Source organism: Molossus molossus, unplaced genomic scaffold (genome assembly GCF_014108415.1).
Source record: "Molossus molossus isolate mMolMol1 unplaced genomic scaffold, mMolMol1.p scaffold_m16_p_21, whole genome shotgun sequence".
Lineage (NCBI taxonomy): Eukaryota > Metazoa > Chordata > Mammalia > Chiroptera > Molossidae > Molossus > Molossus molossus.
Window position 1 is genome coordinate 12,605,640 of NW_023425357.1, and position 72,089 is coordinate 12,677,728.

General features: G+C 47.0%; 2 protein-coding genes and 1 non-coding gene across 3 annotated transcripts; all 3 read left to right on the plus strand.

Annotated features, from left to right (window-relative positions):
• Positions 1 to 1,851: 1,851 nt before the first annotated feature.
• On the plus strand, positions 1,852 to 6,209 carry LOC118639261 (carcinoembryonic antigen-related cell adhesion molecule 21-like). The gene is given in 4 exon segments (XM_036275561.1): positions 1,852 to 2,028; positions 3,020 to 3,379; positions 5,902 to 5,938; positions 5,940 to 6,209. Coding segments are annotated over 4 exon segments (708 nt in total). The 5' UTR covers positions 1,852 to 1,964; the 3' UTR covers positions 6,187 to 6,209.
• Positions 6,210 to 23,703: 17,494 nt separating this feature from the next.
• On the plus strand, positions 23,704 to 23,867 carry LOC118639634. The gene has a single exon (XR_004961214.1). It is a non-coding gene; the product is annotated as a U1 spliceosomal RNA (small nuclear RNA).
• Positions 23,868 to 32,055: 8,188 nt separating this feature from the next.
• LOC118638914 (carcinoembryonic antigen-related cell adhesion molecule 6-like) lies at positions 32,056 to 46,598 on the plus strand. Its single transcript, XM_036275052.1, is given in 8 exon segments — positions 32,056 to 32,071; positions 36,631 to 36,984; positions 37,505 to 37,783; positions 38,124 to 38,378; positions 43,647 to 43,773; positions 44,456 to 44,528; positions 45,209 to 45,235; positions 46,485 to 46,598. Coding segments are annotated over 8 exon segments (1,245 nt in total).
• Positions 46,599 to 72,089: the final 25,491 nt, after the last annotated feature.

Below are 72,089 nucleotides of genomic sequence, written 5' to 3' on the forward strand. Positions count from 1 at the left end.
TCCTTATAACTATTACTTTGAACTCTGTATCTGATAAATTGCTTCCCTCCATTTCATTTCACTCTTTTTTCTGGAGATTCCTCATTCTTTCTCTTAGGGCCTACTCTTTGTTTCCCTATCTTTGCTATTTCTTTGTGGAGTTGTTGTGTTTTTTTTGTGTTTTTTTTTTTTTTTCTGTGTATCAGATAAGAATGCTATGGCTCCTGGTCTTGGTGAGGTGGCCTTCTTGTGGGACCCAGTGGAGTAATATCCTTGATCTACTGAGCAGGGTGCTCTAGTAAAGACCCTTCTGTGGGTTATGTGTGCTCTCCTGTTGAGTTTGGGTCTTGATTGCTAGCCATAGTGGGTAGGTTCTCTAGGGGGCCACACTGAGACACACAGACAGCACAGGAAATTTACACATGAACTTGACTTTGGCTAAGGAGGTAGAGAAGGAGCCTGATTATGTCCCCAGCTCCAACAGGCCCTTCTGGGCCCCTCCCCCGTGCCTGCTCTCTCCTACCCATTTCTTCTCGGGGCCTCAGAGCACCTGCTCTCAGGGGTCCCTGTGCTGCTCCCCACCCCACCCATGGGCAAGGTGATGTGACCACCAGAAAGTCCTCCAGGCAGAGGACAGAGGCTGCTCCTACCACAGGGAAGCACGTGGACAGGATCTGCCACAGCTCAGCCAACAGGCACGAAGAGGAAGGGTCTCCTCTAAACCTTGACTCTGAGGCCCTGGAACCCACAACCACCTGACCAACAAACACAGTCCTCACTTCCAAGGACACACAGGACACCTACCCCTTCATAGCCAGGAACTGCAGGTCCTTCTGAGACATCTGGTCCTGGGTCTCTGTCCTGAAAGCAGAGGCCAGGCTGGGGACAACCTGAGAGAGAAAGGGGGTCCCCTCACCTGTCATCATTCAACCTGTCCCTTTCTCACCCCACAATCATCTGTGTGACCTTTCTGCTGGGAGGAAATCCAACCTTCCCCGAGCATTTGAGAACACTGGGATTACCCCGTGCCCGACTGGATTCCAGTATCAAAAATGGAAGTAATCCCCAGGTTTGGCGACCCCAGGGGCTCTCTGTGTTAATGAAGGACCCAAGGTCACTCCACAGCAGAGGCCAAAGCTGTGTGCAGACTGTCAGGTCCACTGCACACTGTGAAGTCAGAGTCTGCAAGTGAACAGGTTCTGCAGAACTTCCGTGTGCACAGGAGAGGGAGGGGGTGCCCCACCCCCACATCACGGGTCTCACCTGTCATCCCCGTGAGCTGGGAGCTGCTGAAGCAGCATTTCTGTGGTGTCACCTGGGCATCGCAAGCTTTACAAGTTCCACATGATTCTGATGCCCAACGGGGATGACATCCCTGTGACAAGAGTTCCTGATGTGGCCCCTGGGCTCCTGCTCTGAAGGGAAAAGTCCCAAGTGATGAGAGAGGCTGTGGGGGACTCCTGGGACCCCAATTTCCCAAGCTTGTGCTTGTCCTAACAGGACCTGTGTGTGAGTGTGTGAATGTGAGTGCGTGTGTGAGAGTGTGAGAGTGTGTGTGTGAGTGTGTGTGAGTGTGAGTGTGTGTGAGTGTGAGTGTGTGTATTTTAGTGTGTGTGTGAGTGTGAGTTTATGTGTGTGTGAGTGTGTGTGAGTGTGTGTGTGAGTGTGTGTGTGTGTGTGTGTGGTGGAGAATCACAGCTGAAGAAGCCTCAGCCTCAGCGCTTCCCAGGACCCAGAACTGTAAACAGAAGGAAAAGGGAAGGAGGGGACTGGGGGCTCAAGAATGAGATGGAGGGAGAAGGAGGGTCCTGAGCACAGAGCCCGCCCCCTCCCACGTGACCGGCTAGCGCTCCGCCCTGGGAGGAGGTTCCAGGCACAGGGTGATAAGACAGCTGGCAGATTCCGCACAGGAGGACAGAGGTGCCTGTGAGCCCAAGCTCTTCTGACAGAGGGAGGGGCCCAGCAGGCAGCAGACACCGGACACCATGGAGTCCCCCTCAGTCCCTACCCGCAGAGGACGTGTCCCCTGGCAGGGGCTTCTGCTGGCCGGTAAGAAGGGGATGATCCCTGGGGACAGACAGGAGGAGGGAAGACAGAGCCTGGCTGGGGTGTCCTGGGGAGGACAGCGCTCTGAGAAGGGACAGAGGGCTTCTGTTTGGACTGAGGAGAAAGGACAGGGAGCAGAGTAGGATGGGGGAGGGACAGGAACATCTCCTGATCTGCAAGTGCTGAGGTGCAGGAAAACCAGGATTGCTGTGTGTTTTTAAACTTGATCATTTCTGAACGATAAGTTTTAGAATCTGATGACAATAATCACAATTTATGTGAGGTGTCGGTAGACTTTACCAAGGGTGCTAAACATTGTTCCCCCCACCAGCCTCAGAAATGGGACATACACCCAGGAGGTGCAGGACTGGGAACATCATTCATTCAGCCACAGGGGTTTGCCGCTGTTGCAGGCCTTGGGGGACAGGATCTGACAAGGGCCTCACCACACATTCTGTGGGGAGGGGACAGACAAGGAGGGATCTAGATGGGGTGGCAGGTACACACAGTGCCATGAAGGGGACAGAGCAGGGACAGGGGAGAAAGTGGACACAGAGGGTCTGTAGAGGAGGTGGTCAGGGAAGGTGTCTCCCAAGGGCTCCCCTGAGTGTCAGCAGGGGTCTGAGGCTGTGAGGGGTGAGCTGGGATGACATCCGGCAATGAGTATTTGAAACAGAAAATATAACAGGTTCAGAGGTGCTGAAGTCATGGCGACCATGCTGCTGACCTTGACCATGGGAGACACACACACACACACACACACTCACACACACACACACACTCTCACACTCACACTCACACACATACACTCTCACACTCACACACACACTCACACTCACACACACACACTCACACACACTCACACACACACTCTCACACACACACTCACACACACCAAGGTTGAGAGAGAGAGACCTGCTCAGGACCCAGGGCTTCACCTCTCCAGACCAATACATAGAACCAAACACTGATCAATTTCTCTCCTCCTTCCCAGTCTCACTCTTAACCTCCTGGAGCCCGCCCACCACTGCCCAACTCACTGTGGAATCCGTGCCCCCCAGTGCTGCCGAAGGGGAGGATGTGCTTCTCCGTGTGCACGATCTGCCTGGGTTTCTTGCAGGCTATGTGTGGTTCAAAGGGGAAAGTGTGGACAGCAGCCGTCAAATTGCATCCTATGTAATAGACACGCAACAAATGTACCCAGGACCTGAATACAGTGGTCGAGAGACAATACACCCAAATGGATCTCTGCTGTTGCAGAAGGTCACCCCGAAGGACACAGGATACTACACTCTGCTAGGAATCAAAAGAAATTTTCAAGGTGATAAAGGAACTGGACAGCTCCGAGTATACCGTGAGTGATTGCTCTCTGACCTCTGGTGTGGGGTGGGGTGGACTCCACTTCACACGCAGGACTGACAGCCCTGGACTCCACCTCCGTCCCCTCTGCACCACGTCCCAGGTTGGGTTTGGGCATTTAGTGCAGGACACGCACAGTGGAGACAAACTTCCTAAGATCAGAGTTCCCTTCCCGAATTCCAGCCCTGCAGACATTCACAGTGGAGAAAAGGACCAGTCTGATGGGAATAACTCAGCAAAGGGAGACCAGTCTCAGTCTAGCCCCCTGGGTCCCCCCCACCCCATCACCATGACCCTGAGCAAGACCCAGTAGGACTGGAGCGCCCAGGCCTCCCCTCAGGCGGCCGAGCCACAGCTCCCGGCCCGGGACCTGAAATCACTGGTTTGTTTCCTGAGGTGTTGGCGTCACTCCCACTGGGTATGAAGGGAAGGGCTTGGCCTGCTCACTGCCCACTCTACACCTGCAGCCGCTCAGGGACCAGCATGGAACATACACCCAGTTGCTTTTGATGAATTAGGAAGAAATCAATGGTGATCGAATGAATGAATGAATGAATGAATGATCCAAAATCTCTTCAGATGCTGGAACCTGGATGCCGTGTCCTTGGCATTCTGGCCACACAGGACAGGCTCCCTGTCTTTGCAGGGGCTGACACCCATGTCTCACACCTATGTCTGCTCTCTAGGGAAATCGTCCTTCCTGCTATTGGTCTTAGGTCCTGGGTTATTAATAATAATTTCCACATTTGGAAGAATTTTAAGTTCTCTCCGAATTTCTGTCTCAGAAGCACCAAACACGAGTGCTCCACAAGGTCCCGATTTCGGCAGGTCCATGCTCCCTCTTGCCGCCCCTCACCCCTTCCTCCGCACCAGTCCTCCCCCGCCCTCAGCAGAGAGAATGGCTTTAATGACCACGGGCAGAGCACACGGTTCTGCTGCCAGCCCCTGCCTGTCCCCTTCACTCCTTCCTAGCTCATTCCTTGGCCTCTGCTCTGTCACTTATTGTCTCACCGGCTCATGTCGGTCACACTCACCTGGGAAGAACTGACCCACCTCTTGGCCCAGGGGCCTGAGTAGTCAAGTGACCATCAGCTTGCTCCTGGTCCCCGTGTGTTATTTCTGCTCCAACCCCAGTCTCTAGGATGTCCTGGGCAATGGTGCCTCATAGAAACACTCCTTAGCTGGGCGATGGAGGTCTGTGCAGCTGGAAGGAATGGCCCCTGTTCGGCCAGGCAGTCAGCTGGTCAGTGAAGAACCAGGAGAACTGCAGGGTGGTCTCTGACTCCCAGGCCTATGTCTTTCCAGGATCAAACCCTGATACTTAACTGACACCTGAGAAAGTCTGTGCTTTCTCCCAGACATGGAGCTGCAGGAATTCCATTCTCTGAGCGCTCAGATCCCCATGTATCTGTCTTGTGATACACAGACCTGCCTCATTCTTTTAAGGACACAAGTTGGTTCCATTTATTCCTAAGTATTCTCTTCTTTCTGAACCTACTGTACATGGACCTGTTCTCTTCAGTTCATTTTGGTTTGTTCATTGTTGCAAAGAAATGGAAATGATGCTGAGTATGGAATTTGTCTACTGCAACTTCACCAAATTCTTTAGTTCTAAGGTTTTTTTCTTTCTGTATGTGTAATCTGTAGGGTTTTCTACATATAAAATTATGTCATCTATTTAAAAAGATAATTTTTCTTCTCCCTTTCCAATGTGTAAGCCTGTATTTCATCTTCTTGTCTAATTGTTCCGGACAGACTTCCAGTACTATGGTGAATAGAAATGGTAAAGGCAGCAACCCTGTCTTGTTCATGGTCTTAGTGATGTTGCCCGAGGTTCTCCCTGGAGTGTCGTGTTAGCTGTGGGCTTGCATGTGTGGCCTTTACTTTTATTCACTGAGTACTTTGCTTCTATTCCTACAGTCCCTGCCTTTTGTTAAAATCACTTCTCTCCAGAGATCTCCTTCAGGTGATATTCAATCCACAGACCAGGAAGTAGAGTCCTGTGCAGACTGAGGAAACCTTTAGATGCAACCTCTCCAGGTCCAAGGTCATGAAGACTGGGTTGGGCTGTTTTATTGCCTAATGAGTTATTTAACAAGAAGCATACGCCATCTTGCTTTCTGTCAAGTTTCTTTGGCCCCAGATATGGACAGAGGTGGTAAGCCTGGCTTCCCAAAATGCAAGAAGTTTACATGAGGAGCGAGAGCTGATTTTTTTTTTTAATCAAACAAATTCTAGAAAAGGGTCAAAAAGTTTGTAGACAAAATTCTACTTGAGGATGAGGTTCCTGGTGCTGATACTAGATGTCCAGGGACACAGTCAGGGATCATCCTCGGGGGATCTGGGACCACAGAGAAGGTGCAGCCCCCTCCTTACACAGTCACCTGAACAAAGATACTTGCCCTGCAGAGGTCAGGACCATCCTCTGGTGACCTTTACAGAGCTCACTGTGGACTGTGGTGGCTGAGATCTCTGAGGAGGAGCCCACTCTCAGTCACCTCCTCTGCTTCTCCACAGAGCCCGTGGGGAAGCCCTCCATCCAAGCCAGGAACAGCAGTCACAGAGCATAAGGACGCCGTGGGTCTGACCTGCCTCACGGATGACACTGGGATCTCTATCCGGTGGCTCTTTAACAAGCAGAGTCTGTGGCTCAGGGACTGGATGAAGCTGTCCTGGGGCAACAGCACCCTCACCATAGACCCCGTCAGGAGGGAGGATGGTGGCAGTTATCAGTGTGAGGTCTCCAACTCTGTCAGTTCCAGCCAAAGTGACCCCCTCAGGCTGGACGTGCAATATAAGTGACCCTCCTTCCCTCCTCTATGTTGTTAAACTCTAAATAAATTTTTTCTTATCTGAAAATGATGTACTTTCTGAATAGTTTTCTTGTCACTAGTCAATGATGCAGGTGGTAAGTTTTAGGAAGACTTGCATTGAGTCAAAAAATGATAAAAAATGTGAGCTGACATTGTCGTTATTGTTGACTCAAGGTTGCTTTCCACACCAGAGCCCACCTCTGGGTGGTCTCAGTGGCACCATCCCACAGTAGAGGCAACTCCGAGACTCCCAGAGCACATGCGGTGGTCATGGATGACTGGCGGGAGCACGTGGTGAGCTCCATGGATGACTGGCGGGAGCACGTGGTGAGCTCCATGGATGCCTGGCGGGAGCACGTGGTGAGCTCCATGGATGCCTGGCGGGAGCACGTGGTGAGCTCCGTGGATGACTGGCCGGAGCACGTGGTGAGCTCCTAGCAGTTGCCCTCCTCCAGGGGGCCTGTGCATGGCTCCTGGACTCTGACGTGGACAGCAGGAATAGACAGGAGGACCCGCATGCAGGTGGCAGCACCGAGATGACTTGCACTTGACACAACGCCATCTGCCTCCATCTTCCTTCTCAGAGGTGGGAGGAGAAGGGATCAGAGAGCCCAAGTCTCAAGCTGAGACCCTGGGACAAGATGCAACCCGGAGGGAAGGAACAGTCTCAAGGCAGATTCCACCCCCATCTGCACACCCCACCCCACCTCAACCCACCTGGGTGGCACCTCCTGAAGGGCAGTGTGTGAATCCGGGACTCAACTTTTCTGTAGGGACAGGGAGTCCCTGGGCTGAGGCTTAACGATAGAGGGGCTCACTCAGGACAAGATCTCTCTCCACACGAGGCTCCACCATTGCCACAGAAAAATGTACTCAGCACACTGCTCATGGGGGAGCAGCCCGGGCTGACTCATGCTATTGGTGAACCTCAAAGTCCTGGGGACATCCCAACCCTCCATGCCCATTCCAGAACCTGTAGGTTTTGTCTTCTGGGGCCAGCGCCCCCCAATACCCAGCCTCCAGGGAATGCCTTTCACCCCACTGAGCTGCAGGGCACCCAGACATCCCTGCAGAAGGGTCCACATGGGGCCTGACCTCATTCTTTCCTCAACCTCCCAGGGCCCAGGAGGCTCTCCTCCCGCGATCTCCCTCTCTCCTCGGGCTCGGGGAACTGTGCGGCCCTGAACCCAGTCGGAAGGAAGCTGCACATACACTCCTCCTGACTCTATGTGGACAGCTGCGCCCAGTGGGCACAGATCGCACAACTGCAGGGGGCGCCCTCACCTGGAATACACCTCCAGTGCCAGTTCAATGATCAGCACTATGGGCCCCACCAGTGGTCCTGACGTCTCTGTCACCCAGGCCATGGCTCCTCTCACCACTCAGTCATCCTGCTGAGCTCCATCCCTTGTTCCACACCTGTCTGCAGGGAACACCTGGCCCTCCTCAGCATCCCCAGTCCCAGCACAGAGGGGGGCCTGCCTCATCCAGGGAAGAGACCGGCCTGGGGACCCCCAGGAGAGGAGTACCCAGTGTCCCATCCAGGCAGGTGACTGGTGACTGAACTCTCACTCTGTCCCTCAGGCTTCCCCGGAGAGGACCAGCAGTCTGCCCTCATCTCTGAGGGGACCCTCGGGAGGCAGCGGGAGGTCGGGAGCTTCTGATGCAGGGAGGTGGCGACGGAAGGTTCAGGACCTGGTCTGAGGAATGGACAGGAGCAAAGAGAGGAGGGAGGGAGGTCGAGAAAGCTGTCCCCTCATCTCCAGGGTGATGGGAACAGTGAGGTCTGAGGGAAGAGGCTGCACAGGGTCCGTCTGGGGCCCTGCCAGCTCGCACGCCCAGGGTGTGTCTTGGAGACACTGGCCAAGGGGAGCGGACTTTGCCCAGCCCGGCCCTAGGTGCTGATTTGTCCCTGCCTGCCCTGCTGAGGTCACTTTCTATGTTCCTCTCCAACCTCGGTATGCCAGGACCACATGTGACTTTAGTTCGGAGGAGCTGAGTCCCTGGGACATGTGTCTGACAGATTCATCAGAAAGCATCCCTCACCAAAACAAAGACAAAAACAAACAACCCAATTTAAAAATGGCCAGAGGACTTGAATAGATACTTCTCCAAAGAGGACGTACAGATGACCATTAGACATGAAATGATACTGAATGTCACTAATAATCAGAGAGATGCAAATTCCAACCACAATGAGATATCACCTCACACCTGCCAGTTGGCTATTATCATTAAATCAACAAACAAGAGTTGGTGAAGATGTGGAGAAAAGGAAACCCTTGTGCACCACTGGGGGGGATGCAGCCACTGTGGAAAACCATATGGAGGTTCCACAAAAATTAAAAATGGAACTGCCATTTAACCCAGCAACTCTACTCTGGGAATATATCCAAAGTAACCCGAAATATTAATTGGAAAGAATATGCACCTCTATGTTCACTGCAGCGTTATTTACAGTAGCCAAGATTTGGAAGCATCCCAAGTACCCATCAGTAGATGAGCGGATTAAAAGCTGTGGTCCAGCCCTGGCCAGTTTGGCTCAGCGGTTAGAGCGTCGGCCTGCGGTCCTGAGAGACCCGGGTTCGGTTCCCGCTAAGGGCAGGTACCTCGGTTGCAGTTTGTCCCCGGCCCTGGTCGGTCGTGCGGGTGGCAGCCACTCGATGTGTTCTTCTCTCTCTTCCTCCCTCTCCCTCCCACTCTGTCTGAACAAAAAATGGAAAAATGTCCTCGGGTGAGAATTAAAAAAAAAAAAAAGAACATTCCAGTGTATTCTTTTCATTAAGGGAGTTCCCGTCTGTCAATTGCCTATCCACAATGTTGTGACCTGGTAGGAATTCCTCTCCTTTCCCCACTTAAATCTCAAATACAAAACTCCAGGCCCCACAGGCCCTCACTGGGATCCCACCGCCTCCCACCAGCAGCAGGATGAGCCGAGTCCCGGGCTCCACGGCCCTCAAGACAGAGGGGGGCGCCCTGCGTGCTGTCCCTGCGCCCTGCGGTCCCCGCATCCGCGGGCGCTGCTTGGTGGCTCGGCCTGCAGCTGGAAGAGTGCGGTGCTCTTTGGGGTTCGGTCGGGCCCATCGGGCCGGTCCACAGCAGGGGAAGCTCTGCAGATCGAGTCCCTTCAGCAAAGCACCGACGCCGCGCTCAGCTCCCACGCAGCTCTGCGCGCACCTGGACCCCGAGCGGACGCCCGACAGGACCGGCCAGTCCCTGCAGGCGGCGGTGACCAGACCTGAAGGCCCTCTCCCAGAGGCGGCCCGACCCCATCACCTGGCCCTTGACCCTGAGAGAGTTACTGAGCGTATGGTTTGGTCATTTGGCACCTTGGGAGCCCGGACCCTGTGCCAGAGAGGCCGTGCTGAGCCCTGCACAGGACGAGGAGGAGGCAGGGAGTCAGGAGTGGGAGGCGGACCAGAAACCCGCAGTGAGAGCTGGAGGCCCAGCCAGAGCACTGGCATCGGGGAGCAACCCCTGAGGACAGATGGGAGTCCAGTCCTTGTGCCCAGGCAGGGACTCTGAACAGAGGCCTCCCTCAGCCACAATGCCCGCGAGGAGGACACAGAGCCAGGGATCGCCAGCTCTGCCGTCCGCACCCTCACAGATGCTCCGTAAGCACCTTCAGTGGAGGAGGGATATCACACCACTGAAGCCTGTCACCCTGTGTGACGCCTGGGGACAGCGCATGCTCCCTGCAGACCAGCGCCTGGTGTCATCACCGGTGAAAGCCAGCGAGTGCCCACGGCTGTCCCAGGAATGAGCCTTTACCCCTTGTACAGTCCGGAGGGAGGACAGGATCCCCTCACAGTGAGGGGTCAGCTCTCCCTTCTCTCCCAGAAAACAGACACACACACACCCCCACACACCCCCCTTGTGCCTGCCGTCCTCTCTCCCTGGAGGACCTGGGCAGCAGCCTGTGTCCTTCCTCTCCTCACAGAGACCTGACCTGCCACAACTCTGGACTCTCGACTCCAGGCGCCTGATCTCTGTCTCCTGAGGTGCTCACCATTCGGGGCTCAGACCCCAGACGGCATCAGGACCAGGGTAGAAGAGGCTGATCCTGCAGCCGAAACAGAAGCGGTCCCCAGGCCATTAGCTGACTATCCTGGGGGACATAGGAGTCTCCAGAGGGAGGTCAGGTCCCCAGGGAGGAACAGAGGAGAGAGGATGCTCCTGGCAGCTCCTCCACCACCAGGGGTCAGCCCAGGGGACTCTCTCATGGAGGCAAACAGTGGTGGTTGCCATCTATTTGGGCGGCTCCTCTGCACTAAGCTTGAGGTCAAGTACTCAGGGATGTTTTCAGGGTAATTCACAGACAACATGGTGATCCAGAGTTCATTTACCATTTATTCGATTTTTATTCAGGGGAAACTGAGGCACGGTGTGATACAGTCATTGCATCAGAGTCGCGCAGACCAGGAGCAGCAGCTCAGACACAGCAAGGTCCTTGGGCAGCCGCAGCCCCACCCCCTCCTCCACCCGGGGTCCTATCTGGTGTCTGTGGACCCCGAGACCAGTCATCAGTTCAGGTCCTTTCTTCTCAGCTGTCCCCTGCTCAAAGTAAATGTTCTGGTCTGGGGAGTGACAGCAAAAGGAAAATTAATTAGTTTTTACTCTAGATCCAAATTGCCTACGGTCACAGTGAGAGCCCAGGCCTCCCCTCAGGTGGCCGAGCCCCAGCTCCCTGCCCAGGACCTGAAATCACTGGTTTGTTTCCTGAGGTGTTGGCGTCACTCCCACTGGGTATGAAGGGAAGGGCTTGGCCTGCTCACTGCCCACTCTACACCTGCAGCCGCTCAGGGACCAGCATGGAACATACACCCAGTTGCTTTTAATGAGGGAGGAAAGATTATGGTGAATGAATGAATGAATGATGCATAATCTCTTCATATGCCTATAATGTTTTTGTACCTGTCCTTGATTAATGGTGTAAGACAACAGCTGGAGGGTTTCCTCATCTCATAGCAGGTCAGATCTGAGAGAGAGCCGCTGGGAGCTTATTGGCCAGAGGTGACTTCAAGGTGATAAAGCATTTCTTCAGGTCTTGAGGACTGCTCCGAGGTCTGCCTGGTGTCCCTCTGTCTGGTTTCATGGGAAAGTAGCCAGGGGGTCAAGATGTTATCTTTAACCTGCCAGAGGCCAAACCGATGACTTTGATGTCCACTGCTTCTGCCCAGGACCCTGGATCAAGACTTCCTGACTTAGCTAAACATGGAAACTGCAAAAATAAGAAATGTCCAAACCTGTAGAAATTTTTCATATTTTATTTAAGCCAAACTGATGACATTGCTGTGCAGCAAAATCTCAAACGCTTTTAAGAATGACAATTGTGCTGAATGCAGGCCGGGAAAGGTTCTGTGGTTTACATAAATGGGGCTGGCACTTGGCGGGAGACTCTGAACATCTCCAGAACCCCATGTAAACACCCCACATTAACACAAGGGGTCGTCTTGTCCAGCTCTCCCAGGCCCTCTCAAGGTCTGGCCTCAAGCAGTGTCCTGGGCTGAGCCATCCAGGGACCTTCATGACCTTTCTTGGCCTTTCCTCTGCCTGACCCTGCATCCTTCCAGCCTGGGCCCTGGGGAGACTCCTCACCTCTGCCTCTACATGACTCCTTGACACCTGCCAGAGGTCACAGCTACCAGTTACATTTGTATATTTCCTGGGGATTCGGATGATGGTGGGCCCTTTTGTAATATTCCATGCTTCCGGATGCATAAAGTAGACTATGTCTTCAGGCCACGTGTCCATCAGGAGCTTAATATTCTCTTTCCCACTTTAGTTATTAAATTTGTCTGTCCTGCCCTGGCTGGTGTGGCTCAGCGGTCAGAGCGTTGGCCTATGCACCAAAGGGTCTCGGGTTCAATTCCTGATCAAGGGCACTTACCTGGGTTGCAGGTTCAATCCCCACCCTGGTCAAGGTGCGTGCAGGAGGCAACCAATAGATGTGTCTCTCTCACATGAATGCTTCTCTCCCTCCCCCTCACCCAGCTTCCTTCCTCTCTCTAAAAAAAACAATGAAAAAAATATCCTTGGGTGAGAATTAACAAAAATAAATAAATAAATGTGTCCTGCTTATTTTTTCGCCCCTTCCCACCCTCCTACCCCTCCCCACATACATAAATTTTGATCTTTGTTTTGCTGCATGGAATTTGTTAATCTGGATTAACAGTGTGCCCTGTTGTTCCCATGAATTATTTTATAGCACTTAATTAATTAATTCGTTAATTAATTAATCATTTTGTTACAGAGGTCCCTCCTTTTTCCCCCATTGACATCTTCCTCCTCACTTCCATCCCACAGTATTGTTCTGTGTCCATTGATTATACATACACGCATATAAGTTTTTTGGTTTATCTTTTCCCACCCTCCTACCCCCTCCCTCTGAGGTTTGTCAGTCTGTTTCCCACTTCCATGTCTTTGGGTCTATTTTGTTCATTATATTCCATAAACAAATGAGATCATGTGACACTGGTCTTTCTCTGGCTGGCTTATTTCGCTTAGCATAATACTCTCCAGGTCCCTCCATGTCATCTCAAAGGGTAAGCAATTTTTTTGTGAGGTATCAACTCACACCTGTCAGAATGGCTGCCATCAACAAATCATCAAACAACAAGTGCTGGCGAGAGTGTGGAGAAAAGGGGATCTAGTACACACTGCTGGTGGGAATGCAGACTGGTGCAGCCACTATGGAAAACAATATGGAATTGCCTCAAAAATTTAAAATGGAACTGCTATTGACCCAGTGATCCCACATCTAGGATTATACCCTAAGACACCTAAAACATCAATTAGAAAGAATACATGCACCCTTATGTTCATAGGAGCTCTACTTACAATAGCTAAGATCTGGAATCAGCCCAAATGCCAATCAGTAGATGAGTGGATTAAAAAGCTGTGGTACATGTACACAATGGAGTACTATGCAGCTGTAAGAAAGAGATCTCTTATAGCACTTAAATAATGAGCACGTCCTTCCCCCTCCACAGTCAGAGCAAGCGTGGCATTCATGTCCTTCCTGGAAATCTTTAAATTAATCTTCATATATATGTATATATACAGTGTCCCCCCAAAATGTATACACACTTGAACAGCTGATAACTCACTTAATTTCCACTTCTTTTCAGGTTTAACTGAGTTGAAATAATAGGCGAGGCCAGAATATGTTTTGAACAATGAAAATTTATCCACTAGATTTTTTTATGGGGATACATAAAAGATAAAGTTTACAGTACAAAACAGGCAACAGCTGATAACTGAGGGTAGAATGGTCATCAGTCTGACAACAAAAATTATTCATTTCCTTAGATTCTTTTAAATTTTGAAAATGAGCTCTATGTTAATAAATACTGACTTTATAATCATTCAAATTATGTATATACATTTTGGGGGGAATATATATGTATCTTGGGTTGGAGGATAAAAAGGCTTCTCCAATACCCAGAGCCCGGAAGCTCAGGGTTCGGGGAGGCCCCTGGCCCACCCCTCCCCACTCTCTCTCAGGGTGACACCAACACTCCGGTTCTCCTGCACAGACCCTTTGTCCCCATAGCCTCTTGTCCCCAGACATGGAGTACTCCACCTCTGCTTATAATTGCCATCAAATACCTTCCTAACCATACCCTACTCCCGGCTCAGCGTCCACCCCTGGACACCCCAACTCTGCAAGGAGACTTCAGGACAGTGACGGCACCTGCCACCACTTACACTGCGAATCCTGAGGACCAGTGAGTGGGCCACACACTCGATAAAGTCAGCAGGTGCGCCAGGAGCGCGGAGCGCGGGGCTGGACCTGCGGCCCCGCTGCCAGTCGGGGTGGACCCGCCGCCCGCGTTACCTCTGAGCGTTTCGTGGGTGGGAACGGAGGCGCTAAGGGGTTCATCTTGCCCCGGACCACCCGGTTGCTCAGAAGCCAAGCTGCCCGACCCCGAAGGTCCCGCAGTAGCTGCCTGTCTCACCTGCGCCTTGATGTCCGCGTCCTCCTCTCCCGGCGCGACCTCCTGCTGCGACCAGCTGCTGGGGCCTCCGCCTCCGCCGGCACGTGCAGTCTCGGCCCCTGACCCCGCAGTGTCCCTCCAGCCCTCCCTCCAGCCCCGGGGTGGTGCCCCGATTGCCCCCGCCCCCCACACCGCTCGGTTCCTCCCCCGCCTGGGTCCATCACCCGCTCCCTCTCCACTCCACCGCCAGGCCACTGAGCCCCGGAAACGCTCCAACTGGGCAAGGGAGCCCCTGAAATCGGTGGGTGTGGAGCGCCAGTACCCCTTCCAGGTGCAAGGTCAGCCCCATCCCCACCTCTGCGACTCCCCCTTCAGCCCTCCCTGGTCTCCACCATCCACAGCCTCACCGTTAACCTGCCCCCCTGCCCTGCCCCCCGCCCTGCTCTTCCCTCTTCCTTTGCCTCCAGCCACCCAGGCAGACAGCTCACCTGCCCCTCCTGCCCTCCTGCCCAGTCACCTCCTCTGCCATCTCCCCCACACCTTGGGCCATCCTGCAAACTGTCCTTGGGGCTGGGACCCATGCCAGTGGGCAGCCAGACTTCTCAACGCTTCGTGTGTTACCTCCGCGTCCCCAGAAGACAAGGATGGGGGCTCCCCTTGTCCGACAAAGTCTGCAGGGCAGGGGAGGCTGCGGGCTCGGGAAAACTGCCCTTTGACAAATCTCCGCCAGTTCCGTACTTGAAAAATCCCGCTTTCAAGTTCAGTTCTTTATTACGGGCGAAGAAGATGCCTCTTTGGAATGAAATGAGCAATAACGAAAAGCCTCTTTCAAACGTTACTACGTCTCTGTTTAAATGTGAGAAAAAATGTCAATTCCTAGGAAGAAGGGAAGGTGGCAGGTGTTATGTGGGCCACTTGTATGAGAGTTGAGGCTGGGGGAGGGGAAAGAGGAAAAGCGAGAGAAAAGCTAGGAAGAGAGAAGGGAAGAAGAAATAACCGCGGAGAGAGAAGTGAAGACCGGCCCTGCATCTGTCCCAGAGCCCTGGCCAGGGAGGCAGGCTGTGGGCGTCAGGGAGCGAGCCCCGCTCAGCTGGCCCTGTGCTCCCCCCTCACGTCCAGGCCAGGGGTTCTCACACTGTGACCTCACAGTGCTTCACACTAGTAAAAATTCTTAAGGGAATTAATAATTATATTAGAAAGTAAAACAAAATCGGAAATATTTACATAACATTTTTTATATTTAATGCCATTTAGTCGTTATAAAATATGTGAAAAGGAAAATCAAAGTGATCTCTCTGTAACGAGAGCACCCAAAACTGGCTGAGCCAGCCCTGCAAACTCTGGTCTTTCGGCCCGTGTCTCTGTGAAATGGTTTCAACAAGTACTTTCTATCCTTGTAGGGAAGAGCCCCTGCTTCCTGTTGGTGTCTCAGTTGCAGGGAGGGGGGGGGGGGGTTGACTGGTGCCCAGGAGGGTCGGAGTCAGTGGAGATGCCCGGTACCCTCTTGGCTTCCATCTGCCAGCTCTGGAAAGCAGGCGACGCTGGGACCCCCAGCAGCGGGCCAAGGGCAGGGCTCTGGGGAGGCTCTGGGCACTCTCACCACTGCCCCCCCTCTGTAGGCTTTGGCTGAGCCTTTGCCCTGGGCTGGGGGGGGGGGGCTGGGGAGCTCCCTGGGACAGGACTGCTGTCCAGTGGCCCCAAGGAGCTGGGTCTTGGGTTTCCTTCCTTGCACAGTCTGTCTTTGGTCAGTCCTGTCTGAGGACCACAGGTCATGGAGAGAAGGGGGGGGGGGCTACTTGGAGCCCCAGAGGTTTCTCAGAGAAGTTTCCGGAACCAAAAAGAATGCATGTGATCCAGGGCGGTGATCGCAGGAGCGGTCGCTTCTGTTGTCCTGAAAAAATTATCTGTACCCTCCGGGCGGGCGGCCAGGGCCAGGGCCAGGTCCGGAGCAGGGCGCAGAGGTCTGGGCCTCCTACCACTGACTCCGCCTTCAGAGCGGAGTCCTCTAGGCCACTGAGCAGGGAACCGAAGGGTTTCTGGACCCCAAAGTACAAAGTATCTTCGGGTCTCTAGCAGTAACATCTGCCCAGATGTGTCCCTTGACCCCATCAAGAAGAGGGAGGGACCAGGAGAAGGGGCGCCAGTCACAGCTGTGTCTTCAGAGGATGACTTCCCCCCACAGGAAGGCGGTTATCAAGACCAAGACGGCTGCAGGGGCCAAAAGAAAGGACCATCCTGGACCCGAGCACCCGGGGCTGTGGTCAGGAAAGTCAGCCCAGGAAGCGCCCCTAGTAGGGGGCAGGCAGCTGTGCAGTTTGTGAGTGTTTAGGGGTCCGCCTCCCCACACTCAGTCAGCACTCCCAAGACTCACCTTCCGAAGGGGACGTGCCTCTGATGTACGACCCTCCAATCTCGACCTGTCTGGCCCAGCTGGGCAGACAGAGGAGTTTAAATGTGGGTTCCCCCACTTCTGGCCAGCCTGGCCTTTGCTTGCTTCTACCAGGGCTGGGAAGCGGGAGTAGCTCTGGCTGCCCTGGGACCTGCAGTGGGGGGAGGGGGAGGGGGGGAGGCCAGGAGGGGCCCTTCAGACAGTCTTCACCTCCAGCTGCAACTTTCTCCCACACCCCCCAGAAGCCCACGGCTGTCCCCAGGGAGACTTCGAGAACACGGTCCTGACCAGCTACCCGGATGAGCAGCCACAGCTCCGGAGCTCAGCAGCTGCCCCCTGAGTGCCAGGACCACAGTGAACAGGGTGCTTTGCCCCCGAGGGTCCCAGGCTCCCCAGCCTCCAGGCCCCAATCCCTCCCAGCAGGGCTTCTCTCCTCCCACCCGTCACTGTCTCCTGGGAGGCTGGTTTGGGGAGTGGGGCATGTACCAGGCACAGGGCACAGTCGCTCCTGAATGAGGGGACTGTGCTTGGCCACGTGGCGGGGAAGGGCCTGCAGGGAAAGGTGCCCTGAGTCCCCCAAGCCCAGCCACCCCCTTCTAGCGGCAGCTCGGAGAGCCTGGGGGGCCCACGTGTGAACACAGGAGTTTGGTGCATTTTCTTTGGCCTGTGGACCAATCCCCAGGAGGGGCATCCACCTGGTGACAAGGGCCAGGCGCCCAGCTGGCTGAGAACTCACTGCAGAGACGGGGCTTCCTGGAGCGCTGGAGGGCCCCCCAGGGTTACCTGTAGCTGCCGCCCACCACGTTCTGCTCCCTGCGTCCAGCGGGTGCCTGACTCATGAAGCTTCGAGATGTCCGAGATGTCCGGGTTTCCACTGGCAGGGACGCCAGGCCCCGGGGACAGTCTGCAGGATGGCCCAAGAGAGGGGAGATGGTGGGAGGAGGCGACTGGGAAGGAGGAGAGTCCGGGCTCATGAGCTGTCTGCCCAGGTGTCTGAAGGCCAGAGAAGGTCCAGAAGCGGGGTGCGGGGCAAAGGAAGAGTGAAGAGCAGAGAGGGAGACTGGGCAGACAGGGCGGAGGGAAGGAGGGGAAGGGGGTCTGGCTGGGCAGGGGGAGCAGGGGTCCCCTGGAGTCCTGTGGAGGCTGCAGGCCTTTCGGGCTCCCAGGTGAGGAGGGTGCCCTCTGGTGAGAGATGGGAAGGTGGTTTGGTGCCGCGGGGGGGTAGGAGTGGGGCCAGGCCAAGGACCCAGAGTGGGGGCCTGCCAAAGGCAGTGAGGGAAACCAGGCGAGGAGGAAGAGGCAGGGGAAGTGGGAGGGGGCGAGGGTGGGCTGAGGACAGTAGGAAAACAGAAGGGCTTTTTCCTCATCGCTGCCAACGCACAGAGTGAGAGCTGGACCCAACTAGGGGGTCTGAAATCTGCCCGGGTCCCTGTGACCTCACAAACACGGAATTCCAGGGGGAGACCCAGAAGCCCCGTCTGGAACACAACCGTGTGCTCTGCAGAGATGAGCAAACCAAGGTCTTTCTTTTTCAATAGTTTACTTGCAACATTATTTTGTGTTAATTTCATGTGTCCAGCATAGTGATTAGACAATCATATACTTTACAAAGTCATCCCGTGGGTATTTCCAGTACCCACCTGGCAACACGCATAGTTATTACAATATTATTGACTATATTTCCAATGATGTGCTCTACATCCCCAGGACTATTTTGTAACTACCAGTCTGTGCTTCCCAATCCCTTCACCTTTTTCACTGAGTCCCCCAAATCCCCTCCTGTCTGGCAACCATCAGTCTGTTCTAGGAGTCTGATTCTGTGTTGTTTGTTCATTTATATTGTTCCTTAGAGTGCACATGTAAGTGAAATCAGATAGTATTGTCTTTCTCTGGCTTATTTCACTGAGCATCACCCCCTCTCTGGCTATCCAATCTGTTGCAGATGGTAAAATTTCAATCTTTTTTATGGCTGAGGAACATTACATTGTACACATGTAGCACCTTTGTATCCACTCTTCTGTTGATGAGCACTTGGGTTGCTTTCATAGCTTGGCTATTATTAATAACTCTGCAATGAGCACAGAATAGCATATACTCGTTCTAATCAGTGTCTTAGGTTCCTTCCTTCCTTCCTTCCTTCCTTCCTTCCTTCCTTCCTTCCTTCCTTCCATTAATCCTCACCCGAGGACATTTTTTTCATTTTTTGTTCAGACAGAGTGGGAGGAAGAAAAAGGAAGAGAGAGGGAAGCATCGACATGAAAGGGACACATCAAGTGGCTGCCACCTGCACGACCCAACCAGGGCCAGGGACAAACTGCAACCAAGGTACCAGCCCTTAGTGGGAACCCATCCTGGGTCTCTCTGGACCGCAGGCCGACACTCTAACTGCTGAGCCAAACTGGCCAGGGCAGTTTCTTTGGATATATACTTACAGGTGGAATCCTGGGTCATAAGGTAATTTTATTTTTATTTTTTTAGGAACTTTCATACTGTTTTCCATAGTGGGTACACCAGCCTGCATTCCCACCAACAGTACATGAGGGTTCCCTTTTCTCCACATCCTCATCGACATTTGTTGTTTGTTGATTTTTTTCTAATTGATTTTTAGAGAGAGGAAGGGAAAGGGAAAAAGAGAGAGAAATATCGATGTGAGAGCAAAACATCTATTGGCTGCCTCCTGCACACCCCCTACTGGGGATCAAGCCCAAAATCAGGGCATATGCCCTGACTGGGAATCAAACCAGCAGCCTTTCAATGCAGTCAGTCACACCAGCCACAGCTGTTGATTTATTGATGATAACCATTTGACAGGGGTGAGGTGATATCTCATGGTGGTTTTTTTTTTTGGTTTTTTTTTTTTTTGGTTTTTTTGGGGTTTTTTGTGTGTGTGTGTGGTATGTGCTTCTAGTGGGAACCAAACCCGGGTCTCTCTGGTCCGCAGGTCGACGCTCAACTGCTGAGCCAAACTGGCCAGGGTTCATGGTGGTTTTAATTTGCATTTTTCTGGTAATTAGTGACATTGAGTATCTTTTTATATGTCTATTGGCCATTTTTGGAGAAGTGTCTATTCAGGTCCTTTGCTCATTTTTTAATTGGATTGTTTGGGGGTTCTCTGGTGTTGAGCTGTATGAGTTCCTTATAAATTTTTGATATTAAGTCCTTACCAGATCTAACATTGGTGAATATGTTTTCATGTTCAGTGGGTTATTGTTTTATTTGCTGATGGTTTCCTTCGCTGTGCAAAAACTTTTTAGTTTGATATAGTCCCCTTTGTTTCTTTTTTTTTTTCCTTTTGTTTCCTTTGCCCAAGGAGATATAGCAGAAAAAAAAAGTTCTAAAAGAAATGTTTGAGATTTTACTGCCTATGTTTTCTTCTAGGAGTTTTATGGTTTCAAGTCTTACACTTAAGTCTTTAATCCATTTCTACTTTATTTTTGTATATGGTGTAAGAAAGTGTTCTAGTTTCTTTCTTTTTCTTTTCTTTTCTTTTTTTTTTTGCATGTATCTAATTTTTGCTACACCAGTCATTGAATAGACTGTCTTTACTCCATTATATGTTCATGCCTCCTTTGTCAAATATTAGGCATAGGTTTATTTCTGGACTCTCTAATCCATTCAATTTATCTGTATGTCTGTTTTTATGCCATTACCCTGCTGTTTTGATCACTATAGCCTGGTAGTGTAGTTTAATATCAGTTAGCGTGATATCTCCAATTTTTTTTTTCCTCAAGATTGCTGTGGCTATTCAGGGTCTTTTGTGGTTTCATATAAATTTTTGGATTATTTATTCTAGTTCTGTGATAAACACCGTTGGTATTTTGATAGGAATTGCATTGAATCTATAGATTGCTTTATGTAGTGTGGACATTTTAATGATGTTAATTCTTCCTATCCATGAGCACAGTATAGTCTTCCATTTATTTGTAACTTCTTCAGTTTCTTTCTTCAGAGTCTTATAATTTTTTGAGTACAGGTTTTTTACCTCCTTGGTTAAATTTATTCATAGGTATTTTTATGCAATTGGTAAATGGGATTGTTTTCTTAGTTTTTTATTGATTTTAGAGAGAGAGAGATAAAAACATCGATGACAGAGAACACCAAATGGCCACCTCCTGCATTTCCTCCTCTGGGGATTGGCCCACAGCCTGGACATGTGCCCTGACCAGGAGTCAAACTGATGCCCTCTTGGTGCATGGGTCAATGCTCAACCACTGAGCCACACTGGCTGGGCACCCAATAGTTTCTTGGTAGGATCTTTAGGGTTCTCTATATACAGTATCATGTCCTCTGCAAATAACGACAGTTTTACTTCCTTTACAATTTGCATATTTTTTTTCTTTCTTCTTGTCTAATAACTGTGGCTAGGACTTCCAGTACTATGTTGAATAAACGTGGTAAAACTGGACATCTATGTCTTGTTCCTGATCTTAAGGGAAATACTTTTAGGTTTTCTCTGTTGAGCATGATGTTAGCTGTGTGTTTTTCATATTTTTACCTTTATTATGTTGAAGTATGTTTTCTGTATTCCCACCTGCTGAGAGATTTTATCATAAATGGGTACTGAATTTTTTCAAATGCTTTTTTCTGCATTAATATTAATATGATCATTAATATGATGGTTAACAAAAATTTTTGAAAATTTAAAAAAATTTTTTAACCATATAATGTGATCATATTATTTTTATCTTTCATTTTCTTTGTGTGGTGTATCATGTTAATTGATTTGCAGATATTAGACCAACCTTGCATCCCAAAAACAAATCCCACTTTATCATGGTGTACAAACTTTTTAATGTACTGATGGATTGGTTTGCTAATATTTTGTTGGGGAATTTTACACCTGCATTCATGAGAGATATTGACCTATAATTGTCTTTCTTTGTAGTGTCTTTGTCTGGTTTTGGAATTAGGATAATGCTGACCTCATAAAATAAGCTTAGGAGTCTTCCTTCCCCTTGAATTTTTTGGAATGGTTTGAAAAAGATGGGTGTTAGTGCTTCTTTGAATGTTTGGTAAAATTCATCTGTGAAGCAATCTGGTCCAGGACTTTTTTTTGTTGTTGCAAGTTTTTTTTATTACTTCTTCAATTTCATTTGTTGTATTGGGTCTGTTCAGATTGCTTAGTTTCTTCTGGATTTAGTTTTGGAATATTGCGTGTGTCTAGCAATTTATCTATTTCTTCCAGATTGTCCAATTTTGTTGGCATATTGTTGTTTGTAATATTTTCTTATAATTATTTATATTTTGTAATGTCAGTTGTAACTTCTCTTTCATGTCTGAGTTTTTGGGTCCTCTCTCTCTCTTTTTTCTTGATGGGTCCGGTTAAATGTTTATTAATTTTGTTTATTTTTCCAAAGAACCAGCTGTTGGTTTTATTGAGCTTTTGCATTTTTTTAACTCCATTTTGTTTATTTCCACTCTGATCTTTATTATTTCCTTTTCCCACTCTCTTTGGGCTTTGTTTTCTTTTTCTAGTTCTTTTAAGTGTAAGGTTAGATTGTTTATTTGAGATTTTTCTTGTTTCTTAAGGTAAGCCTCTAATGCTATGAATTTCCATCTTCACACTGCTTTCGTTGTGTCCCATTAGTTTGGGGTTGGTTGTATTTTCATTTTTATTTGTTTCAAAGTATCTTTTGATTTCTTTATTGATCTCATTGTTAACCCAGTCATTGCTTAATAGCATGTAATTTAAGCTCCATGTGTCTGTGTGTTCTTCTAGTTTTTTCTTGTAATTGATTTCTAGTTCAGTACCATTGTGGTCAGATAAGATGCTTGATATTATTTCAATCATCTTTAATTTATCGAGACTTGTTTTGTGTCCTGTGTTCTATCTTAGAAAATCTTTTATGTGCACTTGAAAAGAGTGTATATTCTGCTTTGGGGTGAAATCCTCTGAAGATATCAATTAAATTCATCTAGTCTAGAGTGCCATTGAAGGCCACTGTTTCCTTCCTGATTTTCTGTCTAGAGGATCTATTCACTGGAGTCAATGGGGTGTCAAAATCCCCTACTATGACTGCATTATTGTCAATCTCTCCCTTTATATCCATCAAGATTTGCTCTACATATTTAGGTGTTCCTATGTTGGGTACATAAATATTTACAAGGATTATATCATCTTATTAGATTGATCCCCCTCTATTATTATTTAGTATTCTTCTTTTTCTCTTATAGATTTTTCTTTAAAGTCTATTTTGCCTGATATAAGTATTGTTACCCCAATTGGTTTTTGTTTGTTTTTTTTTTGTTTTTTTTTAATTTTCATTTCTATTTGCCTGAAATATCTTCTTCAATCCCTTTACTTTCTGTCTATGTGTGTTTTCATTCTGAAGTTGGTCTCTTTTAGATAGCATATATATGGGTTTTGTTTCTTATCCATTAAGCTATCCTATGTCTTTTGATTGGAACATTTAAGCCATTTACACTTAAAGTGATTATTGATAGGAATGTATTTATTATAATTTTATTCTTTATAACCATGTTCCTCTTTTCTTCTTCTTGTTTTTTTTCTTTTTTCTTTTTTCTTCTTAAAAAAAGACCCTTTAACATTTCCTGTAATACTGTTTTGGTGGTGATGAATGCTGTTACTTTTTTCTTGTCTGGGAAGCTCTTCATTTCTCCTTCAATTTTATTTTATTTTATTTTTAAGTTGATTTGAAAGAGAGAGAAAAAAACATTGACCAGTTGCTTCCCATATTTGCTCCCACTGGAGATCAAACCTGCAAACTGGGCATGTGCCCTGACCAGGAATTGAACCCACCACCTTTTGGTGTATGGGATGATGCATCAACCAGCTGAGCCACACTGGCCAGGGCACTTCTTCAATTTTAGATGATAGTCTTGCTGGGTAGAGTAGTCTTGGTTGTTAGGTCTCTGCTGTTCATCACTTTGAATATTTTGTGGCCTGAAATATCTCTGTTGAGAAATCAGATAAACAGTCTAATGGAAGTTCCCTGTAGATAACCGTCTTTCTCTTGTTGCTTTTAAGATTCTCTCTTTGTCTTTAACCTTTGCCATTTTAATTATGGTGTGTCTTGGTGTGGGCCTCTTTGGGTTCATCAGTTATTATTTCTTCAAATAGGAAAAAGAAAAAAAGAGAGAGAGAGAGAGAATGTACTCACAAATACTTAGTTTCGCAACAAAACAATGACATAAAGAGAAAATTTTTAAAAGGGGAATACTTACCTGGCAGGGGAGATACCATGATCATGAAGGTGGTTTTCCCAGGGTGAGGCTTATCCATTGCATTCCAGATGTGCTGACCCCTGAGATTTCCCTAAATGTGGGAAACTCGACTGCACAATTTCTGGTAGTGGGGGACTGTGTTTGTGCTATCCCCTAATAAAAAAAAAAAAAAGAAAAGAAAAAAAGAGGGGAGGGGAAGACTGTTACAGAATGTAACATGTACCTACCTTTGGGGTGCTGACCTGATTTGAACAAGCCAGCTTTAAAAAGACACTTTGAGGCCTGGCTGCTTTGGCTCAGCAGATAGAGCGGCAGCCTGCAGTCCAGAGAGACCCGGGTTCGGTTCCCGCTAAGGGCACGTACCTCGGTTGCAGTTTGTCCCCAGCCCTGGTTGGGTCATGCGGGAGGCAACCACTCGATGTGTCCCTTTCATGTCAATGTTTCTCTCTCTCTTCCTCTCTCTCCCTCCCACTCTATCTGAACAAAAAATGGAAAGATCTCCTCAGGTGAAGATAAAAACACACACTTTTTTTTTTTTTTATCCTCACCTGAGGACATTTTTCCATTTTCTGTACAGATAGAGTGGGAGGGAGAGAGAGGAAGAGAGAGAGAGAGAGAAACATCGACGTGAAAGGGACACATCGAGTGGCTGCCACCCGCACGACCAACCAGGGCCTGGGACAAACTGCAACCGAGGTACGTGCCCTTAGCGGGAACCAAACCCAGGTCCCTCAGGACCGCAGGCCGACGCTCTAACTGCTGAGCCAAACCGGCCAGGGCCACACACACACTTTTGAGACAGTTGTGGAAATGAGTATGGATTAGGTAGTAGATGATATTAAAGATTGACTTTTAAATTTGTCCGCTATGATGATGGCATGGTGGTTGCATTTAAAAGTGTCCTGAGCCCAGCCAGTGTGGCTCAGTGGTTGAGCATCAATCCATGCACTAAGAGGTCACCAGTTCGAATCCTGGTCAGGGCATATTCTCAGGTTGTGGGCCAAATCCCCAGTGTGGGGCATGCAGGAGGTAGTCAATTGATATTTTTACTCATCAATGTTTCCATCTCTCTCTCCCTCTCCCTTCCTCTCTCTCTAAAAATCAATAAAAAAATTTAAAAGTGTCCTGAACAGAAGAGATGCACCTTGAAGTATTATTAGGCTGAGATGTCATGAGATCAGTGGGAGTGGATGTGGGGAAGAACTGCAATAAGAAAGGCTGGCGGAATTTGATTGTGGCAGCTGGGCAAGGGGTCCCAATGGGACAGGACAAGTTCTTGCTCATCTTGGTCCCACACCTGGCAGAGATGGAATCATGAGGAGAGCTCATTGGACCCTTGAGGACCTCCTGGGATGCTCAGGATCACAGCAAGTGGGCAATCAGTGAGGTTTTCTTAAGACTCTACTGCCCTGGCTGGTTTGGTTCAGCAGTTAGAGCGTCGGCCTGCGGTCCTGAGAGACCCGGGTTCAGTTCCCGCTAGGGGCGCGTACCTGGGTTTCAGTTTGTCCCCGACCCTGGTCGGTTGTGTGGGTGGCAGCCACTTGATGTGTTCCTTTCACATCGATGTTTCTCTCTCTCTCTCTCTGTTCCTCTCTCTCCCTCCCACTCTACCTGAACAAAAAATGGAAAAATGTCCTTGGGTGAGGATAAAAAAAAATAAAAAAAAAGACTCTACAGAGGTTCTCTGAGACTACCTCCAAACTGGAGAGCAGAACATCTTAATTACATGATACTCTAGGGGTACCCCCAAAAAGTAAATAATCATATGTTCATGCTGAACTTGGCTCAGCTTAACCTATTGTCAACTTTCCCATGTTTGACTTTGGTGGATTTGTTACCGAACACAGGTCCAGCTGCCTGCCGCAACAAAAGTCAATACTCATGAGACAGGTGCTATTGAAAGGAAAGAAATTTATTCAAGTGCCAGCCACCTGACAAGATGGGGATTCTCGTCCCAAAGCCCATCTCAGCATCTCAGTGCAAGCAGGGGTTTCATAGGGAAGGAGAGGGAAAGTAGAACAAGATCAGAGGGAGGGGCTGTGGATGTGCAGGCTGTGTCCTTGCTGGTCTCGATATGAATCTTTAATGTCAGCATACTGGAACTGGTCAGTGCCAGACAAATTCTTGCAGTTGGGTGATATGCCTCAACCAAAGTCCTGGTTAAGTCCATTTCTTGTACAAGCAGGAATTGGATCTGCTGGTGTCTCTAATATACTTATAAGAAAACTGTCAGTGTGTAAGTTATTTTTATCAGTTTGTTAGTACACTTTATTTTAATTCTATTTCATGGTAAGTCAGAATAATATAAATATTTTATTCCCTGTTACAGATTCAGCTTTTCAGCATCCCCATCCCCTGGACCACAGTACAGATTGGCATCCTCCATCCTTTCCACACACTCAACCCAGGCAGACCCTTTAGCTGTCAATTTGACATTTTGAACTATCACCTGGAGCACCTGCCTGGCAGCCAACAGCTGTTAGTGTACCTGCTTCTTTTGGTCTGGACCACACACTGGTCATGGGGCATTTTAGTGAGGTTAGTCCTTATTGTTTTAGGATCGTTAATGGGAAAATACGAGCACTGATATCAGTGGTAGGAAATGGCCTTAGCAAGGGTGAGAAAAAGATGGAAATCATGAGGTGTGCTGAAGTAGCCAACCATGAACCTCGCAAGGCAGCCAACTCTGCTCCAAAATGAAAGGCAAGAACACAATCAAGAGCACGTGCATAGGTGTAGAAGAGTGTGTCTGTGTTGCAAGTTGTAGCTAGGGATTTTGTCGTATCTCCAGCTCAAGAACAGAACCCGTTTTATCCTCCCACTCCTTTGCCACTAACACTGAGTCTGTTCCTGGACTTCAGTGTTGTCTTTTGAGTCCCACTGTGTTCAATTCAACTAGTCTCCTCCAAGCCCAACACAGTCTTCACATGGCTACCAGTGAGAGCTTCCTAAAATACAGACCTTGCCCTGACCAGTGTGGTTCAGTTGGTTGGGCATCATCCCATGCACCCAAGGGTTGAGGGTTTGATTCCTGGTCAGGGCACATATCCAGGTTGCAGGTTTGATCCCCAGGTTGGGGCATATATGGGATGCAACTGATTCATGTTTCTCTCTCACATCAATGTCTCTCTCTCTCTCTCTCTCTCTCTCTCTCTCTCTCTCTCTTTCAACTCAATTCAAAAAATATATCCTCAAGTGAGGATTTAAAAAAAAACAAAAACAGATCTGGCCCTGGCCCTGCCCATGTGGAGTCTATGTATCCCAGTTCTCTGGCCCTGGCATCATTGGTGTCAAAAAAACTCCCCTCGGCCCCTGCCCTGCAGTCCTTACTCCCTCTGGACCAAGGCCCACCCAGCACTGGCAGCATTCCAGCTGTCCTCCCCCTCCCCCTTTATACACAGTGTGGCCCTGGCCCTTGGTTCTCTCCAGATTTTCTGGGCTCTGCAGTCACCCTCGCCACCTTCTTCCTCCCCTTTATTAGGTGAAGCACTGTCCCCCACACCTGGTCTTCTGTCATCTCCCCTCAAACCTTTGATAACGTGCTGCTTAGCCAAAGGTCTCTAAAGTCACCAATGAAAGAGCACCAGAGAATGAGCTGAAGAATCAAGTCCCCATCCCTGACTGGTACCCCTCCCTATGTCTTACAATTTCTTCCCTGGTTCCGTAACTTCTGGGACTCTGACATCCTTTTCAGCTTCCCAACAGAAACATGGCCCTCAGATTTCGCCACAGCCATCTTTCACCAAGCTGTGTCACCTCTGGTCAGTTACCCAGCTTTTCTACTCTAAGCTTCACTCTATCAGACACAGGGATATATTGAGCATCAATAAAGTGTCTTTCACAGACTCTTTGTTCTCCTCATGTAATTGTGACATTCCCACAACCTAAACACCGGCTCTGTCTCACAGCACTTCCTCCTGGGCCTAGTCAAGACTGACCCAGTGTCTAAATTTAGTAGCACATTAGTAGTATCACTAAACTTGTGCAGTGAAAACTTTGTTAGAACTCTAAAGCAAAACCAAATGCAGTTCAGGGGTAGAGACTGTTCACACTTCCCTTGGTAGACCAGATGTCCATAAAGGAGATGGGCAGTAAAATATAGTCAGAAAAGACTATGCTGGTATCTTTAAACCAGAGTCTCTCTAATTCTTGCCCTGGCATTCCTTCATGGGGTTTCAGCCCCAACTTCTAGGAAAGTTGCTAGACATAGTTCAGTAAACAAAATAAACAAAAATCCTTGCCCTCAGGAGCTTACATGCTAGTGTGGGGCACAGACAATAAACAAATAACTAACATATATAGGCCAAGTGGTGACAGGCACCAGGGAGAAAATTCAGGCAGGGAAGGGAGATTAGAAGTGACAGGAACAGGGTTGAAATTTGTAATACAATAGCCAGAAAAGACCACCCTGAGAAGGTGAGCCAAGACTTAAAGAAGACTTCAGTTCCTTCTTTGTAACACAGAGATGATAATAATTGTATTGACCCCCAATGATTTGCTGTGAGGGTCAAATAAGTTAATACATATAAACACTTAGATTATTATCTGGTTCATTGTAAGTGCTTAATAAATATTAGCTATTGTTATAATCATTACTTTAAGACATCGTTTTTTAAGGTTTTGGTGTTTTTCAAGCATCCAGTTTAGTCTGTGTTGGAAATTGAATGACAAGTGTGGTATGTATGTCATTATATGCCTTCAAAAAACCATAACAGAGACATCACTAATTGATTACTGTGCTCTTTCTTCCTGAGCCAGGGACCTTCCTAACATAGTCTTCTAGGTAGTCGGCATCAAATGACTGAAACTGGCAGGTGAAAAGAAATGGATGTGCTAGCCCTTGATGATACTGCGTTTAGGGACAGATTCATCTTTTTAATTCCCCCCACTATTCTTACCCATTTATTGTGTGACACTAATTTCTTCCATCACTGAGAGCTATGGTGAGTGGTGAGTGGTAAAGAAAAAAATAATTCTCAGTCTACCATTGAAATTACGTAAGACCATACACACCACACTACATTATTGTCTAATGATTACATGCTAGTTCTTTAGGGACTACCCAGTAAAAAAATCTTAACTTCCTGCTTCCTTGATGTGACACTAGGTCTGAGTTCTTGTTATGGGAGGTGTGACAAAGGATTGGATGTTTCTTAGGAAAGAAAGCGGCTTTCACAGACTCCTTGTTCTCCTCATGTAATTGTGACATTCCCACAACCTAAACACCGGCTCTGTCTCACAGCACTTCCTCCTGGGCCTAGTCAAGACTGACCCAGTGTCTAAATTTAGTAGCACATTAGTAGTATCACTAAACCTGTGCAGTGAAAACGTTGTTAGAACTCTAAAGCAAAACCAAATGCAGTTCAGGGGTAGAGACTGTTCACACTTCCCTTGGTAGACCAGATATCCATAAAGGAGATGGGCAGTAAAATATAGCCAGAAAAGATTATGTTGGTATCTTTAAACCAGAGCCTCTCTAATTCTCCTGGCCCCAGCATTCTTTCATGGGGTTTCAGCCCCAACTTCTCATTTTTTTTAAATATCAAATTTTCAGAAAAAGTCGACTGACAAATAAATACTCTTTTTCCCTTTACTAAAAACATAACCTTTTTTTCTGAAACACTGGAGAGTAGGTTGCAAACACAAGGTCACTTTCATCCCTAAATACTTTACCTGCAACTATGAAAAGAAGGACATTCCCTTATGTAATCACAATTCCATCCTCTTACCAAAGAAATTTAACATGGACAGCATGTTATCGAATAGACAGTCCTTATTCAAATCGTCCCAGTTGTCTCCAATACATCTTTGTATCCTTTTTTAAAAGTTATTATCTTGTATCCAGTCAAAATTTACACACTGCATTTGATGTTTAATTTTTTTTTCTTTTTTTCCTTTATTGATTTTAGAGAAGAAGGGAGAGGGAGAGAGAAGTAGAAACACTGATGAGAGAGAACATCAATTGGCCACCTCCTTCATGCCCCCCACTGAGGATCTGGCCCACAACCTGGGCATGTGCCCTGACAAGGAATCGAACCAGCGACCTCTTGGTGCATGGGTCAATGCTCAATCACTAAGCCACACTGGCCAGGCAAATACATTTTTATCTAGAACTGTCACCCACCCTTTTTGTCTTTCATGACTGACATTTTTAAAGTCTTACAGACTATTCTCCACTCTCTATTTCCCTAACTACTTATTCATGGTGTAATCAGATTAACTGATTTTTTGGTAAGAAATATTGCTGAGGGATGTTGTGTCCTTCCTTCCTGCTATATCATATAAGGAGGCACAGAATATTAGTTTGTCCCATTATTTATGACTCGAAGTTTGATCATTTAGTTAAGGGGACGCCTTACAGTTCTCTCCAGTGCAGTTACATAATCTGCAAAGTGACACTGGGATTCTTTGCAAATATCCTGTAGCCAACAACCTTTCACCCATGGCTTCAGCATCCATTGATGATAATGAGTGAATTAATTATTAGGGGTCTTTTTGAAATGGTGGCTGTCCAATCCTGTCATTCCTTTTTCATTTGCTAGTTGGTATTCTCCTGTGAACATAAGCTGACACCTGGGTTTCTAACTGTCATAAATCACATTTAAAACAGCAACAGCCTTGGCTGGTGCAGCTCAGTGGCTAGAGCATTGGCCTGTACACGGAAGGGTCTTGGGTTTGATTCCCAGTTAAGGGCATGTACCTGGGTTGCAGATTTGATCCTGCATGCTGGAGGCAACCGATAGACATGTCTCTTTCACATCAGTATTTCTTTCTCCCTCCCACTCTCTAAACATCAATGGAAAAAATATTCTCAGGTAAGGATTAACATTAAAAAAACAACAAATCTCCCACTGAAGTCCAGTAGCAAACACATGTATGAGGTGGTCTCCACTCCCTTCTCCCACCCTTCTTTCTCTCCAGCTACTCCATTAATTTGTTCCCAGTTCTGTGGTAAGTGCTTTGTGTACATCGGGTCATTGAATTGCTCCCAACCATCTAGTAGGTAAACAGTCTCACTTTGCAGATGAGAAAACTGAAACTCAGAGAAGCAGCCCAAAGTCATCCAGTAAGTTACAGATTTGAACCCAGCCACATTTGACCGAAAGGCTATGTTCCTGTCTGGCCACATTCCTAAACCACTCTGTTATCTTTTCTTGTATGCATATATAACAGTTGCAGCAATAGTAATCCTAGATGTTGTTGATCCCTAGAGAATTCTTCATTCTTCCCCCTGAGCATTAGCACTGCACAATAAAAAGTCCACAGAGCCCTGGCCGGTTTGACTCAGCAGTTAGAGTGTCGACCTGCGGTCGAGAGAGACCTGGGTTCGGTTCCCACTAAGGGCATGTACCTCATTTGCGGTTTGTCCCCGGCCCTGGTTGGGTCGTGCGGGTGGCAGCCACTTGATGTGTCCCTTTCGCATCAATGTTTCTCTCTCTCTCTCTCTCCCTTTCTCTCTCTCTCTTTCTCTCTCTCTCTTTCTTCCTCTCTCTTCCTCCTACTCTATCTGAACAAAAAATGGAAAAAGTGTCCTTGGGTGAAGATAAAGAAAAAAATAATAATAATATAATAAAAAATAAAAAGTCCACAGAAATAGTACCAACATGGTGCCTAGGTGCTATACATCATTTTTATTTTCCCCTTTATACTTATCTGAATTTCCCAAGTTTTCTACTATGAACATGCATTGATGGTTTGGGCAAATGTCTAATTTTCACATTCAGAAAGGCTCTTCCTAGGAGTGGTCAGTCCCTTTCAGAGCCAGGGTGGACACAGGAGCACAGGGCTCACAGGATGGACACTGGGGCTCAAGCCTATGCTCTCTGAGTAGGGTGTGGGGAGCAGTGCCACCCCTAGTTGACAAAAACATCTAAATCTCTAACATTTATTTCCAGGCTTCTCCTTAGTGAGGGGGCTTTCAGAGAAGATGAGCAGGTCTGTGACCCACCTGTGATCACCAGTAATGGATCTGAATAAAGAGGACCCTTCCCTCGTTTGCTCTTTTCTGCTCATGGGAATTTTTTCTTAGCAGAAATTCACCTGAAACTCTAGGTCCATTTTTTCCTGGGGCACACAAGGAAAATAGCATGTCTAAATTACCCCAGTCCCCAGCCCTATTTCCTGGGAAAGAGGAGTTGTGGTGGGGACAGTATTATCAGAAAAGGATGAGATTCACAAGAGCCCCTGTCCAGCCAGGAGAGCGCTGGGCAGTCCTCACACCGAAAACAAGGGACCATGGACAGCTCCCAGCCTGTCTCCCTCTGCAAATCCAGGTAGGGACCCAGGAAAACAGAAAATGGGGCCAGCTGCTGTCCACACAAATATGAGCAAGGAAGAAGCGACCATGGCGGTGGACACATGTGGGGATAACTTCTCAGCTCCTCCCCCAGTGTCCTGAGCCCTCCTGCCCTCTTCAGCCCAGGCTCTGGAGGGGAGACACCCACAAAACACATCAACTCCTCAGAAAGGCCACCACCTGTTTCATCTCACCTTCCCCCTGACCTCCTCTCACCTGCTCCTTGTCATCCAAGTCCACGTACACTGCACCGCATGCTCTTGGTCCATCAAGACTTGCCCTTGTGTCCCTGTATCTGCCTGTGTGGTCCCCACCTGGGATGCCCTCTGCCCAACCTCACTGGCCATTTTACCACAAGGTCATCCCGACCTCCACAGGTGGACACAACGGGCCTCCTCTGACCTCCCCCTCCGACTCTCCTCCCTTGAACTGTGACATGTCCAGGAGCACCTACCTATGCTCGTGTTGTGTGTCCTATGGATCCCTGAGTCCCTGAAAGACAGGCAGGATGAGACTGGTTGTGCTTTTCAATGGCTCCATGGCTTCTACGTGAGGGCCTGGCACAGGAAAATGGTCGTAAGTGTTCGAAGAAAGTACGAAGGAAGGAAAAATAGATAAATGGGTGGACACTACTTCTGCTCCCAAGTAACTACTATGGACATGCTGAGGGCATGAAGAAATGGACATCTGCAGAGACTTCTAGGGTATATTGGTGCAAATTTTACATAAGGTATGTATAGGTTTTTCTCCTGAATGTATTTTTTTAACCTAAAATTCACATAACCTAAAATTCAACATTTTAGCCATTTTATCTTATTTATTTATTTATTTTTTTATCCTCACCCAAGGACATGTTTTCGTTTTTTGTTCAGATAGAGTGGGAGGGAGAGAGAAGAAGAGACAGAGAGAGAAACATCGATGTGAAAGGGACACATCAAGTGGTTGCCTCCCACATGACTCAACCAGGACCGGGGACAAACTGCAACTGAGGTACATGCCCTTAGCAGGAACCGAACCCAGGTCTCTCCAGACCGAAGGCCAAGGCTCTAACCGTTGAGCAAAACTGGCCAGAGCCATTTTAGCCATTTTAAATTGTGGGGCCAGGGGAATGAGGCCCATCCAGGCCTACCAGAGCTCTGTGCTACAGGAAAGACCCAAGGACATGGAGAGGGGTGTAGTGCTGTGTGTCCCCAGAATCAGGGTTCCCCTGGACACCAGGCCCTGTGAATGAGAAGGGATGGTGACTTGTCTATCCTGCCCCCTCTGCTCCCCTGACACAGACTTTCCTCTTGGCACGTCCGGTTCCTGGTACTCCTCCTCCCCTCACACACACTGCCCAGTGCTCCAGCCACACACACCACTCCATCCAGGGGCACCCGCAGTGTAACTTACTAGAGACAAACACAAACTAGTACACATTCCCGAAAATCTGACCTTGGTGACATCACATTAAAGAAGCAGGTAGGAATTCTTGGAGCAACAAAGACTGGGACTCACGGAGCTGGAACAAAGTATTAACATGCTACATGACCCATGTAAAATGTCTATGGATCGATGTTGATTAAACACTCAAAGCAGGACATGTGACTGCTGCACTTCCCCCCGTGTCCACCAGAGGGCGGCAGAGCCACTCCGCACCTGGACCCTCCCCAGGGAGCAGCTGACGCCCCCCCCAGCAGCACCCACAGCCCAGCAGGGTCTGACCCTCGCCAGCATCACTCAGTCCACAGTCCTCCTCCCTCTCCAGTCCGCCCACACTGGACTCTGTCAGCTCCTCCACCCAGCCAGGCGTCGGCTCACCTGGAAGCCCGCCCTCTGGAGGCAGCTCGGCCCCTGCACCCTCCGTCTTAGCCGGGCAAGCGCCCACTCAGGCCCACTCAACCTCGGTCGCAGCCGAAAGGACCTTTCCCCGGGGAGCCATATGAGATGCTCCCGCCACAGGAGGTACTGCCCTGCACATCCCTCTCGATGATCATTAATAGTCTCTTCCACCACAATTGCAGATGCCCGGCGGCTCCGAGCACAGGGGTCGCATCAGACCTGCTCTGTGGCTCCCCCAGGCCAGCCGCGCCCGCAGAGGAGATGCTCAAGGGGCTCACGGGCGAAGGAAATGGACAGGGAAGCGGAGCAGACGGACGGGGCCGGGAAGACACACGGCACTGGCACAGCGAGGGTTCTCCCTGCACCTGGTCCTGGACCCTCATGAAGCCAGGAGCACAGGTGAGCACAGGTGTGAGGGACCGGCTCCCTCAGCACCGGGACACTGACCTCAGCCACCCGCACCTCTCAGCTCTGAGCACCTTCCCTCCCTGCTGTGAGCCCTCCTGCCCCACCTGTCCCTCTTCTCACAGGGTCCTGACCCGGCCGGAACCCTTGACCCCAGACCCAAGGTGAAGTCAGCACTGGGCAGGACCGAGCCCACCCTGACGGCAGAGTGTCAGGATGAGCGTCCCACACCCAGCGGAGCGGCCACCACAGGCCTCTCCTCCCAGGACACACAGAGACTTGCACTTCACACCTCTAGGAACTGTTCCTCCTGGGACACCCAGGTCCTGACAGCCTGTCCCTGGAAGCTGTGGCCAAGCTAGAGCCCCACGGAGACAGAAGGGGGAGGTCCTTCTCTCCACCCATCACCCACTTGACCCCTTCTCGTTCCAGAGTCATCTCTGTGACCTTCCTGCTGGGAGGAAATCCAACCTTCCGGAGCATCTGAGAACATGGGGAAGACCCGGTGCCCAGCTGGGTTTCTGTGTCACAAACAGAAATAACTCCCAGGTTTGGGGACCCCAGGGGCTCTCTGTGTTGTGCTGAGAGACCCAAGAGCAGGTCACAGCAGAGGCCAATACTGGGGTGGGTGAGTGTCATTTTCTGAAGAGAAAGGGACCCCATCAGCCTTGCCAACGAAAGTGCTTCACAGGCGAGTAGGAGCAGGGTCCCCGGAGAGCTCGTGAGATGCAGTCCCCGGTGCACTGCACCCTGCAGGGCCAGGATCTGCACAGCAAGATCTGCAGCCCTCCCTGTGCACAGGGGCGGGGAGGGGGGCTGCCCCACCCCCACATCACGGGTCTCAGCCTGGCATCCACGTTAGCTGAGCAGCTGCTGAAGCAGCATTTATAAGGTGTCACCTGGCCATCACAAGCCTTACAAATTGTCACAGGTGATTCCAATACACAGCAGGTGACATCCCTGGGATAAGTTTTCCTGATGTATCTCTAGAACTCCTGCCCTGAAGGGAAAAGCCAGATTGGAGATGACAGGAAACTGTGGGGAACACCCTGAACCTGGACGCTCCAGGCTTGTGCTTGATCAAACAGGGTGTGTGTGTGTGTGTGTGTGTGTGTCTGTGTGTGTGTGTGTGGTGAAGAGGCCTCAGGCCTCAGTGTTTGTATAGACTGAAGGTAAATTCGGAGGAGGGGGCAAAAAAAGAAGGAATGAGGGGAGGGAGTGTTCTGGGCACAGAGCCCGCCCCCAGCCTCCCTGACCAGTTAGGTGCTCCTGCTCCTGGAGGAGGCTCAACACACAGAGAGGAGGGACATCAGATCCCGCATGTCGGGACAGCAGTGTGTGAACTTGTCAGGAGCCCAAGCTCTTCTCCCAGAGGGAGGGACAGAGCAGGCAGCAGACACCATGGAGTCTCCCTCAGTCCCTACCCACAGAGGACCTGTCTCCTGGCAGGAGCTCCTGCTGGCTGGTGAGGAGATGATCCCTGGGGGTGGACAGGAATTGGGGAGACAGAGACTTGCTGGGGTATCCTGGGAAGGACAGTGCTCTGAGAGGGGACAGAGGGCTCCGTCTTGGACTTGATGGGAGAGGAAAGGGGAGCAGGATAGAAGAGGGGAGGGGCGCAGAAACAGGAAAACCCCATCATCTGGAAGTGCTGAGGGGCAGGAAAACCTCGATTATGGTAAGTTTTAAAAGTTATTCATCACTGAAATAATTTCTGAAAACTGATGATGATAAAATGACAATTTATGTCTCTGGGACTCCAGAAATACTTAACCAGGGCGATAAACATTGTCCTTCCCACCAGCCTCAGACATGGGACATACTCCCAGGAGGTGCAGGACTGGGAACATCACTCATTCACCCACAGGGGTTTGCCGCTGTTGCAGGCCCTGGGGGACAGGATCTGACAAGGCCTTGCCCACATGGAGCTCACGTTCTGTGGGGAGGAGACAGACAAGGAGGGATCTAGATGGGGTGGCAGGTACACACAGTGCCATGAAGGGGACAGAGCAGGGACAGGGGAGAAAGTGGAGACAGAGGGTCTTTAGAGGAGGTGGTCAGGGAAGGTGTCTCCCAAGGGCTCCCCTGAGTGTCAGCAGGGGTCTGAGGGCTGTGAGGGGTGAGCCTGGCAGACCCCTAGAGAACAGTATTTGAAACAGAAAAAATAATAGGTTCAGAGGTGCTGAAGTCATGGTGGCCATGCTGCTGACCTTAACCATAGGAGACACACACACAAACTCTCTCTCTCTCTCTCTCACACACGCACACACACACACACACACACACATGCTCTCACACTGGGGCTGAGAGATAGAGATCTGCTCAGAACAAGGGACCTCATATCTCCTTCCCAATACATAGATCCAAATATTGATCAATTTCTCTATTTCCTCCTAGGCTCACTCTTAATTTTCTGGAGCCCGCCCATCACTCAACAACTCACTGTTGTGTCGATCGATGCTACTGAAGGGGAGGATGTGCTTCTCCGGGTCCACAATCTGCCTGGGGATCTTGCAGGCTATAACTGGTTCAAAGGGGAATGTGTGGACAGCAACCATGAAATTGCATCATATGTAATGGATGCTCAAGAAATTACCTGTGGGCCTGCAAACAGTGGTCGAGAGACAATATACCCCAATGGATCCCTGCTGTTCCAGAAGGTCACCCAGGAGGACATGGGATACTACACACTACAAGCCATAAAAAGAAATTTTCAGAGTGAAAAAGGAACTGGTCGGCTCCGAGTATACCGTGAGTGACTGCTCTCTGACCTCTGGTGTGGGGTGGGGTGGACTCCACTTCACACGCAGGACTGACGGCCCTGGACTCCGCCTCCATCCCCTCTGCACCACGTCCCAGGTTGGGTTTGGGCATTTAGTGCAGGACACGCACAGTGGAGACAAACTTCCTAAGATCAGAGATTCCTTCCCTGCAGACATTCCCTGCAGAGAGAGGGACCAGTCTGATGAGAATAACTCGGCAGAGGGAGACCAATCGCAGTCCAGCACCCTGGGTCCCTCCCCAAGACCATGACATTGAGAACAGCCCTGCAGGGCTCTGTCAGGGCCTTATCTGATGGGTCCCCTGGAATCCTCACAGAGAAGCTCAACCCATCATCCCATCCCCAGACCTCTGTCCTAGGGCTCTGGATTCCAGGGACCCAGGGGACCCATGTCAGGTTGGGCTTGGCTTCTCGGATAAGCCTCACTGGGAGCAACAATTTCCCAGGTACCCAAGTTACAGGGTAATGTTCTCTCTGTTCCCTGCACAGAGAAGTTACTCACACCCAACATCACAACCAACAACTCCAACCCCGAGGAGAACAAGGACCCTGTCGTGTTAACGTGTGAACCTTGGACTCAGGACACCACCTACCTGTGGCTGATCAACAGTCAGAGTCTCCCAGACAGCACCAGGCTGCAGCTGTCCAGCGACAACAGGACTCTCACTTTACTCCATGTCACAAGGAATGACACGGGACCCTATGTGTGTGAATCCCGGAACCCAGTGAGTGCCGGCCGCAGTGACCCATTCACCCTGAATGTTCTCTGTGAGTAACTTCAGTCCCTGCCTGGGACAGGCTGCCCGCCCAAATCCACACTTCCAGAGGCCAGGCTACATCCGTCCCTCTCGGTCCAAGCACACAGACCCTCACTCCCAACACCCAGGGTGGCCATGACTTCTGTCCCAGGCAAATCCGGACAGGCCTCAGGGTTGGGACAAACAGGTTAATGTCTCGGACTCAGGCTCAGTGAACACAGGGGTTATGGTTGGGACATTTTAAACAAGGCTGGGACCTAGCGCAGAGGGACAGTGTGGCCCTTACACAGACCAGGAGCTTCCCCTTCTCTCTGGTTACATCATGTGTGGCTTTGTTCCTTTTGCTCCAGATGGCCCGGATGCACCCGTCATTTCCCCCCCAGACTCCCACTACCCTCCAGGGGCAAACCTCCACCTCTCCTGCCATGCAGCCTCTAACCCGCCCGCACAGTATTCCTGGTCTATCAGTGGGAGCCCCCCGCAACCCACACAGAAGCTCTTTATCCCCAACATCACTGCGAATGATAGTGGATCCTATACCTGCCTCGCCCATAACCCTCACACTGGCCTCAGTAGGACCGCGGTCAAGAATATCACAGTCTCTGGTAAGTGCCTCCTGGACCATCGGCACCAAGCTCTGGGGTACAGATCTGTCTGGTTCTCAGCAAAGAGCCTAGAAGATGTTATCTCCCATCCTGTGGCCATGGACACAAGCAAATCACCAACGCTTCCCCTGAACCCTCCCCTGCCCCTCTGTAGACTCCCTCCCCTTGCTCTCCTGATTTCTCATGGCAGAGCTGGGGTCCAGCCTTGGAAAGTGGGGAGGGGGTCTCTCAGCCCCAGAAAGCCCCAAGTAGTGGAGGGGGCTTCACAGAGAGGGAAAAACAAGGGTGCTCAAGGTCAGGTTACTTCTTCTGTCACCAACACATTCCTTCTGTGACCAACACATTCCTTCTGTCACCAATTTCTTCTCTGTTACCTACTCCACGTGCTACAAGAAACATACAAGGCTTTGAATCAAACTCACCTCTTTTTCCCCAAACAAAAGGATGAAACCACCTCCGAGGGGTGAGCAGCACAGACCCCTGCTCTCTGCTCTGCTCCAGGCTCACCTGGTGACTGACTCTGCTCTGTGACATCTTGGTGGGACAGGGCTCTGTGGAGAAGTTGCATGGGTGGCCTGTCCCCAATCTGGCCAAACTGTGTCACTCACTGACACCAGAGCCTCCCTCGGACCAGGCTGCGTGGAAGTGGGAAGAGAGCGAACCGTAGGGCAGACCCTTCTGAGCCGTGTGTGTCTTGGCTCAGAAGTCACCAGCTGTACAACGCTGTGCGACACCAGCGTGTATGATATTCCAAAGGAGAGCAGTGAACGGTGGTGCACACTTGACAAATAGGTAGGTTCGTCCATGAAGTCCCTTCATGGGACAGAAGCTGCAGTGCCACAAAGGTTGTAGATTACGGAGGAGGCCGAGTACCAGCCTTGTGTTAAAACTGTGAGCCCTTCTCTTAGAGATTCCCTTCTCTGTGATGTTCAACCCGCAGGCCGGGAAGTGAAAGTGCTGTTCAGATAGAGAAACCCTTTTCTGAAAAAATAGGTTTGTTTGTTTTTGTTATCCTCACCCGAGGACATTTTCACATTTATCTTCAGATAGAGAGGGAGAAAGAGAGAGAAACATCGATGTGAGAGACACATCAACTGGCTGCCACCCACACGACCCCAACTGGGGCTGGGGACAAACCAACTGAGGTACGTGCCCTTAGTGGGAACCAAACCCAGGTCTCTCTGGTCCGCAGGCCGACGCTCTAACTGCTGAGCCAAAATGGCCAGAGCTAAATATGTTGTTATTGATTTCTTTTTTTTTTAAGAGTAAGAGGAAAGGGGAGAGAGAAACATTGATGTGATCGGCTGCCTCCTGCTCACCCCCCACCGGGGACAGAGCCACAACCTTATAGATTGGAACTTCTGCAGGTCCTACAGTCATGGCCAGGCCATTCTTATTCTCTAATAAATTATTTAGCAAAAAGGAAACATCTTTCCTTCTCTATGTAAAGCTACTGTACTAGAGAAGGTATCTGGCCCTGGCCGGTTTGGCTCAGCGGTTGGAGTGTCTGCCTGCGGTCCGGAGAGACCCTGGTTCGGTTCCCACTAAGGGCATGTACCTCGGTTGCAGTTTGTCCCCGGCCCTGGTTGGTCGTGCGGGTGGCAGCCACTCGATGTGTCCCTTTCACATCGATGTTTCCCTCTCTCTCTTCCTCTCTCTCCCTCCCACTCTAGCTGTACAAAAAAAAAAAAAAAAAAAAAAAGAAGGTATCTGATCTTTGGAAGATCACAGAGAGCTCTAGAAAACTGACCCCCTCTGGCTGGACCTTCAATATAAGTGACCCCTTGCCCCATCCGACATCTCCCTGGGACGACTGCTCTTCCAATGGTGCAAGGAATGGACAGAAGTCACAGGGGGCAGAATGTCAGTCAGGAGACATTACAGTAAACAGAATGGCAAAGTGGCTAAGAGCTCTCTGAACCAGGTATACTTAGTTTCTTATCCTGGGTCTGGCTTTTACTGTGTGACATTGAACACGATTCTTTTTCTTCCTATTACAATTTTTAATGTGGTAAAATACGCATAAGATTTGCCTTTTTAAGGCTGAATAATATTTCCTTGTATGTATACATAGCATTTTGTTTCTCATTCGTCCATCCATGAACTTCTGGGCTGTTTCTACCATTTGGCTATTGTGAATTATGCTGCAATGATCATGGGTAAACAAATCAATATCTGTTGAAATCTCTGCTTTTAATTCTTTGGTGTATATACACAAAAGTTAAATTCTGGATCAAATGGTAAGTCTTTGTTCAACTTTTTGATGAACTGCCACAACATTGTCCCCAGTGGCTGCACCATTTACATTCCCACCAGCAGTGCACAAAACTTCCAATTTCTTCACTACTTGTAGAGACCTTGTTGTTTTCTGAGTTTGTTTGTTTTATATAATAGCCATCCTAATGGGTGTGAGATGGTGTTTCATTGTGATTTTGACTTGTATTTCCTTAATGGTTAGTGATGTTGAGCATCTTTTCATGTGCCTATTGGCCATTTATTTAATCTTCTTTGGAGAAAAGTCTATTTGAGTCCTTTGCCCATTTGTTTTGTTTTGTTTTTTATTCTGTTGTTGTTGTCATTGTTGAGTTGTAGTCATTTATATATTCTGGATATTAATCTGTTATCAGATATCTGATTTATAACTATTTGCTCCCACTCTCTGGGTTGCCTTTTCACTTTGTTGACAGTGTCCTTTGATGCACAAAGGTTTTTAATTTTGGTGAAGTCCAGTGTATCAGTTTTTTGCTTTTGTTGCTTGTGGATTTGGTATCATATCCAAGAAATCATTGCCTAATTCACCCCATGTTTCCATCTAAGAGTTTTTGTAGTTTTAGCTCTTACGTTTAGGTCTTTGATCACGCTGTTAAGTAAGGGTTCAATTTCATTCTTTTGCATAGATTCCCAGTTTTCCCAATACCATTTGTTCAAAAGATTGTCTTTTCTCCAATGAGTGGTGTTTTGGCACCTCTGTCAAAATGTTTTACTGAGTCATCTCCTTACTATTTATAGGTCTACTTATATTTTCTAGTTCTTTGAGATTTCATATCGGTAGGTTTGTTGTTTCTAGGAATCTGTCCATTTCATCAGGTTATCCAATCTGTTGCATACAATTATTCCTAATACTTTTACATTTCTCATTATTTCTGTAGAATTTATGGTAACTTCCCCACTTTCATTTCTGACTTTGGTAATTTAAATCTTCTTTTTTTTTTTAATCAATCTAGTTAAGGTTCATCAATTTTGTCAATCTAATTTTTGAGGAACCAATTTTAGGTTTTGTTGATTTTCTCTATTGTTTTTCCAGTCTCCATTTTCTTTATGTCCACTCTAATCTTTATTATTTCATTCCTCCTGCTAGCTTTCAGTTTAATTTGTTCTTCTTTCTTTAGTTCCTTATGTTGTAGAGTTAGGTTGCTCTTAGAGATTTTTTTTTCCTTTTTAATGTATTTTACAAGTACAAATTTCTTGCAAAAGATTCTTAACTTCTCTGAGCCTCATATTCCACAACTGAAAAACACAATAACAGCTTCATGCCCTGACCAGCCTGACTCAGTGGTTAGAGTGTCAGCCCACGGATTGAAGGGTGGCAGGTGCGATTCCCAGGCAAGGGCACAACCTGGGTTGCAGGTTTAATCGCCAGCCCCTGTCAGGGCATATGCAGGAGGCAACCAATTGATATCTCTCTCTCTCTCTCTCTCCCTCTCTGGTCTTCCTTTCCTCCCTCCTTCTCTCTACAAAAATCAATGGAAAAAATATCCTCGGGTGAGGATTAACAACAACAAAAAATACCATGCTTCATGGCATTGTTTCAAATATTTAACATAATAATCACTTAAACCCTTAGCAAATGCCACACACAGGGGAAATGTTCCATAAGTGTTAGCTGCTATTATTACCACTGTTATCACAGGCCTCTATGAAGTCAGGTGGTCCTGGAGTCAAAGCCCAGATCCACCGCTTACTAATCATAAGATTTTGGGTAATTTTTTACCACCCCAAGCCTCAATTTTTTCATTGGTAAAATGAAAATAATGTCTATCTGACAGGGTTATTATATTAATCAAATGAGATATAAGTATTAAGCACAGAGCCTGGCACATAGTAAGTACCCCATAACAGTAGCTAATATTAATATTAATCAAGCTTGAATTGACTAGTGAATAAAATAAAGAAATTAAAAAGTAGAAACAGATGCAAAATGTATTATTTCTAGAGGGCAGAGGGCGTGACACACAAAAATCATCAGGACATGGCTACGGACTAAATATAGGAAAAGAAAAAATGGAATTGATTGCAACATTTCAAGCCTACATTTTTGTTTTCACCCCTTGAGATGCAGCCAAGATGGGACTAGACATACAAAGTATTTATTGGAAAAAACGCCTGTAAAGGAAAGTGGGCCCTGGCCAGTTTGGCTCAGCGGTTAGAGCGTCGGCCTGCGGTCCAGAGAGACCCGGGTTTAGTTCCCGCTAAGGGCATGTACCTCGGTTGCAGTTTGTCCCCGGCCCTGGTCGGTCGTGCAGGTGGCAGCCACTCGATGTGTTCCTTTCACGTCGATGTTTCTCTCTCTCTCTCTGTTCCTCTCTCTCCCTCCCACTCTACCTGAACAAAAAATGGAAAAAATGTCCTCAGGTGAGGATAAAAAAATAAAAAAAAGAGGAAAGTGGATGGAAGTGGGAGGAGTCTGGAGATTCCTCAGACCACGATGCAGATCTGATTACGGGAAGAGAGAGAAGGCAGTTTTCAGTTGCAGTCTGTTTCTAAGGTTGATGGGGAGTCCTTGAGATCAAGTCACCCATCAGAAGAACCATTTCTCAGAGGACTGGGCTTATTTTATCCCTGCTGGGAGCCTGTGGGAAGCCAGGTCCCTGTGCAAAGGAGGTGGTGCATTCACCACAGGAGACCTGAGTGGCACATATTCATGGCTGCCCCACCTGGTACAGAGAAAAACACGCAACCATGATATGGTGAAAACATAACTTACTAAATGGCAATGAGCCCCTCTCACATTTCCAAAGCTCCAAAAATATCTGAGTGCAGAAAGGCGAGAATGGAATTGGGGCAAGTCTGACCACCAACCTAGAAATAGTGAGAGAGAAAAATTACAAGCATATGGTCAGGTAATTACCTCCCAGCAACCTTCCCACAGAAATGTATTCCTTGGAGGAACAAGCCGAGACTACTTCATGTTGGGAGTCATTGCCCAGGGCAGCCCCACTGTAAAATGTCACCAGCTTCATTCATGCTTCTCTTTTCTCTCCTTGACAGTTGTTTCAGCATCACAGCATCCTGGCCTCTCAGATGGGGCTATTGCCGGCATCGTGATTGGAGTGCTGGCCGGCATAGCTCTGATAGCAGCCCTGGTGTACTTTCTGTACATCAGAAAGACTGGAGGGTATGATGGCCTTTGCTCTTGTCCCGCTTCCTCCAAGGCTAACCACCATGCTTGGGAGAGGGGAGACTTCCCCTCAGTCTCTGGGCCTGGACCTGCTCCTCCTCCTTCCTCAACCCCTGCTTCTGGGCTCTGATTCCTGCAGCCTCTCTTCAAGCTTCCTGTACCCCACTCTCTCTGTAACATAGTTATTCCCATCCCCAACTGGTTTAGTGGGGGCAGCACTGATTATGTTCCTGGGTCCCCCAGTCAGGGAGGCCAAGCCCAAGAAGGAAAACTAATGAGGAAATGCCAACAGGAGCAGGAGAAAGTGAGTCACTGTGCTCTGCCAACCACAGGAAGAGGAGAAGAGAGGGCAGGACAGGAAGAGAACCTAAGAAAAAGCAGAAACCAGTGAGAATAACAGCAGCATCCACAGAAGGGAAAGGTGTGGGGTAGAAGTGAGCTCAGACGCTGTTGATAACGAATGGGCCTCTGTGAACGGCAGGCCAGCAGGAAAGGGGCGCACACTGGAAGGGGGGTGGGTGCACTGAAGAGGAGCCCTAGGGGGACGGGCAGAACTGGCCCTGGCATAAAGGAGCATGGAGGAGCCCCAAGGAATTTCTGCTCATTGTAGCCTTCCTACTTCAAGGAGCAAAGATCCTATGCATGGGAACAGCAGTCACAGTCTCTGATATTTATTTAGGGCGAGCGACCAGCGCGATCTCACAGAGCACAAGCCCTCTGCCTCCAACCACAGTAAGTGAAGCCATCACCCAGTGAGAGCTGGTGTGTTCCACCACATGCCTGCCCTGGCAGGGAATCCTGGATTCCCAAATACTCGGCACCTTCTGAGCTCAGACGGCTCTCCATTTCCCAGCCTTAGGTTGACATGGATGTTCACACCCTTCTAGCCCAAGAGATTCCCTTGAGACCCGGCCCTGGGAGAGACTCACTCTACCAGACCAGGCAGCCCTGAGTAACATGGACACGTTTTCCGGAGTCATTCTGCCCCTACCCCTTCCCCTCCTGCCTCTAATACGGATGTGGATGCGGGCACTCTCCTTTGGTGAGACTTTCCCTGACTTGTGGTGCTCTGGGTGCTCTGGGTCTCAATGCCCCTCCTTGCCACTGGTGCCTGTTGCTGAGGAACACAACTGGGCAAAGATCAAGGCCTTGGGAGCTGCATTAATCTTCAGAAGTGGACTGAGGCCCCCTTAACTCTACTCCTGCCCCGCCCCCAACTCCGCTGGTACTAACACCCTGGGTGTGGACCACAGGCTCTGAGGGAAGCGATTCCTTAAGTGATCATGGCCACCTCTGCACCCCACCCTCCCACCACCTGCCACCTCCTTCAGGTAGAAATCACAGCAGCTTAGGAACGCCATGGCCATAAGGCCATAAGTCAGCTTTGCATTTTCATGGATTGGTAACTCTTCTTTCACTTCCCCCAAAACAGGTTCAATCTGACAACTCACCCAACAAGGTAAGCACAGCCAGTTTCACTGGGTCATTTTCTCATGGACATGTCTCTGTGTCTGATGGATTCTTCTTGAAGACTCAAATGCCATCAAGTGTGGGTCAGACTTCCTCAACGCAGCAACAAACCAAGATGTATTGGTTAACGACTCCCATGGGTCTGTCTCACGTAAAAATGTGGGCTTTAGGCCCTGGCCAAGTAGTTCGATTGATTAGAGCATCATCTGGATATGCCAAGGGTTCGATACCTGGTCAGGGCACATTCGAGAAGCAACCAATGAATGCATAAATCGGTGGAACAAATTGATGTTTCTCTGTCTTCTTCTTCTTCTTCTCCTCTATGTCAAATCAATAAATTAACAAAAAAGGAACCTGGGCTCTGGAGCTATTCCTGTCCTGTGTTTGAATCCAGATGTGACTCTTAGTAGCTCTGTGACCTTGGGCAGCTAAGTAGGCCTCTCTGATCCTCACCCTGTCATCTGTAAACAGGGCACACTGCCAACTTCAGAGAGAAGTTGAAGGAATGAAAGGAGAGACCACTGGCGGTGCGCCAGCACCGTGCCCAGCACACGGAAGGCACCGGGTCCTTCTCCCTGCTCTACCTTCGGTCTGACCCTGCTCTTCCTGTCAAAGGACAGTGTTCATTTCAATGGGTCTGAGGTCTTAGTTCCTTCACGTTATAATAATTTTACCGAGCTTCTCTCATGTAGCCTTTCCATAGGGCACATGTATGTATTGAAAAGTTCTTAAATCATGTGTAGATGTTAACAATGTATAAATTATGACAAGTTGAACATATCCTTGTGAGCAGTACTGAAATAAACAAAATCTGTCATCTCCCTAAAAAAATAAAACTGTCTAGTCATTTCCCTCCAAAGAGTAATTATATCCTGACACCCAATGCACTAGATTAGTTTTGCCTGTTTATACTCTTATATTAAAAAACATAGTGTATCCTTATATGTGTCTGGTTTCTTTCATTCAGAATGGTTTTATGAGATTCATCCATATTGTGGTATACATTTTTAGTTGTTTGTTCTCGTTGCTCTATCATCGTCTTCCACGGTGTGAATACCATAATCTATCTCTTCTAATGCTCACTCAAAGGATGTCAGCGAGCAGAGATAATGGGTAATAAAAGCCTTTCTCCAAAGCTAGAATTTTCAAGGTGAGAGCAGGTGGTGCCAAATCACACCAGACAAGTGAGGGCCTGACCTATGACACTGACTTAATTGACCACTGCTCGTGCCTTTCAGATCAATGAAGTTACATATTCTTCCCTGAACTTCAATGTCCAGGAATCACAGAAACCAACTTCAGCCTCCCCGTCCCCGACAGAAACGGTTTATTCAGAAGTCAAAAAGAAGTAATGCCGCCCTCCCTGCTCACCGCACTGCAGAGGATCCCAAGCTTCTCATCTCCATCACCAGGAGCCCCCTTTGTCCTCCGGGAAAAGGAGAAGAAGCCTTTAGGAAGCCCAATCTTCCTTGTCACTGAACTTTGGCTCATTCTTGTACTAGAATCAACAAAGTCTAGAGATGGTTCTTTAAAAAGCAAACTTCTGGCGGGATTATTAAGAAACAGTGAGCCCTGGCCAGTTTGGCTCAGCGGTTAGAGCATTGGCCTGCGGACCAGAGAGTCCCGGGTTCGGTTTCCACTAAGGGCACGTACCTTGGTTGCAGTTTGTCCCCGGCCCTGGTTGGGGTCGTGTGGGTGGCAACAGTCCATGTGTTTCTCGCACATCGATGTTTCTCTCTCTTGCTTTTCCCCTCTCTCCCTCCCACTCTATCTGAAGATCAATGCAAAAATGTCCTCGAGTGAGGATAAAATAAATAAAGAAAAGAAAAAAAGAAAAGAAAAAATGAGAATGGGCACAATACTAAACACTGAAAATTCAGTGTAATTTTATCTTTATGAGGTTCCAAAAGACTTAGGGTACAGCATGTGGTTGAAAGATAATAAAGGAAGGAAACTATTTTGAGTGCGGCTGCTGGGGGTGGCAGGCTGGGAGCGGGCTGGGTGGGAGCACACAGGGCCCATGGGGAACTGGCTCTCTTCGCCTCACAGTGGGTGAAGACACATAGTGCGTTTGTTAAAACTGTTGCTCTCCATGCCCTGTGCAGGTGTTATAATTCTTTTGAATATGTTCAATATGAAATATGAAAACAAAAATAGTTTTGCATTTTTTTGTGTCTGTCCTGCTTTTTTAAAAATCCTCACCTAAGAATATGTTTATTGATTTTAGAGAAAGAGCAAGAGAGACACATCAATGTGATAGAGAAACATCAAGCGATTGTCTCCTGTAGGTGCCCCAACCAGGGATTGAATCCAAAACCTAGGTATGTGCCTTGACCTGGAATTGAACCCACAACTTTTTGGTGTATGGGATAATGCTCCAAGCAACTGAGCCGTCAGGCCAGGCATCACTCCTTCTTTTATTTTGGGGGGGGGGGGGTGGTACGTGCACCTAGCCGCTAGGGCCTAGTGGGAACTGAACCTGGGACTCACTGGTCCGCAGGCCAATGCTCCAACTGTTGAGCCAAACAGGCCAGGGCCCCTCCTCCTTTTTATTTTATTTTTTTTTATCCTCACCCGAGGATATTTTTTCCATTTTTTGTACAGATAGAGTGGGAGGGAGAGAGAGGAAGGGAGAGAGAGAGAGAAACATCGACGTGAAGGGACACATCGAGTGGCTGCCACCCGCACGACCAACCAGGGCCGGGGACAAACTGCAACCGAAGTACGTGCCCTTAGCGGGAACTGAACCCAGGTCTCTCTGTACCGCAGGCCGACGCTCCAACCGCTGAGCCAAACTGGCCAGGGCCACTCCTCCTTTTTAAGAAGAAAAAAAAAAGCTCCAGTATAGACATAGAAGCACAGAGTGACCTTTACCATATGCCCTTGATAACCAACTGAGTCCTTAATAAATATGGAACAATCCTTAATACAACAAAAAAAGGGGGCAATGAAGAAGAAAACCAGGCACCCACATGAGGACGTCGAGTGTAGCAGAATGCAGAACAAATGAATGATGGACAAGTATAGAAGAAAACCTTTAAACATCCTAAGGACTTTTTAGGTTTCAGGAAGATTGCTGGATGAACTCCCATGAAAAGATGCAGTCAGAACAACAAAGAGTTCCCAGAATTAAAAATGTACACGGAAAAATTCAGTGTCATTGCTGAATAACCGGAAAGTAATTGCTCAAAGAGCAATCAAATGATCTGGAAGATACACTTGAGGGGAAAGACAGATGGGGAGAGAGAGTAGCGCTGGGATAGAAGCACGTTTACGCGAAGTTCAGCGGGGTCTCTGCTCTGATGTGTTACTTCTGTGGACTCATCTAGCCTCAGACAGCACTACAAGGAGTGTATGCTTCCCCTTCCAGTTATGAGGAGAGTCATAGGATTTTAGTTCATGAATTAGGGTTGAATTTAATCAAATAATTTTACCAAATCTGTTGAGAGCAATATTTTTCTACTTTAGTCTGTTGACATGAAGAAATACATGCTGATAATAAAACACACTTGCATTCCTGATTTTTTTTTTTTTTTAAAAACCCTACTTGGTCATGATAATTTTTTTTATTAAAATTTTGTAATGTTGACATGACTGCGGACTTCCCCCAGGTCAGGATAATTTTTTATTTGTTTTTTTAATTCTGAATTTGATTCACTACTATTTACTTTGATTCTGTAGGTATTCATCCATGATTTTCTTCTCTGGTTTTGGTGTCAGCTATACTTACCTCATAAAATGAGTTAGAAAATGTTCTCTTTTTAAACCTTTGAATTCTATGAGAGTTTGCTGAGGATGATCTTTAATTGAAGATCTGTTAGAACTCACCCAAGAGGACCCCAGGACCTGGCATTGTTGTGTTGGCAGGGGGAAATTTCTGGCTCTCACTTGAATTTCTTTAATGATTAATGCTCTATTCATATTACCTTTTTTTTTTCTTGAGTCAGTTTTAGTGGTTGACATTTATCTAGATAACTGTCCATTTAATCTAAGTTTTAAGAAATATTGGCAAAGCTTTCATGGGTGTCTTTAATAAAGTATAAAATCTCTCTTGTCCCTGATATGTACTCTTTAAATTTATATCAATATATTAATTCATCCCTTTCTCTCTCTCTCTCTCTCTCTCTCTCTCTCTCTCAACACCATGGTTTGGAGGTAAATGGTACAGGATGGAGGGAAACACATAACAAAGATCCTCTCCTTGACCAGACTTTAACCAGGCTCCTCTAAGCCCTCTGCTCAACTAAGCCTAACCTTGGGCTTCTGTCTCTGTGCTTGTAGAGTCCAGATTTAGCAAGAATCCTGCTCAGTCAGTTTAGCCAGAATCCCCCACCCCTGATTCTAATCAGCCTCCATATCTGACCAAATTCCTCATCTCTCACCATTCCAGGTACTGGCCTGCCTCCTGTAAGAGTCCTGTTAGGTCCATTTAGCAAGAATTACTCCACCCCCTCGGTAATTTTCCATCCACTGACAGCCCATCCTGCTCTTTGGCTGTGAATCCCCACTTTTCTTTATTGATTCGGCGCTGAGCCCAATCTCTGCCCCTGCTGCACCCCAGTGCGGAGTCCCTCTGGATAAAGTGTTTCTTACCTAAAGTGTCAGAATAACGTTTTCTTTAACACATGTAAACAATTACAATATGGTTGATGAGTGCCATAGGAAATTTCATAAAAGGGGCTCTGGGGTTACAGAGGGATCCATTAATTGCATGGTAGGGTTTGTAGAGGTCCAAGAATTTGGAAACTATTGAGAAAAGTGGTAGTGCCCAGGCTTGGTGAGGAGATGAGAACAGACAGTGCTAAGCACTAAGGCCAGACTGATGCAGGGTGTTTGGGGCACTTCAATAGCGCTCAGTCACACAATGTGCATATCCCATGAGGGAGCAAACACACTTCTAGATATTACCTCACAGAAAAGCACAAGTACACCGCATTAAGTATCTCCAGTGCTTGTTGCAGCCACATCTGAATGGTCATTGATTAATGTCACTTGAGTCCCAGACACAACAAACAGCTATCGAGCATTTGCTGCTGTACAACAAGGCGTCCCATCCTCCATCCCGTGGTGGAGGTGTTGCTGCTAACCTGAACTCAAGCCTGTACATTTTAGGGTTTCGTCATGAGGACGCATTTCTGGGTCAGTTAGCACCTACATTAGTTTACAAATAGCAAACCAGCACAAGCTGACTGTTAGCTCTTGGAATTGGAAGTCTGGCTGCAAGCTGGGCTTGGGCATGATGTGGTCCAAGCAAGTCTCCCACAATCTCACTGCATCTCTCAAAAATAAAAAATAAATAAAATCAGTGGTGGGAACTGACAGTGTGGAGTGGAGAGCAGGAAGATGCAGTAAATTTTGACTGAACTCTACAAACTCTGTGTCATTTTGTTTCCGGTCCCTCCTCTATTCTCAGTGCTACGTGCACTTCATCGTATAGACATTGGTGTTGATGGTGGGTGGTTGAGGCATATGCTTGAAATTTTAGAGGCCAGTGGCCTTCAAGGACGTGACCCTGGAAGTGGCTCCTGGACCCTCCCACAGAAGCCTACACAGAGACGTGATGCTGGAGAAGTACAAGTACCTGCTCTGAGCAGGTAAGGGCAGCATCCCGCATTCTCACACAGCCCTTGTGGTGGGGTCTCGATCCCCTCAGGTGTCAGGGCTCTGGGATGTTTGAAGTGCCCATAAAGCTCACCAAGGCCCATGCTCATAACTTTGGGTCTAAAATTCAGGGACCAGGATGTCTGAAACCTCCCAAAATAAAGAGACATGCTTTTTACCACTTGGATAACGACTTTTCTTTTTAAAGTTGTAAAGGGGCCCTGACCAGGTAGTTCAGTTGGTTGGAACATAGTCCTGATGGACCAGAGTTATGGGTTCAATCTCTGGTCAGGACACATACAGGAAGCAATCAATGAATGCATGGATGGGTGCAACAAGAAGTCAATTATTTCTCTCTCTCTCTCTCTTCCCTTCCCCACTTCCTAAGTCTCTTTAAAACCAATTTTAAAATTTAATAAAACAGGACATACAAATGGCCAAGAGACATATGAAAATATGCTCAACATCACTAATCATCAGAGAGATTCAAATTAAAACAACTATGAGGTATCACCTCACACCCGTCAGAATGGCCGCCATCAACAAATCATCAAACAACAAGTGCTGGCGAGGGTGTGGAGAAAAGTGGACTCTAGTACACTGCTGGTGGGAATGCAGACTGGTGTAGCCACTATGGAAACCAATATGGTGTTTCCTCAAAAAATTAAAAATTGAACTGCCATTTGACCCAGTGATCCCGCTTCTAGAAATATACCCTAAGAAGCCTGAAACACCAATCAGAAAGAATATATGTACCTTTATGTTCATAGCAGCACTTTTCACAATCACTAAGGTCTGGAACCAGCCCAAGTGTCATCAGTAGATGAGTGAATAAAAAAGCTGTGGTACATATACACAATGGAATACTATGCAGCTGTAAGAAAGAAAGATCTCTTATCCTCTGAGATGACATGGAGGGACCTGGAGAGCATTAGCCTAAGAAAAACAAGCCAATCAGAGAAAGACAAATATCACATGATCTCACTTATTTGTGGAATATAATGAACAAAACAAGCTGATGAACAAAATAGACCCAGAGACATAGAAGTAGGGTGCAGACTGACAAACCTCAGAGGAGAGGAATGGGGAGGGGGCAGGGAAGTGATAAACCACAGAACTTACATGCATGTATGCGTAACCATGGACATAGACAGCAATGCTGGGGACGGGGGGTGGGGGTGGGTACAGGATCAGGAGGAGGGTGTCAATGGGAGAAAAAGGAGAAACACCTATAACAAAAATTAATTATAAAAAAAATTTTAAGTTGTGAAGGGGTAGTTTCACTGGTTTGCTTCTGAAGCCTTATCTTACCTGTTTTTGAGAGACTTCAAAGATCATGTGTGGCTAAAACTAAATTTGGGGTCATTTGTCTCCTGCATGTTCTTCTAAGTCCTTATGGCTTCCCTCATTCTCAGGGAATCAACTCTTTATTTATTTAATTATTTAGTTAGTTAGTTATTTTATTTATTTTTTTTATCCTCACCCAAGGACATTTTTCCATTTTTTGTTCAGATAGAGTAGGAAGGAAAGAGAGGAAGAAAGAGAGAGAGAGAGAGAGAGAGACATCAATGTGAAAGGGATACATCAAGTGGCTGCCACACACATGACCCCAAGCAGGGCCGGGGACAAACTGCAACCGAGGTACACGTCCCTAGAGGGAACAAAACCCGGGTCTCTCTGGACCACAGGCCGACGTTCTAACCGCTGAGCCAAACCCGCCAGGGCGGGAATCAACTCTTTAAAGCAGACTTTATATCTCAACTGGGCTCAGAGGAACAGCTTTGCATGCTGGAGCAAGAACCCTCCCAAGAGGCATGACTGCAGTGGGAACCTCCACTAGAGTCCTGGCAGGTAACGCTCAGATCCGCACAGCCGAGGGCAGCAGTCGCTCCCCACGTGTTTACTGAGCCACTGAACAGCACAAGTCCAAATGCACATGTGCTGTGAGAGTAAAACACAAACTGGACCTCAAAGACTTAGAATGAAAAAAATATCTCACTAATAATTTCACACTGACTACATGTTGAATCATAATATTCTGAATTAAATAAAATATCATAAAATTAACCTGCTTATTTTTACTTTTAAATGTAGTGTATTCGTTTGCTAGGGCTGCCATTACAAAGCCTCACAAACTGGAAGGCTTAGAAACAGGAATTAACTATCTTACAGTCCTGAAGGCCAGAAGTTCAGGATCAAGGTGTCCTCGGGGTTGGTTCCTTCTGAGGCCTGTGAGGAAATGTCTGTTCCCTGCTTCTGTGGTGCTCCTTGGCTTGGGACAGCATAACTCCCATCTTCACTTGGCCTTCTCCCTGGGTCTCTGCCTCTGTATCCAAATTTCCTCTTTTTATAAGAACACCATATTGGGTTAGAGCCCATCCTAATGATGTCGTCTTAACTAATTACACCTGCAATGACCCTTTTTCCAAATAAGGTTACGGTCTGAGTTACAGAGGTCAGGACTTCAATACAGGAATTTGGGGAGGAAGGGACACATCTCACCAATAATACAACTACTAGAAAACTTAAAATTGAATATGCAGCTGGCCTCCTATTTTGATTAGACAGATAGGTAGTCAGTGAAACAGTGATGCCTGTTGACCTGGATCACGATGAGGCACGTTCATGCATTCCAGTGGCGGTTTATTACATGACACGGCACTAGAGGTCGAGCCCAGGATAGTTAGCCAAAACATATCCTCTCCCTCCCAAGGTACTTGCAGTTAAGTGAGGGATGCAGAAAACAGTCAATAATCACACAGATACTTAATTGCAGAGTAGGCTAAGTGCTGTGAGAGACAAGTACAGGTGTAATGGTGTGGAACTTCACCTGTGCCCTGAGCTCTTAGCAATCAGCAATGGTTAGGAGCTCACCCACCCTTCTATGTTGGGGGAAATGGCCGACTGCGATGGGAGCGAGGAACCTCCCTTCCCCACATGACTTAGGTAAGACTCGCAACAGCCCCTTGTTTTCCTATGACGAGTCCAGACACAGACTCTCAAATGCCCATTCTTGTCTCATGAATGAGTTCTGGTCTTGTTCACAGAGCAGCGAGAGCCGTGAAGAGAGCACCATTGTATGACCTACGGTTTGAGACAATCAAGTGCATCTCCTACTTGGACTCTCTTTCCACTTGTCAGTTGTGTCCTGTTGATCTCTCAGTTCCCTAGGTCTCAGAGAGACTCAGCCATGTTTGATGTTGGTGAACGTGTGAATAAAAGTGCACTGGGAGGTACTGACACCTTGGGTGCTACACATTGCTACCATTTTTTGAGTACTCACATGTCTTTATGTGTTCTAGACACTGTGCTAAGCCTTTTGCACACATTTCCTTATTTAGTTTTTACAACCACCCTGTGAATTAGATGCTATTAATACTTCAATTTTTAGGATGACAGGCTAATTTGACAAAGAGCCCACAGCAAGTGAGAGGGAGAGCAGAGACTCTAAGCTAGCTGTATTCTAGTCTCACAGTTCTCCAAGTTATTTATTTACAGTATGTGTGTTTTTCTTGACTAGATCCTAAATTCCCAGAGGGCAGAGACTGAGTGTTATTTGGGTTTGAATCCTGAGCGTGTGGTAACTAGTTATGGTATATGAGCTCCAGCCTGGTGAATATTTAGAATTGGAGCCCTCCAAGGGAAATGAGAACATTTCTGGTTATGGGAGCAGCTCAAGCTAAGGCCTAGAGTTGGAAATGGGTGTGGTCCTTGGAGTTGGAGACAAGTGGGCAGAGCAAAATCTCATCGGAGTGGAGCAGTGAATGTTTGTCGGGGCTGGTGGATGCCACCCTTGAATGACCTGCTGTCACCCCAGGAGTGCTCTGCACACCCAGTAGAAGACATGTGAGTTTTATGCCATAGTCATTGGGGACAGGGGCATTGATGGCAATAGAGGTGAGGAGTTAAGAGAAACTAATGGACAGCAATCTAATTCCACTGTTAGAAAGCTTCAGCTTAAAGGAAACCAATCTTAGCTTAGCACTTATTTAGTACCAAGTGGTCCTCATGCTGGGTCCTCTTCTGCACAGGGACACTCTCAGTTATAGAGCCCTACAAAAGGTGTTAGAATAAAAGGATTAGAAAAGTTTGTAGCTTGTCTGATTCCACAAAGGTTAAAAGCATTGATGATGGGATTTGAGTACATATCTGACTGACTACAAACTTCATGTTATTTGCACTGCAACATGCTGTTTTTGTTGGTACTGTTAAAGGCCAGGTTTCTGGCAAAAGCAACAAGGAAACAGCAGCCATAAATGACACACTAGACCAGATGGATTTGATTGATATTTTCAGAGCATTTCACCCCAAAGCAGCAGAATATACATTATTTTCAAGTGCACATGGAACATTTTCTAGAGTAGACCTCATGTGAGGCCACAAAATAAGTTTCAATGAACTTAAGAAGACTGAAATCATATCAAGCATCTCTCCAACCACAATGATATGAACCTAAAAATAAATTACAAGAAGAAAACTGAAAAACACACAAGCACATGAAGGCTAAATCACATTACTAAACAAGAAGTGGGTTAACAATGAGATCAAGAAATAAATAAAAAGATACACCTTGAGATAAATGAAAATGAAAGCACAACAACCATCTATGGGACACAACAAAACCAGTCCTCAGAAGGAAATTCATAGCAATACAGGCCTACCTCAAGAAACAAGAAAAATCTGCCCAGCCAGTGTGGCTCACTTTGTTGAGTGTTGTCCAAGAGGACACCGATTTGATTTCCAGTCAAGGCACATGCCCAGCTTGTGGGTTCAATCCCCAGTGGAGGGGTGTGTGGGAGGCAGCGAATCATCTCATTGATGTTTCTTTCTCTCCCTCTCCCTTCCTCTTTGTAACAATGAATACAAACATATGTTGTTGTTTTTTTAAATCTCAAATAAACAATGTTACCTTACACTTATAGAAACTAGAAAAAAACAACAAAGCCCAAAGTGAGTAGAAGGAAGGAAATAAGGTCAGAGATTACATAAAAGAAATAGAGTCTAAAACAAATATAAAAGATCAGTAAAACCAAGAGCAGGTTTTTCTTTTTCTTTATTGATTTTAGAGAGAGAGGAAGGGAGAGAGAGGGAGAGACAGAAACATCAGTGAGAGAGAACATCAATTGGCCACCTCCTCCATGCCCCCCACTGAGGATTTGGCCCACAACCTGGGCATGTGTCCTGACTGGGAATTGAACTAGTGACCTCTTGGTGCATGGGTTGACACTCAACCACTGAGCCACACTAGTCAGGCAAGAGCTGGTTCCTTAGAAAGATAAACAAGATTGATAAAACTTTAACTGGACTTACCAGAAAAAAAAAGAAAGGACTCAAATAAAATCAGAAATGAAAGAGGAGAAGTAACAACTGACACCCCAGAAATATAAATAATTATAAGAAAATATTACTAACAATTATATGCCAACAAATTTGAACAATCTGGAAGAAATGGATATATTTCTACAAACATACCATCTTCCAAAATTTAATCAAGAAGAAACAGATCATCTGAACAGACCAATTACAACCAATGAAATCAAAACAGTGCTCAAAAACTCCCAATAAACAAAAGTCCTTAACTGGACAGCTACACAGGTGAATTTTAGCAAACATTCAAAGAAAAATGAACACATTTTTCTCAAACTATTCCAAAAAAATCAAGAAAAGGGAAGACTCCAAAGCCCCTATTATGAGGCTAGCTTTATCCTCATCTCAAAACAAGATTAAAATACTACAAAGAAAGAAAATTAAAGGTCAATATCCCTGATGAACATAGATGCAAGAATCCTCAACAAAATAGTAGTTAACTGAATTCAGCAATACATTAAAAAGATCATATACCACCCTGGCCAGTCTGGCTCTGTGCTTAGAGTGCAGCCCATGGAACAAAGAGTTGCAGGTTCGATCCCTGGCCCTGGTCAGGGTCATGCAGAAGGCAACCAATAGATGTGTCTCTCTCATCTCTCTCTCTCTCTCTCTCTCTCTCTCTCTCTCTCTCTTCCTCTCTTCCCCCCTTCCACTCCATCTAAAAGAATCAATGGAATAATATCATCAGTAAGGATTTTTTAAAATAGATCATATACCATGATCAAGTAGAATTTATTCCTGGGATGCAAGGTTGGTACACTATCCACAAATCAATAAACATGATACATCATATTAACAAAACAACAGATAAAAATCATATTATCATATCAATAGATGCAGAAATAGCATTTGAAAAAATCCAGCACCCATTTATAAAAACTTTCAACATAGTAGAAACACTAGAAACATATCTCAACATAATAAAGGCCATATATGACAAACCAACAGCTAACATCATACTCAACAGGACAAAACCAAAAGCATTTCCCTAAGATCAGTAACAAGACAGGAATGTCCATTTTGACCACTCTTATTTAACATAGTATTGGAAGTACTAGCCACAGCAATCAGACTAGAAGAAGACCTATACGGTATCCAAATTGGAAAGGAAGAAAGAGTCATTATTTGCATATGACCTGATACTATACAAAGAGAACCCTAAAAATTCCACCAAAATAACTACTAGAACTGATAAATGAAGTCAGTAAAGTAGCTGACACAAAATAAATATTAAGAAATCAGTTGCATTTTTATATATTAATATTAAACTATCAGAAAAGGAAACTAAGAAAACAATCCATTTATAATTGCATTAAAAAATACCTAGGGCTGAGATAGTGTGGCTCAGTGGATTGGGTGTCATCCCATGGTTTGAGAGGTCCTGGTTCAATTCCTGGTCAGGGCACATGCCCAGGTTGTGGGCTCAATCCCTGGGGGGGGGGGGGCATGTAGGAGGCAGCCAATCAGTGTTTCTCTCTCACGTCGATGCTTCTCTCTCTCTCTCCCTTCCTCTCTCTCTAAAAAAATCAATAAAAAAAAAAATACCTAAGGCCCTGGCTGGTTTGGCTCAGCAGTTAGAGCATTGGCCTGTGGACCAGAGAGACCTGGATTTGGTTCCTGCTAGGAGCACGTACCTCGGTTGCAGTTTGTCCCTGGCCTTGGTTAGTGTCATGTGGGTTGCAACCAGTCGATGTTTCTCTCTCTCTCCTCCTCTCTTTCTCCCTCCCACTCTACTGAAGATAAATGCAAAAATGTCCTCGGGTGAGGATTAAAAAAAATACCTAGGAATAATTTTTTTTTTTTAATCCTCACCCAAGGACATTTTTCCATTTTTTGTTCAGATAGAGTGGGAGGGAGAGAGAGAGAGAAACATCAATGTGAAAGGGACACATCGAGTGGCTGCCACCCACACGACCAACAAGGGCCAGGGACAAACTGCAACCAAGGTACATGCCCTCAGCGGGAACCGAACCCCAGTCTCTCTGGACTGCAGGCTGATGCTCTAACCACTGAGCCAAACTGGCCAGGGCCCTAGGAATAAATTTAACAAAGGAGGTTAAAGGACATGTACTTGGAAAATTACAAGGCACTAAAGAAAGAAATTGAGGAAGATATAAATAAATGGAAGAATATACCATGCTTAAGGATAAGAAGAATTAACATAATTAAAATGTCCATACTACCCAAAGCAATCTATAGATTCAATGTAATTCCTATAAAAATACCAGTGGTGTTTATCACAAAGCTAGAATAAATAATCCAAAAATTTATATGAAACCAGAAAAGACCCAAATAGCCACAGCAATCTTGAGGAAATAAAGAACAAAGTTGGATGTATCACGCCACCTGATATCAAACTAATACAAAACTATAGTACTCAAAACAGCATGGTACTGTCATGAAAACAGACACTTGGGTCAATGGAACCGAATAGAGAATCCAAATAAACATATGATCAATTAATATATGACAAAGGAGGCAAGAATATACAATGGGGTAGACAGTCTATTCAACAAATGGTGTTAGGAAAACTGGACAGATACATGCAAAAAGTGAAACCACCCTCTTACACCACACACAAGAATAAACTCAAAATGAATTAAAAACTTAAATATAAGACTCAAAACCACAAAACTCCTAGAACATAGACAGTAAAATCTCTGGCATTTTTCTTAGCAATATTTTTCTTGACATAGCTCCTAAGGCAAGGGAAACAAAAGGAAAAATAAACAAATGGGACTACATCAAACTAAAATGTTTGCACAGCAAAGGAAACCATCAACAAAACAAAAAGACACCCTACTGCATGGGAGAAGATATTTGCCAGTGATGAGTGGTTAATATCCAAAATTTACAAAGAACTAATATAACACCAAAAAAGGAAATCCAATATAAAAATGGGCAGAGAACTTGAATAGATACTTTTCCAAAGAGAACATATAGATGGCCAACAGACATATGAAAAGATGCTCAACATCACTAAACAGAGAAATGCAAATTAAAACCACCGTGAGGTATCACCTCACACCTGGCAGGATGGCTATCATCAATAAATCAACAAGTGTTGGTGAGGACATGGAGAAAAGGGGAACCCTCGTGCACTGTTGGGGGAATGCGAATTGGTGGAGCCACTATGGAAAACAGTATGGGGGGGTCCTCAAAGAATTAAAAATGAGCCCTGGTCAGTGTGGCTCAGTTGGTTGGAGCATCATCTTGTACACCAAAATGTGGTGGGTTCGATCCCAGGTCAGGGCACATGACCAGATTGCAGGTTTGATTCCCAGTCAGGGGGCATGCAAGAGGCAACTGATGGATGTTTCTAACATCTCTCTCTCTCTCTCTCTCTCTCTCTCTCTCTCTCTCTCTCTCCTTCCCTTCACCTCTCTAAAAATCAATAAAAAATTTTTTAAGGATTCACCAAAAAATGTAAACTGAAACTGCCTTATGACCCAGCAATCCCACTCTGGGTATATATCTGAAGAAACCCCAAACACTAATTTAAAAGAATATATGCACCCCTATGTTCATTGCAGTATATTTACAATAGCTAAGATATGGAAGCAACACGTGCCCATTAGTAGACAAGTAAATAAAGAAGATGTGCTACATGTATACGTGAAACGTTACTCAGCCATAGAAAAGAATGAAATCTTACCACTTGCAACAGATTAGATGGACATAGATGGTTTTGTGCTCAGTAAAATAAATCAGTCCGAGAAAGACAAATACCATGTGATTTCACTTACATGTGAACTCTAAAGAGTAAAATAAATGAAGAAAGAAAATAGAAAGAGGCTCATATAACTATGTACGGTACCTGGTGGGTAGTTGAAAAATTGGGGGGACCACCTGGCTGGCAAGGCTCAGTGGTTGAGCATTGACCCATACACCAAGAGGTTGCTGGTTGGATTCCTGGTCAGGGCACATGCCCATGATATAGGTCTGATCCCCAGTGGGGGGCATGCAGGAGGCAGCCAATTGATGTTCTCTCTCATCGATGTCTTTATCTCCCTCTCCCTTCCCCTCTCTCTAACATCAATAAAGAAAAATTACTTAAAAAGAAAAATTGGGGCCCGGTCGGTGTGGGTCAGTGAATTGAGCATCATCCTATGAACTGAGAGGTCCCAGTTCGATTCCCGGTCAGGGCACATGCCCAGGTTGTGGGCTTGATCCCCAACATGAAGAGAGAGAGAGAGAAACATCGATGTGAAAGAAACGCATTGAGTGGCTGCCTCCCGCACGACCCAACCAGGGCTGGGGACAAACTGCAACCGAGGTATGTGCCCTTAGCAAAAACAAAACCCGGGTCTCTCTGGACCGCAGGCTGATGCTCTAACCAAGCAGGAGGTGGCCAATCAGTGTTTCTCTCTCACACTGATGTTTCTATCTCTCTCTCCCTTCCTTTCTCTTTAAAAAAATCAATAAAAACATTTTTTTTAAAAAAGAAAAGAAAAATTGGGTGGACCATTTTGTAAAGTATATGCTTGTATAACCACTATGCTGTGCACCTGAAACTAATACAAAGTAATATTAAATGTATTAAATTTACATTTTAGTCCTGGCCGGTTTGGCTCAGCGGTTAGAGCATCAGCCTGCGGTCCGGAGAGACCCAGGTTCGGTTCCCGCTAAGGGCATGTACCTCGGTCGCAATTTGTCCCCAGCCCTGTTTGGGTCATGCGGGTGGCAGCCACTCAATGTGTCCCTTTCACATCAATGTCTCTCTCTCTCTCTCTCTCTCTCTCTCTCTCTTCCTCTCTCTCCCTCCCACTCTATCTGAACAAAAAATGGAAAAATGTCCTCAGGTGAGGATAAAACATTTTTTAAAAGGACTGAAACAAAAGATTGGGGAAATAACCAATTAGAGAGATGAAAAGAAATTAACACATTTTTATGCGCAGGGCAAGTAAGGACTCCATGAGACAGGTGACTAGAATATTTCATCTATCTGATAGGCATCTCAATGTTTTATGTCCAAAGTGAGGTTCTTGGGTTATTTTTGTTCCTCCAGTGTTTTTTCTAGTGTTGCCCATATCGTAAATCAGCACTACTATTTCCACACACCCACCATTGATCATAAGAAAAGCTTAGGAGTAACGTGTGATTTCTCCTTCTTCCCTCAACTCCTCCCACATCCAATCCATGAACAAGTCCTGTCAGTTCAACCTGACAGTAGAGCTGTCAGTCTCTGGTCCACTCTTCCTTTCCACTTCTGTTGCCAACAGGCTAGTCTGAGCCACCAGCCTCTCTCTCATCTGGTCTCCCCAAATCCAGTCCCCACAAAGTGGTGAGGGTCATCTTTAAAACTTCAAGTAATGCCTCATTCCAGCCTAAGACCTTTTAGTGGGTCCCGGCTGCTCTTAGAATATACCAACTCCTTCACATTGCTCTAAAGTACTTACATCATCCACAACTGTCTAAACTTACCTCATGTTATCTGAGCCGGGCACTGTTCTAAATACTTGATCTACATCAGCTCATTTCATCTTTACCACAGCCTTATGATGTAGGCCCTATCAGCCTCATTTTACATAGGGGGAAACTGAGGCACGGCGTGACGAAGTGACTTGCCTAAAATCACATAGTCTCATCATCTAAATGGTAAAGGCTAAACTTTCCCATGGTCAAAATGTCCACGTGTCAGAATGTCCATGGTCAAACTTTCCCAGTGTCAAAACCGTGGAGTGGAGAGGCTTGTGTTCTTCGGTCCTCACTCTTGTGAACTGAGACTCAGGGACCACCACTTCATTGCTCAGTTGCGGGAAAGGACGAAGAGAAAGCCAAAGAGCTGACTCTCACGAACACTTTGTGAGTGGTTGTCTGGCCCCAGTCTGAAATATTAAAATAGTCAATCATAAAAACGACTTGTCATTATTAAATTTGCTTTATCCTGAAGAGTAATAGGAATAGAATATCTACTCACGTTTCTTACTGTAAGAACCATGTGGTGAATACATTCATTTGCTGGGCCTGCCATGACAAAATACCGTAGACTGGTGGCGTAGGCGAAAGAAAATCATTTTCTCACAGTTCTGGAGGCTAGAAGTCTGGGATCAAGTTGATGACAGGTTTGGTTTCTTCTGAGGCCCTTCCCCGTGGCTTCCAGATGAGCACCTTCTTACTGCACCTTCACATGGTTGTCCTCTGTGTGTTTTTTTGTTTTGTTTTTGTTTTTGGTACGTGACCTTAGTGGGAACCGAACTCGGGACTCTCTGGTCTGCAGGCCGACGCTCCAAACGCTGAGCCAAACCGGCCAGGGCATGTGTGTTTGTGTCCTAATCCCCTCTCCCTAAAGGACACCAGTCAGAATGGATTAGGGCCATCCTTAGTTACCCCTTTAAAGTCCCTCTCTCCAATACAGTCACATTCTGAGATACTTGGGCTCAGGGCTTCGACATGAGTTTGGGAGACACAATTCAGTCCATAGTGGTGAATCTTAAAGGGAATGTAATTCCCTTTTCAGTAATTAAGAAAACCAAAAATTTTCAACATACAAAGCTGAACTGCAAAGTAGAAAAGTTTTGGGAAAACCATTTCCAAAACAAAAGCTAAAGAGCAAACTTAGGAGCCAGGAAAAAAAGTGATTTGACCTGGAAGTGGTCAGGTTTTTTAGGGAGATTCTCTAATATAAAGTTGGGCATGCGGATGAAACATTTTACAGATTGTAAAGTCCTCAGCATCAAGCATGAGCTAAAAATATAATTTTTTAAAGTAAAACTACGGACCAGGTATGATCATTACCACCTACCCCTTAAACACTGGTTAGCAAGGTTCTCTTGGTTGATTAAGCCCAACAATCAACACAGCTGCTAAGGTAGAAGGCATGTTTCCTTAGTGATCCACGCATCAGACAAGCAACATACCAGAAGTCGCCCTAGTGTCATTGAGACAATAGATTATTCTGCTTTTTCTCAACAGCAAGATGTATTAACACAGCTGGACTGGGTGGAAAGCTAGTTTGTCACTATAGCTTTTTGAGGCCCTTGTTGGGTCTGGGATTGATTTCACCCATTTATAAGCTAATGAGTTAGCCTGTTACTTCCATGGGGGCTGGCAGAAGACACAGACTCCTGGGTCAGAAAAAAAAGGCTTTTTTTCTCTTGGCTCTACAAGAACTGTAAGCATCTTACTTGTTTGTATTTGATCCCCTAGCTTCCTAAGTTCCACCGAAAAGCAGAGAGGCCCTGGCAGACGCTGCCCACGCAGTGGGTCTACACTGAAACTGAGGACATGGAGCGTGGGGAACCCACTGCTGAGTAGGAGCAGTAACAAACCTGCTCTTTGTACCAGAGGAAGACACCACCTCATCCTTCAAGGTGGCTCACTGCAAATACAAGCCTGAGAAATGCCAGGTAAAGACAGTTAGGACCTTGCATTCTTGAGGCACCTGACAAGTGCATTCAGGGACACTTGGGGCCCATGATGGATCCTTTTCTACAGCCTGTGGCCTGCTGGGGTGACCCTGGGAGTTATGATTGCCTAAATTATCAGGCAACTGATCAGTGGCCATAGTTTTAATGATAGCAAGAAACTGTAGGAATAACAGTTATTTTAATAAAAAATGAGAGTTCTTGAAGTCCAGTGAATTTTACTTACTCATATTCACCAGTGGTGATAGAAATAGGACATCTGAAAAACTCTTATGGCATTAAATATGAGGTAGTTGACAGAAAGTTTTTAAAGTTTTAAACTTTTAAAGTTTGTTTTATACCGACAAGCTGAGAGTCATAGCCAGAAATAAGGCGACTGGTAGTCCATGACCACAATAACTCTTTTGTCCAGCTGATACTTCTAGACTCTTTTTTCATTGCCTGCTAAAAGCATGTCATTACACAAGCCAGTGATGCCATCAGAAACCTACACTCAATTATGTGTGTCTGGAAGGACTTTTTAAACTTATGATCTCAGATAATGGCAAAGTTGGGTAGGTACCCCGTAAGTCTAATGTCTTAAAAATCTAACCCAACAAGTTTTTCTGGGATGTTGGTCACCAAAGAAAACTGATTATGTTCCTTAGGCCATGGCAACCCTCACAAAACCAACATTCCTGTCATTTTTCCCTTTAGGTCATCACAAGACCTCCACGGTGAGGCTGAGGGTTCTACGGAACACAGTTGATCATGGGGCTCCAAGGGGCGACAGCCCTCAGCTCCATGAGATGGAAGCGTGGGGGTGTGAAGTGTAGAGTCACGGCCGTTCGATACCCAGACGTATTTTATCAGTCCGTGTTATTGTTCATGATTGTGGGGAGAAATGGTGTCTGAGGGAGAAGGGACAATAAGTCTTTTGAGTAAAGGGGTGTTTGCTTCTGCCAGTGCACTGGTGATGGTAGCGCTTTATTTTTATTTTTTAAAATATTTTTTTTCTTTATTGATTTTAGAGAGAAAGGGAGAGGAAGAGAGATGGAAACATCGATGACAGAGAACATCGATTGGCCGCCTCCTGCACGCACGCCTCCCACCCCCCAGGGATTGGGCCCACAACCTGGGCATGTGCCCTGACCAGGAATTGAACAAGCGACCTCTTGGTGCATGGGTCGACTCTCAACTACTGAGCCACACCAGCCGGGCTGAAAAAATATATTAAAGTATGAGAAAAGAAACAAAAGATACTCAGGACAAAATGCAGTCTGAATTATTTTCATTCTACTTGGGCCAGTAAAGTACAGACATGCAATTAATCACTATGTAACACAGAAAGCAAGGAAGATGGGGGGGATGAAACCAGTCAGTAACGACCTGACAAGTCTCTCTGACTCTTCAGCCGTAACATACAGCACAGTGCTGCCACCAGCAGGACATCCAGGAAACAGCACTATGGGCTGCAGCCCAGGAAGGCGCTGGTTGAGGTCTGTTAGCTGTCCCACTGCCCATCAAATTCATCCACATCTTATATGTCTGAAGACCTCAAGGCTCAGGTCAACATGTAAGAATCATGTCACGCTGGATGGGCTGCACCCACCTCTCCTCTCTGGCCTCTCATCTAACTGGGACCATACTCAACCAGTGAAGCCGTTCACTCCCCACCATCTTAACTGCACACACAACTTCAAAGTTTCGCTCTGGTCTCCACACAGGTTCGCTCTGTATACACTTCATTCTATTTAAGGTCTTTCCATCCACCTGGTTGTTCAAGCAGGAATCATGGGAGTCACAGCTGATTCTCTCCCTGTGTTTCTGCCCCAAATATGGCAACATCTGTTCTACTGGTGGAACCTGTAAATTGTACTATTTTTTTTCTTAATTAAATTTTATTGGGGTGACATTGATTAATAAAATTATAAAGATTTCAGGTATATAATTCTACATCATCTGTTTATTGTATTGTGTATTTACCACCCCAAGTCAAGTCTCCTTCCATCGCCATTTGTCCCCCTTTACCCTCTTCTACCTCCCCCCAACCCCGTCCCTCTGGCAATCACCATACTGTTGTCTGTGTCCATGAGACTATCTTTTTTCTTTGCTTAATCCCTTCACCATTCTCACCCAGCCTCAAACCCCCTCCCCTCTGACAGCTGTCAGTCTGTTTGTTCTCTGTATCCATAAGTCTGTCTCCACTTTGTTTGTTAGTTTATTTTGTTCATTAGATTCCACATATAAGTAAAAGCATACAGAACTTGTCTTTCTCTGACTGGCTTATTTCACTTAGCATAATAATCTCCAGATGCATCCATGCTGTCGCAAAAGGTAAGATTTCCTTCTTTTTACGGCAGAGTAGTACTCCATTGTGTAAATGTACCCGTTTTTTTATCCACTCATCCTCTGATGGGCACTTGGGCTGCTTCCAAATCTTGACTATTGTAGATAATGCTGCAATGAATATAGGGGTGCATATATTCTTTCCAATTAGTGTTTCAAGTTTCTTCAGATATACTCCCAGAAGTGGAATCACTGGGTCATAAAGCAGTTCCATTTTTTATTTTTTGAGGTAATTCCATACTGTTTTCCACAGTGGCTGCACCAATCTGCATTCCCACCAATAGTACAAGAGAGTTCCCTTTTCTCCATGTCCTCACCAACACTTGTTGTTTGTTGATTTATTGATGATAGCCTCTCTGACAGGTGTGAGGTGATACCTCATTGTGGTTTTAATTTGTATCTCTCCAATAATTAGTGACATTGAGCATCTTTTCATATGTCTATTAGCCATCTGTATGTCCTCTTTGGAGAAGTATCTATTCAGGTCCTTTGCCCATTTCTTAATTGGATTGTTTAGGGGGGTTTTGGTGTTGCATTTTATAAATTTTTTATACATTTTTTATATTAAGTCACTATCAGATGGATAGGAAAATATGTTCTCCCATTCAGTGGGTTGTCTTTTCATTTTGTTGATGGTTTCTTTTGCTATGTAAAAACATTTTTAGTTTGATGTAGTCCCATTTGTTTATTTTTTCGTTTTCCTTGCCTGAGGCAATATATCAGAAAAAAAATGTTGCTATGAGAAATGTATGAGATTTTACTTGCCTATGTTTTATTCTAGGATTTTTATGGTTTCGAGTCTAGCATTTAAGTCTTTAATCCACTTTTAGTTTATTCTTGTGTATGGTGTAAAAAGGTGGTCTAGTTTCATTTTTTTGCACATATCTGTCCAATTTTTCCCATACCGTTTATTGAATAGACTATCTTTACCCCATTGTTTGTTCTTGCCTATTTTATTGAATATTAGTTGACTATAAAGTCATACATTTATTTCCAGGTTCTCTATTAAATTATACTACTTAGGGAAATGTTTCTCAGGTTCTCAGTGTTCTTGAGAATTACCTGAGGTGTTTTTTGATATGGAGATCCCTGGACTCCATGTTCTTATGGCCAAGACCGAGATAAAAAAGGACTGGGGTGGGGATGTGCTGCCCTCTAATGGGAAGAGCTGCAAGAGGCAGGCAAAGGGGTGGGTGTGGAGGTCTAATGTCAGAAGGCAGGAAGGTTATGAAGAGTGATCCCATCTACAACGTGAACTTTTGTTAGATATAGAAGACTTAACCATGAATCCTTGCATTTAAAATAAATAATTGTTAAACGACTCTCAAATTCCTTTACCTTGATACTTTACTTGATCTTAGCCAAAAGGCCAAGAAGCAATTACCTTGATACTTCACATGTGTGCAAGGGCCCATCACGCACACCCCCACACAGACTCACAACCCTCGGGGAACCTTCATGGTCATGGACAGCACCAGGCAGGCAACAGGAGCAGAGCAAAGAGAGTAAATGGCCCACAGGACATCCCTGGGGCAGTCAGCTCAGATCTGCTGAGAGGGCTGAGATGGGGCTGGGGGAGGGGCAGGGCCTGCAGGGAGTGGAGAGGGTACGAGGGGGCTGAGTACTGCTGTCCAGGAAGGAGCACTGTTCCCAACAGACAACACTCTCTGCAGCCCTACAAATACAGAGGGGCCCCGGGCCAGGCTACCAGCGCCTTGCCCCAACACCAACCCTGCACCAGGGTGTGGAATTTGTAGTCTGTGCCCCAAGTGGGTGGGATTGAAATTGATGGTGACAAACAAGGGAAGCCTGTAATTCCAAACTCAAAGTCTATCCTCCAAAATAAGAAAATATAATGCATTCCCTATTAAATTCACTACCACGCCCTGACCGGTTTGGCTCAGCAGTTAGAGCGTCAGCCCGCGGACCAGAGAGTCCCGGGTTTGGTTCCCACTAAGGGCACATACCTTAGTTGCAGTTTGTCCCTGGCCTGGTTGGGGTCGTGTGGGTGGCAGCCAGTTGATGTGTCTCTCTCACATCAATGTTTCTCTCTCTATCTATCTTCCTCCCTCTCTCCCTCCTGCTCTATCTAAGATAAATGCAAAAAAAGCACAATTGACAAAAGTGGCATTAATAATGAACTAGAAGTGCACGCACCACAGCTCTGGTAAAATGAAGTTGTTTCTTTGTCCTCAAAAGAGCATCCCAGTGGATGATCTTCACTTGCCACGTGGAAACGGGGTGTCTTTCAGTCAGTATGTCTTTCCACCATCCTGAAGCAGTTGGCTCTCTGTAACTGTCGTGACCAGATAGAAATTATCCTTTCTCCCCTTAAGTATCAAATACAAGATTAGACACAACTCCTGACCCCTCTCCCAGTGCCAAAGATCTGTGACCGCATTATTAGGGTGCTGCTGATCCTGGCTGTCTCCGAGTCTGCGAGGGCACCAGCCTGGTGTGTCCAAAGCACTGTACCTGGGACCCTGCACGCCTCACTCAGGCCACATCCGAGCATTTGGAGACCTTCTGGAAGCTGAATCCCAGCTCCAAGCCACCCACCCCACCACCAGCTCCTCCAGGGCAACCATAGGAGCACAGGGCCTGTGCCCACCTGAGCAGGAGCCACGACCGCCTGGGTCTGCACCACATCCAGTGTGACACCCAGTCCACCTGTTCCCAGCAACCACCACCAAGGTGCGGCCCTAATAGCAGCACTACCATTCCCAGCACGTGTGGTTACCTAGGCTTGGAGGAGCTTTCCCTGGCGCGGCTCAGATCCCGTCACCAGGCCCTTCTCTCCGATGCCAGGAGGGTTACCGAGGCAGAGGGTTTGGTCTGCTCTGCACCGAGAGTAGAGTATGGAACCTGAACCTCAGGATCGCTCTTCTTTTTTTTAATCTTCACCCGAGGACATTTTTCTATTTTTTGTTCAGTTAGAGTGGAAGGGAGAGAGAGAAAGAGAGAGAAACATCGACGTGAAAGGGACACATCGAGTGGCTGCCACCCACATGACCAACCAGGGCCGGGGACAAACTGCAACCGAGGTACATGCCCTTAGCGGGAACCGAACCCAGGTCTCTCTGGACCACGGGTCGACACTCTAACCGCTGAGCCAAACTTGCCAGGGCAGGATCGCTCTTCTGAGCACCCAGGGGCCCCTCCTGTCCTCGGGGCAGGTACCCAGATCTGCAGGGCCTCCACCCCACCATCGGAGGAGCACCTAGACCCCAGGGCCAGGGAGATCATGCTGAGCCTAAGGCAGTAAGAAAGGAGCCCAAGGTCTGATGAGGAACCCCCTTCTTCCAGAGCCCAACGGTGAGGACAAGAGGCGGAAGGAGGACACAGGCCATTGGCGATGAAGCCCCAGATGAGACAAGGGGTACCCAGGTGGCCTCTGAACAGAAGCCTTCTTTCCTGTAAGGGAGAATGAGACCCAGCTTAATATCTGCCATCCTTGTCTGCTGACCACCTGCTGTGGGGACCGCCCCAGCCCAGGCCGAATCCTCAGCTGGGTGAGGACTCAACTCCAGGGCCTCAGGCTGGATCTGAGTCTATAGCAGAAGCCACCAGTGGGGCCCATTTTCCACTGAGAACCCTCACCTGCTAGGTCCCCCATAAAAGTCAAGGCTCTCCAGGAACCTCTGGACACTCAAGTCCCAGTTGCTTTCACCCTGCTGGGCCTTGCATCTCACCACCATGAGTCACAGACCACCATGGGACACCTCCACCAGCTCCTACTGACATGGTTGCCAAGTCCTAGACCCTTGTCCTTCTCCTATGGAGCCTACTATGCAAAGGAGTTTGTTTGGAATCCTGAGACCTCAACTCCCCAGCATCCTGCTCTGTACTTCCTGTGAACTCTCCTACTGAATCCACTTTGGGGGCCCCCAACAGTAGATTGGGGGCCCCTTGTTATCCCTGTCTAGTCAAAGCTGCAGAACCTCCCAGCCCTGCCCTCCCACCCCTCTCAACACCTCAGCCTCCAACTTTGCCAACCCCAAGGGCTTCACTCCCACAAGTCCTCAGTCCCTGTCATCCCCACCGCAGCTCAGACCCCAGCTGCCCAGCCTCTTCCATTTCTGTGAATTGAGCACTCCTAGATCCCTGCCTCAGCCGTCAATAACGTAGTGGTTGCCATGGGGGCTCCTGCCCATCCGCCTAGAAGCTGGAAGCCCAAGGCCTCTGTGCGAACCCAGGAGGCCAGGCAGGACCCCTCTGGACATGAGCTATCACCTGTCCACACTAGAGACGAGTTGCTTCTATCAAAGCCTTGTCATTCCCCCGGCTGCCTCCTCCTTCCTGCTTTCTCCCAGGGAGCAGATTTTGCAGATAGGCTCACCTTCCCTACCTGCCCAATTTGTCCAGTTTGGTGTTTGTTTCTTTGTTTGTTTATTTTATCCTCACCCGAGGACATTTTTTCACTTTATCTTCAGATAGAGCAGGAGGGAGAGAGGGAAGAAGAGAGAGAGAGAAACATCGATATGAGAGAGACACATCGACTGGTTGCCACCCACATGACCCCAACCGGAGCCGGGGACAAACTGCAACCGAGGTACATGCCCTTAGCGGGAACCGAACCCAGGACTCTCTGGTCCACAAGCCAACGCTCTAACTGCTGAGTCAAACCGGCCAGGGCCCAATTTGTCCAGTTTGTATACACAGATTTGTTCTCATCAAATAATAACAGGCTGCAACCTCACTATCATAGAGATTGCCATATTCTGTCTTATTAAAACTCATAGAAGAAGACTTTGGTCTGCGGAAGGATTTATAGGTTTGGAACTACTCACATTTTGGACCAGATAATTTTTTGTTGCAGGGGTTTGTTCTGTGCATTGCAGGACTTTCAACAACATCCCTGGCCTCTATCCAGCAGGTACCAATAGTTCACCCACAGTTCTCACAACGAAAAATACCTCCAGACATTGCCAAATATCTCTGGAAGGAAAAATCAATACAGTTCAGAACCACTGAACTAGACCTAAATATTTTGTAAGGCTAAGTCTAAAAGAAGATAATGATGAATGAAAAAATTAGAGAGAGACCTTATGTGTAGCACAACACTATTTAAATAAATACAAAATAATAGTTCAGGCAAAATACAGATGATCAGAAACCAGGTAGGAGGTCCTTTGGACACTTCCATATTCTGCTCTTTCCATTCAAATCAACTTTAAATACTGTTCAACCATGCCCTAGTGGTTTTTCTCAGCGGTTAGAGCACTGGCCCGTGGACCAAAGTTTCAGCCAAGGGCATGTACCTTGGTTGCAGTTTGCTCCCGGCCCTGGTTGGGGCCATGTGGGAGGCAGCCAATTGATGTCTCTCTCTCACATCGATGTTTCTCTCTCTCTCTCTCTCTTTCTCTCTCTCTCTCTCTCTCTCTCTCTCTCTCTCTAGCTCTCTCCCTCTCTCCCTCTCTCTTCCATTCTATCTGAAGATAAATGGAAAAATATCCTTGAGTGAGGATTAAAAAATAAATAAATAAATAAATAAATACTATTCAACCATGTATCTTGTGGTTTCCGCTGGTTGTAGAGTCAGAAAATGAAGTTTCTCTCATGGAGCTCACTTTCTAAAAGGTGTGGAGACAGAAGCTAAACAAGTAAGCAAATATACCCTATGTCACTTGAGGATATGGCCTACAATGAAAAATAATTGATTTGTTTCTTCTGAGGAGCTGACACTGGCATTCTGGGTAAAAAACGTCTTGTTATGAGGGACAGTCCTGAGCTTTTACCTCATTCATGATCTCTCATTCCACACTGAGTTCTGGGAGGCCTATCGAGTTACTGATGGGGTCAAAATACTCCCCAAACATGCACACACCCCACTTTCAAATGCTCTCTGAGTGGTGGGGGCAGTTCAGGAGTGGGGAAGGGGGACAGAGCCACCCCTAGTTGACAAAAACATCTAAATCTCTAACATTTATTTCCAGGCTTCTCAGCTTCTCCTTAGTGAGGGGGCTTTCAGAGAAGGTGAGCAGGTCTGTGACCCACCTGCGATCACCAGTAATGGATCTGAATAAAGAGGACCCTTCCCTCGTTTGCTCTTTTTCTGCTCATGGGAATTTTTCTTAGCAGAAATTCACCTGAAACTCTAGGTCCATTTTTTCCTGGGGCACACAAGGAAAATAGCATGTCTAAATTACCCCAGTCCCCAGCCCTATTTCCTGGGAAAGA